The sequence below is a fragment of the Ovis aries genome, chromosome 2 (genome assembly GCF_016772045.2).
Source record: "Ovis aries strain OAR_USU_Benz2616 breed Rambouillet chromosome 2, ARS-UI_Ramb_v3.0, whole genome shotgun sequence".
Classification (NCBI taxonomy): Eukaryota; Metazoa; Chordata; class Mammalia; order Artiodactyla; family Bovidae; genus Ovis; species Ovis aries.
In genome coordinates this window covers 65,386,423-65,458,511 of record NC_056055.1, presented here as the reverse complement: position 1 = coordinate 65,458,511, position 72,089 = coordinate 65,386,423, and positions in this window count along the sequence as shown.

Here is a 72,089-nt window from a genome sequence, read left to right as displayed (position 1 = left end):
CAAATAAATAAATGAGTCAATTTATCCTAAAAGACACTTTTAGCAACTCTCAATCTTATTTGATCAAAATAAACAACAAAAACAGAAAATAGTATAATGGCTTTCTTATAACTTCCCTGGTGGCTCAGACAGTAAAATGTCTGCCTACATTGAAGGAGACTCGGGTTCAATCCCTGGGTCGGGAAGATCTCCTGGAAAAGGAAATGGCAACCTACTCCAGTATTCTTGCCTGGAAAATCCCATGGACGGAGGAACCTGGTAGGCTACAGTCCATGGGGCTGTAAACAGCTGGACACAACTGAAAAATTTCACTTTCACATATGACTAAAAATGCTCACTAATAAAAAAAAATTAAAAAGCAAGCCCTTCATTCCATCAGGAAATTGAATGATTTAACTCATTCCTCAAGTGGAACTTTTAAAACAGACATTCATTTATCTGGTGGCATATAGATAGAAAAGTAAGGCAATAAATAGCAAATTTGGTATACAGAAAAACATATTTTATGAGATTATCTATCACCCACCACTTGGGTAAGGCCCCAAATCAAGTAAGTATTCATGATCCAGGACTTATTAATGTGCACCTGAGTTAGAAGACCACACTCCACAAACCCTGCAAAGTCAAGGCCGAGACACTTACTGCGCTTTCTTGCTTTCAGCACTAAGTGTTCATGTTTCCCCAGGTTCTCTAAGGTAATGAAAGTAGATGAACAGAGAAGAAAATACCTCACTTGAATCAGATCTTTCTCTTGCAAGTTCTCCTCAGCTGGAGGCACTTCTCCTCTTGGCCATCCACCCCCTATCTTTCCCCTTTCGGTCTTCAATTTCCTGCCTTATTGCAATTATTGGCTCCTTCTCCTGTAACTACTCTGAAAGCATTCCTAGCCAAGCACAGTTGTATTGCATAATACTTTTCATCATATACCAACCTATTTTCTAAGTTTTGCTTATTAATTTCATGCTAATTCCAGAATTTATAATTAATGATTTATCTAGAGCGTATTAACATCCAAATACTCAAAGCTAGGGAAGTCAAACATGAATGATGTAAGTGGTTTAATTTTCCCAGAGTTTTCTGTTTTTTAACAAGGATATCTCTCACAGTGTCACCTATGGGGGCATTAGAAATAAAAAACATTAGGAGGTTTCCACTATAGAGAATATAGGCTATGGAATAGAAGAAAATGCAGTTAACAGCTTTCAGGCCTCACTTATACACCCATTACTTTACACAGAGTGGATAATTCAATAGCAATTCAGTCAGAGCCCCACTAACATATAGTGGGAAATAGTATCACTGCTCTGGCACATCCTGTCTCATACCCTTGTCAGGAAACATCAATTCCTACCCTTAGCTAGGCCAAAATCAGGACAGGTTTCCAGCTACACAGGTAGCCAGGTTTTATCTCCAGAAACAGCTTTTGGGAACCCTCTTCCAGATGTCATCTGTGTGGAACAACTGATCCCAAGCACTCAAATGGATCAATGGATAACTAAGGGTATGACTCCATGCCGGGGCCTGGAAATGGGGGCTCCAAAAGGACCACTTGGCCCAATACTCATTAATAAGGGTCAAATCTAGACTCCTGGCTTTCTCTCTAAATGAAAGAAGTGTTAACTTGCTGAATGTAATCATTTAAAACACAGAACGGTTTTTGTGACCAGATTTGGCATTTCTTTTCAAAGTTATTGAAACCCTGAAAAATAGACATGGTCTGGGCCTCTCCTGGTACCTGCTCATCCTCAATTCATTCCATGACTGTTTTCTGCAATGATGCCAGCTGAACAGATTCTGCATTGAGCAGGCAGGTAATCTTCTTGTTGTGAAGTATTAACCTAGAACTTCTACTGTTGCTGTTTAGTCGCTAAGCGGCGTCTGACTCTTTTGCAAGCCCAAGGACTGTAGTCTGCAATGCTTCTCTATCCATGGGATGTCCCAGGCAAGGAAACTAGGATGGGTTGCCATTTTCTTCTCCAGGGGATCTTCCTGACCCAGGGATTGAATGCTTGTCTCCCTGATTGGCAGGCAGATTCTTTACCACTGAGCCACCAGAGAAACCCCTATCCTAGAACTAGCCTTGGACAATATATATATATACATACACATACCATGAGGCAGGCGGGATCTTAGTTCCCCAACCAAGGATTGAACCCATGCCCCTTGCAATGGAAGTGCAGTCTCAACCACTGGATCTCCAGCAAACCCTAGATTATATGCTTTTTAAGAGCAAGTTCTATGCCTACCTTAACTTCCTATCTCCAAGGCATTTTATTTGCAAATTAGCCCTCAGAAGGCAACTGATTAATGTCCAGTGATGAACTATGTCTGACAGAGAGGATATCTAAGTGAATCAAAGAAATACGCAGTCAGCCCAGAACAGGATTGGGAATGAGATTTATTGGAATTCTATAAAAATTTGCAATATCCCTAAGTAGAAATATGGGCAAAATTTGCCATCAATTGGTGTACTTAGCTCTTTTAAAAAACAGTAGATTTGAATATCTATAAAATCTTTAAGCTTTCCTCACATGTATCACTGTTTGACTAATGCTCTGAAAAGATGAGCTAGCAAGTCTAACCATCTTATTCTCCCTCAACAGGGTCTGTGAGCAAATCAGAGAATGCATAAGGTTTTAAAGACATCTCATGAAAGTGTTTTTCCCTATCAGTTAAAAAACATGTATAATAGGGCATAGTACTTTCATCATGTGAGCATACATAATTCTAGCCCAGTTTTAATTAAAAGATAAAGCTGATTTATAATTACTAGTACATTGCATACCAATAATTAGCTCACTTAATTTTTAACAGGAGTTCTATACAGCAGATAAAACAAGACTTTTCCTATCTTTCTAACAGTGCCATTGTACTTGGCAAATCTCTTCCGACAGATCAGATAATGTTAAACTTTAGTTCATTTTTAAGTTAAATTATTCCTTCATTTCTAATTGATCAGTCTACATGCAAGAGGCTATATGCTAGTATCACAATCTTTGTTTCCACATAGTTTGTTCCAACTGAATTATCTTTCAACACACAGTATGATGTTTCCTCTTTCCCCCAGGAAATTCCTAGTCACAACAGCACGAAATTCTTGTTCATCTCTTATTCCACCACATCCTCTGAGACGCTCAGCACTCTGGGCAAAGGTCTACAGGCTAGAAGAAGCAAGGAAGGAGGAGGAGGACGGCTGCAATCTCTTGCCATTCTAACCAGGCACGTGCACATTGTGCCACTCACTCCACCAGTAAATTTCTGGGAAACTAGAGTTGGAAGCCTGGCATTAGTGAAACTGGGAAAACCAGAATCATCTTAGGAAGAAAACTATTACAAAATCAAGTGCTTTTTTTAAACTTCATATTTATGTAAAAAAAAAAAAAAAGAGCAACAACCTCTTCATAAAATAAGAAACTCAAACCATACAGATGAATATTACACAAAACTTAAAAGTTCCCTTCCCTGTTTCCCATTACCCAAAGCTGATCACTCCTAATTTTGCTGTTTCTTGAGACTTTTTCCAAGAATATATGATCACATAAGGGCACATACTTTTACACAAAAGTAAAAAAGTAATATACTTTCCATATTATTCTACAATACTCTCTTCTCTGAAAATACTTTCTCTCCTCATGTCAATATACACACAAGCATTTACACATAAATATTAATATACATAGTTATTTAAGTTAATCAATATTCAATTATATAGTTATAATAATTTAATACTTCTCTCTTAATGAACATTTAGTTTGTTTCCATTTTTTCTATTATAAACTATGGCAATAAACATTGAATATACCTTCCTTTGAACAGAAGTACAGCTATACAATAACTTTTTATAAAGGGAAATGCTGAATAAAATTACTACACTGTTTTCATTTGAGTGGGAAACATCAAAAGCTATAGCTGTTTATACTCTCGGAAGCACAGTGTGAAAGTGCATGCTCTCCCACAACCTTGCCAACACCAGGTACTATCAACATCTTCATCTTTTCCAACCTGATTAGCAAAAGAGAAGTTCTTAAGTAAAAACCTCATATAGACACAATGGTAGGGCCATCTATAGCTGACATACACAGGCTGACCATGTCTCTTGATACATTTCTATCCCTATAATGAGTGTACAGCAATTTCATAATTTCTGTCCTTGTTTAATCTGCTAAATGATACCTCTGATTTTACCAGGTGCTATTTATTATAATGCTTTATAGTAGAAACTCCTAGAGCTTGAAGAGCCCTGGCAAACAGGGTGTTAGAAAGTGCCTGCCTCTTAAACACCTACACAACTGCTCTCAGCCCACATCTGAGCACTGTCTCCAGACACCCCAGAATCAAGACCCAAGAGCCACCATGCCACCTAACCTGCACGTGAATCTAGGTAACTACTCACTAGCTTTGTGCCAAAAAGCAAGCTATTTAACATCCCCACACTTTCCTTTTTTGTAAGTTAAGTAACATCACTACGAACAAAGCTAGTGGAGGTGATGGAATTCCAGTGGAGCTATTTCAAATCCTGAAAGAGGATGCTGTGAAAGTGCTGCACTCAATATGCCAGCAAATTTGGAAAACTCAGCAGTGGCCACAGGACTGGAAAAGGTCCGTTTTCATTCCAATCCCAAAGAAAGGCAATGCCAAAGAATGCTCAAACTACTGCACAATTGCACTCATCTCACACGCTAGTAAAGTAATACTCAAAATTCTCCAAGCCAGGCTTCAGCAATACATGAACCATGAACATCCAGATGTTCAAGCTGGTTTTAGAAATGGCAGAGGAACCAGAGATCAAATTGCCAACATCCGCTGGATCATGGAAAAAGCAAGAGAGTTCCAGAAAAACATCTATTTCTGCTTTATTGACTATGCCAAAGCATTTGACTGTGTGGATCATTAACAAACTGTGGAAATTTCTGAAAGAAACTGGAAAATTGTGAAAGAGATGGGAATACCAGACCACCTAACCTGCCTCTTGAGAAACCTGTATGCAGGTCAGGAAGCAACAGTTAGAACTGGACATGGAACAACAGACTGGTTCCAAATAGGAAAAGGAGTACGTCAAGGCTGCATATTGTCACCCTGCTTATTTAACTTCTATGCAGAGTACATCATGAGAAATGCTGGGCTAGTAGAAGCACAAGCTGGAATCAAGATTGCTGGGAGAAATATCAATAACTTCAAATATGCAGATGACACCACCCTTATGGCAGAAAGTGAAGAGGAACTAAAGAGCCTCTTGATGAAAGTGAAAGAGGAGAGGGAAAAAGTTGGCTGAAAGCTCAACATTCAGAAAACAAAGATCATGGCATCTGGTCCCATCACTTCATGGGAAATAGATGGAGAAACAGTGGAAACAGTGTCAGACTATATTTTAGGGGGCTCTAAAATCACTGCAGATGGTGACTGCAGCCATGAAGTTAAAAGACGCTTACTTCTTGGAAGGAAAGTTATGACCAACCTAGATAGCATATTCAAAAGCAGAGACATTACTTTGCCAACAAAGGTCCGTCTAGTCAAGGCTATGGTTTTTCCAGTGGTCATGTATGGATGTGAGAGCTGGACTGTGAAGAAAGCTGAGCGCTGAAGAATTGATGCTTTTGAACTGTGGTGTTGGAGAAGACTCCTGAGAGTCCCTTGGACTGCAAGGAGGTCCAACGAGTCCATTCTAAAGGAAATCAGTCCTGGGTATTCTTTGGAAGGAATGATGCTAAAGCTGAAACTCCAGTACTTTGGCCACTTCATGTGAAGAGTTGACTCATTGGAAAAAAAGTCTGATGCTGGGAGGGATTGGGGGCAGGAGGAGAAGGGGACGACCGAGGATGAGATGGCTGGATGGCATCACCAACTTGATGGACATGAGTTTGAGTGAACTCCAGGAGTTGGTGATGGACAAGGAGGCCTGGCATGCTGCAGTTTATGGGGTCATAAAGAGTCGGACATGACTGAGCGACTGAACTGATAGATAAAAAATGATACTTACCTCTTAAAATTGGTGTAAAATTAAATAATGTATACAAAGTAATAGGCACAGTACTTGACATACAGTAAATGTGAAAAATTGCTATTTTTATAGTACTATGCTTTTTATGTACACATATCCACCAATCACAAAAGGACCTATTTTACAAATTCAAGAAAGGAAGAGACTGTTTTCTTCCCCAAAAGTGGAGCACGTAATACCTAGAATGGGTTTTAATTCAATTTGTGTGACATCATATCCACACGGATGCTTCCAAAACTCAGTTAATCAGCAATGGCCTCTATCTTGTGTCCAGGATTTCTGGGAGAAAGATCATCCAGTCCCCAAGCATTCTCACTTCTAAGACTCCTTCCCCGAGGTCTATGTTAGGTCATCCATTTACTCTGTTTCCTTCTGCTTTAGAAGTACAATTTATGTCTGCTCACTAAGCAATATATTTGTATTCAGTGTTTCCTTGATGGTAGCCTCTTCCTTGAACAGCAATATGGTACATTTGTATAAAAATCATAAGGCTAACATACTGCCTTGATTTACTATATAGTAAAATTCACCTTCTTCCCTCTCCCTATGAGAATGTCACACTCCAGCATAAACCTTCATCAAAGGAGGCATGAGAAATGAAAAATAAAAGTTTACTGCTTTCTTAAATGTTATTCTCATCCTTTCAAAAAAGGGGAAAAAACTATTTTTGAGTGGAAGATTACTGCAGGTTAGTTCACATGAAAACCTGTTATTGCTGCCACATGAGTCAATCAAGATAAGAATGCATTGATAAATTTGATTTGCTGCTGCTGCTGCTAAGTCACTTCAGTCGTGTTTGACTCTGTGTGACCCCAAAGACGGCAGCCCACCAGGCTCCATGGACTGCAGCCTACCAGGCTCCTCCGTCCATGGGATTTTCCAGGCAAGAGTACTGGAGTGGGTTACCATTGCCTTCTCTGAAATTTGATTTAGGTCCATCTAAATGTTTGCTGTTAAATAAAATTACTTATGTGTCATATAATGTGTACCAAGGTGCATGCACGTACATGAATTCTCAAGCTGCTGTCTATATGGTTCATTTACTGGACGCACACATTTCTCAGCTCCAGAAATGAGACTGTTTGCATTCTGGGACTATCTAAGCTTTCTTGTTTTAGCCTCATCACACCCACTCCCAAGTGCCACTCTGCCTTGCCCTCCGTGGCTCGTGATACCTTCCACTTTTTCATTTCTCTGTGCTTGTGTTCAGGCTGGTTCTTCGGCCTACAGATACTGTGTCCTCTCCACCCAACCACTCCAATATCAAACTCCCATGCATCCTTCAAGCCCAATTCAAACATCTGGTCCCTCCCTTCACTTCATGCCTCTCTCTCTCATATACATCTCAAGCTAACTTCTGCCACACAATCTTATACGTACATCTCTCTCCCTCTACTGTGATTCTGTGTATGTGGAGAATAGGTGCCTATGATTTGCTTTTAAAATATTTTATCTCCAAGAGTTTACATATCAAATACAGGATAGCGTTTCCACTCACATGCACTATTCATATAAAAATCCATCTGCAGGCCACAGTAACCAGGAAAGAATTTGCAAAATCAGCAGAGGATTTTTTTTTTCTCCTCTTGATCGATTATGGTGTCATTTCTATACACTGAAAGTTACAAACTGATTTCCCCAGTTGCCATCAGAGATGTAAGAATCTGAAAGAGCAAATCAAATGCTTGTCTTTTGACTTGACTTTTGTATTACAGGTATAAGGGCTTGGCTGTGTTGACAGCTCAGTACACAAAGCAGGAACAGTAATCAGATCATGTCATTTTGCACAGTTCCTCAATATAAACAAGGCAGTAATGATGTTGAAATCTCCATTTCACTTGGGATCCAGAAGCATCTAATATACTGAACAAAGCAGCTCAGCCTATCTTACTCCTGAAGAACTTGCACAAATGTCTAAGTACTGAGCATGCAGTTATTATCTGCTGAGCGAATGCCTATCCTTATTATAATCTCACCAATTAAGGCACTCCCATGCATATCCAGACATCAAGCTGAAGAAGTGCTTGCCACAGAGCTTTAATGTAATTAGCTCAAAGACAACAATCCTCTTTGCTCATCCAATTATTTTGTTTAATGTATGAAATATCTGAAAACATTCAAGACTTCCAGGCATCTGAGGCCCTCTATAAGAGGGGATGTGTAGGATAATGAAGGACTGGGTAAAGGGAAACATTTAACAGTTTATAAACTCCTAAAGATGCTGTTATATATTCCATAAATTTATAACATGCATTTTCGTATGAACTCCCCACATTTCACTAAACACAAGGGACCACAATATCATTTATTCTAGGATATTAAGCTTTAAAAAACTACCCAGTTATCCACCTTGCACCTCTGACCTAGTCCACTTGTTACACACCCACAGTGATCATGATATTACCCTGGGAAGGACTCTCCACAATTTACAGAACTTGCCCAAACCCCCAGACTGGCACTGAAATCTATTCACAGATTGTCTCCCAACCAAGTATCCAATAAATCTTTTTCTATTCCACTATGTAAGCTCCAACCAAGGGGAAAGCAACTCTTGTTTTCAGAGCTCTTACTACCTATATGCCAGGCACTGTTTGACAGCAGAGATAAATTTTCTCGTTTACTTTTCAGAATAGCACTGCCAGTGAGCCTTTATGTTTTAGATTTAGAGATGAAGAAAACTTGAGCTTAAAATGATAATAAAACTTTTATAAGGCCATACAAGTAAAAAAAAAAAAAATGTAGCCAGCATTTGAATACTGAATCCAAGCTCTCTAAAACATAAATGCTGTATTGAAAAGGCCTGTAATTTCTGACTTCAACACCAGTCTCTATCCTCAGTGCCATTGTGGTGTGGGCTACATAGTAGTCACTCAATAAATTTTTGTTGAATAAATAAAACAAGATCCTGTGGGTTTTATATATTTGCTTTCTGACTATGTTGAAAAAGGCCACCTACCTGCAACCTTCAACCCCTTTCTCAGGCTCATGTTCTTCCATGATGCTCTTCATGACTGGCCTTTCCAGATCATTTTAGTCTCTCCTCAACTCATGGTCTGTGCTAGAAAATCACAATAAATGCCCAAATTCCTTGTAACATTTATGTATTTGTTGATCTTTTTCACTTACTTTTATCCCATGATCTCATTAATTCTTAAACTTTGAATTCTTTACACCATCTAGGCTGAATGTCTGGTACCCAGTGATAACTGATACAGGCATTTTCTATGCTGGGCTGTATTCTATTTGTCTGCAATTCTATGAGATAAAAACTATTTGTAAGCATTGCTATTCTGACAACTCAGAGCACTTCTTTTTCAAACATAAACACTGGATCTTTTGTTGTGGACAAACTCTTAACTTTAATCTGTATTTATTTCCTTAAGAAACAACTGAACAGCAAATTTCTGAACCGACTACTTCATCCAGGATCAGAGAACTGAACTGTGAATTCAGTTACCGGGAGCCCTGGCCTCAGGGTAATATAGTATCTGCGAGCTGCATTACCTAGAGAGCTTGTGAGGTGTCTTTGACTACTTTATTCTCTGACATAGAAATGAATGCAACATTCTAATATATTTGTTACATTTTTGCCTTGCCTTTTCAGTAGTGAAATAAAACATTTTTTTAAGAAAAATGTATTTGATATCCAGTAACCTTTATTTCAAGCTTCCCTGGTGACTCAGATGGTAAAGAATCTGCCTGCAATGCAGGAGACCTGGCTTCGAGCCCTGGGTTAGGAAGATCCCCTGGAGTAGGGAAAGGCTACCCACTCCAGCATTCTGGCCTGGAGAATTCCATGGACAGAGGAGCCTTAGCAGGCTACAGTCCAAGTAGTTACAAAGAGACAGATGTGACTGAGCAACTTTCACTTTTGACCTTTATTTCTTTTTTTTTTTAATTTTTATTTTTACTTTATAATACTGTACTGGTTTTGCCATACATTGACATGACCTTTATTTCTAAGCTAGGTTCAATTTGGTTGCTGAGTCGTGTCCGACTCTTTGCTACCCCATGAACCGCAGCACACCAGGCCTCCCTGTACATCACCAACTCCCGGAGTCCACCCAAACCCATGTCCATTGAGTCAGTGATGCCATCCAACCATCTCATCCTCTGTCGTCCCCTTCTCCCCCTGCCCTCAGTCTTTCCCAGCATCAAGGTATTTTCAAATGAGTCAGTTCTTCACATCAGGTGGCCAAAGCATTGGGGTTTCAGCTTGAACATCAGTCCCTCTAGTGAACACCCAGGACTGATCTCCTTTAGGATGGACTAGTTGGATCTTCTTGCAGTCCAAGGGACTCTCAAGAGTCTTCTCCAACACCACAATTCAAAGGCATCAATTCTTCTGCACTCAGCTTATAGTACAACTCTCACATCCATACATGACTACTGGAAAAACCATAGCCCTGACTAGACAGACCTTTGTTGACAAAGTAACGTCTCTTCTTTTGAATATGCTGTCTAGGTTGGTCATAACTTTCCTTCCAAGGAACAAGTGTCTTTTAATTTCATGACTGCAGTCACCATCTGCAGTGATTTTGGAGCCCAGAAAAATAAAGTCAGCCACTGTTTCCACTGTTTCCCCATCTATTTGCCATGAAGTGATGGGACCGGGTGCCATGATCTTAATTTTCTGAATGTTGAGCTTTCAGCCAACTTTTTCACTTTCCTCTTTCACTTTCATCAAGAGGCTCTTTAGTTCCTCTTCACTTTCTGCCATAAGGGTGGTGTCATCTGCATATCTGAGGGTATTGATATTTCTCCCAGCTATCTTGATTCTAGCTTGTGCTTCCTCCAGCCCAGCGTTTCTCATGATGTACTCTGCATATAAGTTAAATAAGCAAGGTGACAATATACAGCCTTTGGAACCAGTCTGTTGTTCCATGTCCAGTTCTAACTGTTGCTTCCTGACCTGCATACAGGTTTCTCAAGAGGCGCGTCAGGTGGTCTGGTATTCCCATGTCTTTCAGAATTTTCCACAGTTTATTGTGATCCACACAGTCAAAGGCTTTGCATATTCAATAAAGCAGAAATAGATGTTTTCTGGAACTCTCTTGCTTTTTCTAAGCTAAAGAAAGGCACTATCTTAAATGTTTATGTCAGTATAACAAAAGTACATATTACTGAACAAAAAGTCTAAAAAGTATCATTGTAATTCCCTCCTTTTACAGTATTTTTAATGTTGTCTTCTCCCAAACCTAAGCTTCAGGGTGGTGGAGGGTGGGAGTGCTGAAATAAGGCATAAGGTTTTGCTTTCTGAAGGCAAATTGACAGTTTAAAGTTCAACCTAAAGGAGACTAATAAATGAATGGAAGTTTCTCTAAAAGAGTTTACAACAGAAGGCCAACAGGCATATGAAAAAAGGCTCATGTCACTAATTATTAGAGAAATGCAAATCAAAAGTACAAAGACGCGTGACCTCACAATAGTCAGAAGGGCCATTATCAAAAAGTCTAGAAGTAACAAATGGTAGAGAGGGTGCAGAGGGAAGGGAGCCCTCTTACTTGCTAAGAATGTAAAGTGGTACAATTTCTGTGGAAAATAGTATGGAGGTGCCTTAAAAAACAAAAAGCAGGGTAACCATCAGTTCAGTTCAGTTCAGTCACTCAGTCGTGTCCGACTCTTTGTGACCCCATGAATCGCAGCACGCCAGGCCTCCCTGTCCATCACCAACTCCCGGAGTTCACTCAGACTCACGTCCATCGAGTCAGTGATGCCATCCAGCCATTTCATCCTCTGTCGTCCCCTTCTCCTCCTGCCCCCAATCCCTCCCAGCATCAGAGTCTTTTCCAGTGAGTCAACTCTTCACATGAGGTGGCCAAAGTACTGGAGTTTCAGCTTCAGCATCATTCCTTCCAAAGAAATCCCAGGGCTGATCTCCTTCAGAATGGACTGGTTGGATCTCCTTGCAGTCCAAGGGACTCTCAAGAGTCTTCTCCAACACCGCAGTTCAAAAGCATCAATTCTTCGGCACTCATCCTTCTTCACAGTCCAACTCTCACATCCATACATGACCACTGGAAAAACCATAGCCCAGCAATCCCACTCCTTGGCACAGATAGAAAACTATCATTCAAAAAGATACATGTACCCCAATGTTCATAGCAGCACCATTTACAATAGCCAAGACCTGGAAGCAACCTAAATGTCTGTTAACAGATAAATTGATAAAGAAGATGTGGCATGCATGCACACTCACACACACAATGGAATATTATTCAGCCACTAAAAAAGAGAATGGAATAATGTCATTTGCAGCAAAGTAGGTGGATCTAGAGATTATCATACTAAGCAAAGTCAGAGAAAGACAAATACCAAATGATATCACTTATATTCGGAATCTAAAAAAGTGATACAAATGAACTTATTTACAAAACAGAAGTAGACCCACAGACATAGAGAACAAACTAATGGTTACCAAAAGGGAAAGAGGGGAGATAATATTAGGAATTTGGATTAACAAATACACACTATTATACATAAAAAAACAACAGGGGCCTACTGTGTAGGACAGGGAACTATATTTAATATCTTATAGTAACCTATAATAGAAAAGAATTGGGAAAAGAAAAGATATATAATAATTTTATACGTATAGGCAATGTTGAAAACTCATTTTATTGAGAGGGTGACATTTTTTGCAATTTTTGTTAACTTTTGTAGCTGTAACTTTCGATTTTTGTAATGGGTATCTTGAATCAGGCTCCTCCCTCCCCCACTTTGTTTCTACTAAATTAGGAAACTTAATTTACAGTTATAGATCACTGGAATTTTTTCTAATGATGTTGGCTCTAATAGTTCAAAATTTCTCATGGGAAGGGGATGAGAATGTGTCACATAGGGGAGAAAAGTGAAATAGAAATATGGTTACCAAGAGGATCAATGGCAGAGACTACGTGCTCGTTAAATCCTGTTCTTCTTCCTTACCAAACACAGCTACACCATTTCCAAACCTCCCTTTGGTTAGGTATGGTCCTGTTGCTGAGTTCTATCCATCAGAATTGGGTAAAAGAATGCATTCTATTTCCAGATCCTGTCAGTCCATGAACAACCCCCTACAGGTGACTGGCTGATTGGAGTGAATATGGTCCCCAAAGCAAGTCTGGGTGTCAAATTGATGACACTACAATCACAAGATAGAGCTCTGGGACCCTGAATTACTGCTTGGAGAAGAGGTACCCAACCAAGATTATTTCCACTGAACTCTGACACAAGTGAGAGAGAAACTTCTATTGTGCTAAACCATTAAATTCATCTGCCACAGCAGCCAGCTTTATCTTAACTAATATACATACATTAGAAAATATTTCTATAGTAGCACCAGTAATACATGGATAATATTTAAAGTATACAGTTGGGAATGCGTTGAAGTTAGTTAGAAAAAAGAAAACAGTTTGACATCAATTATGTCTGAGAACTCAGCTAGACTTAAAAATGTTACCAAACTATATACTACAATACAAATACTTACAGAATAATCACCTTGAACCAATTTCTAGATAGGTAATTCACTAGAACCAATGTATGAAATACATATATCGATATATATTGATATACAGTGATTGATATATATGTATATATACATATTAAAGACTACTATAAAAGATATGTGTGTTCTTTAATTTCCACAAAATAGTATTCTATATATTATTTGTTTTACTTGCAGTATATTTATTTCACTTCCCAATTTTTTTATCTTTAATATGTTTCTTTCCCTTCTTTTTAAATAGTTCATTTCAGATAGTACTGAAATAACAGAAAGCAAAACAATTACTTATACTCACATCCTCAAGTGCACTGCTGAAAAACTACATTACCCTTTGGTCCCTGTTCATGTGCATATTCAGGGGTGCCACAGGTGGCTCACTGGAAAAGAATCCGCCTGCCAAATGCAGGAGACTCAGGAGACATGAGTTCATTCCTTGGGTTGGGAAGATTACCCTAGAGTAGGAAATGGCAACCCACGTTAAGTATTCCTGCCACGGAAATCCCATGGGCGGAGGAGCCTGGCAGCTACAGTTCATGGGGCCGCAAAGAGCCGGACACAGCTGAGTGTGAGCACGCACATGTGCATATTCAATATCTGCATTTTTAGCTTCGTATCGCAGGTGGAGTTTTACAGGCTACATATTCTGTTGACAAAGGTCATGGGTATTTCACCAGATCGCCCCCTTTCCCCTATGCACAGACCACCTATCCCGCTGCTGTCACCTGACCTCTAACTCCACCCTAATCATCCCCAATGTTTGCTTTCTGATTGACACTTAGTAATAAAATTGCTGCTAAACCAAGTAAGCATCGGATCCATTAAGAGAGAGTTTCTCCTTTAAATTTTATCTAGTAATGCATGGAAACCATCTATATATTTGTAAAGAAAACTATTTTCTTTATGGTTATTAAACCACTGTTTATGCATACTAGCAGCACTGCAAAGCATTCTTTGTTATACAGTATCATGGATTATAAGTTAGGTCCTTGTGTATATCTCACAAGATAATTCAATTACTAACATTTTAACAGGATATTGTTATAATTGAGCTTTCTGGCATGGATTTCATCGGCGAGATCCCAGGTTGTTACTTTTAACACTTCCTAACTTTTCCTTCGTGTTTGCTCTGAGCATCTTTCCAGGTATAGAGTGGCAGGCACATATAAGCCTCATGGGGAGGACAGGTGGGCCCAAGAACTCAGTTGGATAATGTAGGACCACGTGTCAGTTAGTAAATTTTAGTACTCTTGATTAGCAAAGAATCATTTTTAAGAGATTAGACTATGAAGCTTGTTCAGATCTAAATGCCTACTATGCCACCAACAAGGCCTTTTCCTCTTCTGTACCCTCATTTGTGAGATGAACCTAATGGTATGGCTCACTGCATTGACGTGTTATGAAGGATAAATAAGTAAATTTACATAAATAGCTTAAAATGGTACTTGATACATAGTAGGTATTAGAAAATGTTCTCTGAGAAAGGATGTTATAAATATTGAATTATGCATTTTTTAATAAAAGTGGAAGCACCAAATAAGCAAGTAATACCATGGTATGCAGTGACTGTATGAAAACAGTATCAATTATTTAAAACCAAGTTACAAACTGGTGGCCTGCAGGTTGGCCCCCATAGATACATAGCTGTTGGGCTTCTCTGGTTGACACTGAGGAAGGTCTAGTTTCAGAGCAGAGAAGCTCTGGAGCAGGACACAGTTATTCAGTACATTTATTAACTAACCTTTCTTGGCTTCATCCTCCCTTTTCTACAAACCTGAAAAATTTCCCCCTTACTGGACAATCGTGGCTCATAATGTATATTCAATATTACTGTTACCCCATCTTTCCCTTTTAACATAGCTGTAGTGAAATCCACCATACCTAATTTTGTACCAAAAGGCAACAGACATAAATTTCAGCCTATGTGTTTAATATTTTCATTTGTTTGTTCAGCCAAAATTGCATCTTGAAATCTCAGTAGGGGCTGGACAAAACTGAATGCTAATGATATTAGAAAGGCAGAATGATCTTGAGGAAGCTGGGTTGAATTCCCAGCTCTGCTCTCAACTATATTAGCTCTGTGCCCTTGCGCATGTTGCTTGACCTCTTTGTGTCCCAAGTTTCCTCATCTGTAAAATAGCAGTTATAGCTGCACCTACCTCTTAGGGTTGCTGTGTGGATTAAATGAGTTGACACACCCACGGTACTTTGGACAGTTCTTGGTACAGAGTGAGGAACATTATGGAAGTATCTGCTAACATCAACTATCATCATTTGAAATGTAATTCAGTGCCACAGATAGTAGAATTTTTACGAATATCATTTCAAAGATTTGAGTATAAAAGGAGGAAAAATGCTTCTATGAAAATACACACTAGTTTTTCTTCTCAAAGCTTAAAATAAAGGTACTCATTGAGTTCAAAATGAATTTAACTTGTACTACTTTGAACTTGCTTGAGTTCAAGTGTCTAACCGAGGTTTTTCCTAGTGAAGGAGATAGCGGTTAAGGAGGAAAAGAATTAGATAGGAGAGTAAAGAAGATCGACTGGCACTCATGTCAATTTTGCTGGGCAAACATTTTTTAAACAGAATTATATGCAATGCTGTGTGAAGTGGTAAAACACATTAGGGATTACTTGAGGACATAAAGCTATATTTACTAATTATGCATTATTTTAAAAAATATAGATACATTTTGAACTATACACTATGTAGTCAGAACAATATCACCTCAAGAAGTAATTATTCATCCTTGTCAAATTCACATTTTGTGTAGCAGTGAAACTGATTCATTCACACGAATTAATAAATGTCTCTCGCCTAACACTGCCATCATGGTGAACAAATTGAACTGTCTTCTGGTAGTTCCCATAAAAATGACAGAAATCCTTGTGTTTGCACACTATGATTTCAGTAAAAATAAGAGTGTGAATGAGCTACCTCAGGGGAAGGAAACAGCAGACAAAGCCCTGGCTTCCATTCCAAAAAACACTCTTTCAGGAATTTGAAAGGAAAATGGAATTTTAGGATGAGAGTTATTAGATGGCAAGGGTAAAGACAAAGTTTACCAGGTAAAGTAAATGCAATAGTACCCGCCTGCCCCCGTGGAGATACACTGTTTCGCTTTCAGCATTTTCAGTTACCCGTGGTCCACCTAGGTCTGAAAATATTTCGTGGAAAATTTCAGAAATAAACAATTCATAAGCTTTAAGTTGAGTGATGTTCTGAGTAGCAGTGATGAAATCTCATGCAGTCCCACTCCATCCTGCCTGGAACGTGAAATCATCTTTGACCAGCATCTCTCTCCCATCAGTCCCTTAGTAGCCAGCCACCTGGGTTATCGGATCCACTGTCGCAGCGTCACAGTACTTGTGTTCAGCTCACCCTTATTTTACTTAATGGCCCCAAAGCACAGAGAGTAATGATGTTAGACATTCAGATATGCTGAAGAGAAGCTGTAAAGCACTCCCTTTAGGTAAAAAGGTGACAGTTTTTGACTTAGGAAAGAAAAAGAAATTGTATGCTGAGGTTGCTAAGACCTATGGGCTTTCCTGATAGCTCAGTTGGTAAAGAATCCGCCTATGATGCCGGAGACCCGGGTTCAATTCCTGGGTCAGGAAAATCCCCTGAAGAAGGGATAGGCTCTCCACTCCAGTATTCATGGACTTCCCTTGTGGCTCAGCTGGTAAAGAATCCGCCTGCAGGGCAGCAGATCTGGATTTGATCCCTGGGTTGGGAAGATGCCCTGGAGAAGGGAAAGGCTATAGCTACTGCAGTACTCTGGCCTGGAGAATTCCATGGACTGTATAATCCATAGGGTCGCAAAGAGTCAGACATGACTGAGCAACTTTCACTGATTTATTATCTCCCATCTATCACGGTAAGAATGAATCTTCTATCTGTGAAATCGTGCCGGTTTTGCTGTCATACCTCAAGGGAGAGAAGAAAAGAGATTTGTGCTAGTTCTGCTGTCACATCCCAAATTACAAAAGTCACAGCCACTGTGTGTGACAAGTGCTCGGTTAAGATGGAAAAGGCATTAAATTTGTATGATAAGCCATTTTGAAAGAGAGAGGCCATATTCACAAAACTTCTGTTGGAGTATATTGCTATAATGGTTCTATTTTATTAGTTACTGTTGTTCATTTATTACTGAGCCTAATTTATGCATTAAATTTTATCATAGGTATGTATAGGGAAACATACAAAAATTACATGCAAGTGGACCCTTAAACAGCATTGGTTTAAACTGTGTTGGTCCTCCTACAATCAGATTTTTTTTCCTGTTAAATATATAACAGTACGACACAATCCGCGAATCATACAGCTGGATGAGTCCACAGAAGTGGAACCGTGGATATGAAGGACTGCCTGTAAAGTTGTAGGATTTTTGACTGCTTGGAGGCCAGTGCCCCTGACTCCCACGGTGTTTAAGAATTAACCCTATAGAGTTGGATACTATATGCTTTTTCAGGCATCCACTGGAGATCTTGGACCATATCCCCTATAGACAAGGGGGAACTACTGTACACAGGTTTGCAAAATGCCTTGTAGGGCAAAAAAGGTTTATAACATACCAGACAGTTCCTTTAATTTATCTCAAAGACAACCTTACCGGGAAGTTCTTTTTAGCAGTTGAAGTGAGCACAGAAGCTAAACAAGAAGACTGAAGAAGTAGCTACCAGTATAAAATAAAGCGTTGATCTTTAAAATCCACAGTATACACCTGAAGCATTACTACAAACAAAGCTAGTGGATGTGATGAAATTCCAGATGAGCTATTTCAGATCTTAAAAGATGATGCTGTTAAAGTGCTGCAGCCATTTTGCCAGCAAATTTGGAAAATTCAGTAGTAAGTTATCAATTCAATCCCAAAGAAAGGCAATGTCAAAGAATGTTCAAATGTCTGTACAACTGCACTCATTTCACAGGTCAGCAAGATTAGGTTCAAAATCCTTCAAGCTATGCTTCAGCAGTACATGAACCAAGAACTTTCAGACGTACAAGCTAGATTTTAAAAAGGCAGAGGAATCAGAGATCAAATTGCCAGCATATGCTGGATCATAGAAAAAGCAAGAGAATTAAAAAAAAAAAAAGTCTGTCTTTGACTATGTGGATCACAACAAACTGTGGAATATTCTTAAAAAGATGGGAATACCAGATCACATTACCCACCCCCTGAGAAACCTGTATGCAGGACAAGAGGAAACAGTTACATGGAACAACAGACTGGTTCAAGATTGGGAAAGGAGTACGCCACGGCTGTATATTGCACCCTGCTTATTTAACTTACATGCAGAGTACATCATGCAAAATGCTGGGCTAGATGAAAAACAAACTGGAATCAAGATTGCCAGGAAAAAAATCAGATATGTAGATGTTACCACTTTAATGGCAGAAAATGAATGGGAACGAAAGAGCCTCTTGAAGGTGAAAGAGGAGAGTGAAAAAGCTGGCTTTAAACTCAACATTCAAAAAACCAAGATCATGGCATCAGTCCTATCACTTCATGGCAAGCAGATGGGGAAAATGTGGAAAAGTGTCAGATTTCATTTTTGGGGGGCTCCAAAATCAATGGGGACAGTGACTGCAGCCATGAAATTAAAAGATGCTTGCTTATTGGAAGGATAGCTATGACAAATCTAGACAGTGTATTAAAAAGCAGAGACATCACTCTGCCAACAAAGGTCCATATAGTGAAAGCCATGGTTTTTCCAGTAGTCATGTATGGATGTGAGTTGTACCACAAAGAAGGATGAGCATCGTGAAATGACGCTTTTGAACTGCGGTGCTTGAGAAGACTCTTGAGAGTCCCTTGGACAGCAAGGAGATCAAACCAGTCAATCCTAAAGGAAATTAACCTTGAATATTCATTGGAAGGACTGATGCTTAAGCTGAAGCTAGAACACTTTGGTCACTTTGATACGAAGAGCTGACTCACTGGAAAAGACCAAGACGCTGGGAAAGATTGAGGGCAAAAGGAGAAGGGGGCAATGGAGGATGAAATGGTTGGATGGCATCACTGACTCAATGGACATGAGTTTGAGCAAACTCAGGGAGATAGTGAAGGAAAGAGAAACCTGGCATCCTGCAGTTCATGGGGTCACAAAGAGTTTGAGATGACTCAGTGACTGAAAGACAACATTACACCATGAAAACAGATTAGAAATGATAACTCTCTTCCTTGCAATCTTATGGAACAAGCAGCCAGTTGATACATAATTCCTTTTGCTTAAATAAAAGGATTAAGACACTATAAAATATTTAACATGCTGTTAACAATTACAGACCTACTTCCTGGAACAAACAATACATCTCATATAATTTGCCTCTTTAAAATGAAAAAAATTAAGATACTTCAGTAGTGTGCCCAATTAAGTTAAATTGGTTGTTATTCCTTAAAGTGATTTTTGACAAAAGAGATAGAGAGATACATACGAAATAGTCCAAATTTATTTTGTAATAAATATTATATACCATTTAGTTAATTCTTCAGTGGGAAATTTGGCACTTTTAGTGCGGTACTCAAAAATTTCCATACAGTAATGGATAGTATAAACACAGAATACTATCAGAATACTATCCTGAATCAGTTATTGTTCAAAATGAAAATAAACTTTAAAATAGTTTTAACTATGTCATAGAAAACTGGTTGGTCTTAATGCTTTTCAACAGATCTTCATTGCCCTTTGAAAAAATCAATATAAAAGAACATAAAGAGTTGATATATGTCAAGCATATTAAATTTTCATCAGTTTCCCAATATAGCTTAACTTTTTATTTTTTCTTAACTGCTCTAAAATTATGCTGATCCATTCTTTGACAGGAGTTGTTTCCTTATTCCAAAAGGCTTCCTTTCTCAGGCCCACAATTGACCAATGGAATAAGGCATCTTATATCACAAGGCATAAGGAAGGAGGGAAGTTTTCAAAACAGGAAAGGGCTAGAATTATTTCAGTTTTGTTCTTTCATCTCTAGCCCTGAAATGGAAGAAGCATGAGCTCCTGAAAAGAGAATTTTGGTGTTTCTCCCGCCCCACCCCCCAAAAAACAGGGTAGATAGAATATTTTTAAACTAATTATTTTTATCTGACATGCTTGTCCAACCAATAATTGGTACTGACCTTAGCTGGAACTAACCACTGGAAAACAGCACAAAATGATATTGCTAGGGTAAGGGCAGAGGTGAAAACAGACATCAAACTACTGTTGCAGTTTTAAATTTTCATTTTAATAAAACATTTACAAAAAAACACAATGATTTAGGTGTTAAAAAGCTTTGGAAACATTTCAGTGAAATGCTAGATCTTAACTTCCAGCCTTTACCCCAAACCTGGAATAAAAATCAATAGAGGGAATTCTCTTGTGGTCCAGTGGTTAGGACTTGGTGCTGCCACTGCTGGGGCCCCAGGTTTGATCCCTAGTTGGGGAAGATCCCAGAAGCCGCATAGCATGGCCAGAAATAAATAGGAAAATAAAAATAAATAGAAAACATTCCTGCAGTGGAAGATACATAAACATTTGGTGATGGGGGTGTATGTGTTAAGAAGAAACACTTCAAATTACTGTATGAAGCCCTAATTTGATTAACATTGATTAATTAAGAAAGAACGAACCAAGAACCAAGAATTTACTTGGGTCATTGAGGTAAATCAAATTAAAGTACCCTATAATTAACATGAAAAAAATTAAATTAGCTCATAAGAAATATTTACTGTCATAGAAGTAGATCTCATGTTCAAAATGACATCTCAATATTTTTATAATATCTGCTAAACTAAGCACTATAATTCTTCTTTTATAAATTGACATGGCCAGGAAAATATAAACATAGATGCAACCCTCAATGATTTAAAAGTTATTATGAAGTTTTATTACATATCTTAGAAATCCTAGTAAACCTTACATCTTTCCAGTTGTGAAAATCTCAAGACTTAGTAGCAGTCCCTGCAACTATTTTCTTATAAAGAACTTAAGTGGCTACATCTTAGCGCATCCAGACATAATGCAAATCATGAAACTTCAACCCTTTTAATTATTCATGTGCTCTAGCCAGAAATTGAATTCTAACTGATGTTAGAGTAGGAAATAGGAATTAGCAAATTGATGCCTCATTTCTGTTCTGCATAATGACTGCTAAAACTAACTGCTTGCTTTTTAAGGAACAAGCTTATAATTTCACTATAAATATTAGGAAGTGATTGTTCACATTTTCATAAGCAAAATTTATTTCTTAAGTTTAACCTCACTTCTGAAGAAGTCAATTCCAAAAGAAATTTTTGAGTTAAAATATCTAACCAAATAAGGGGATTTAAATTAGAGAAATAGAGATAGAGTTAGGGTCAGACATAGAGAGGTACTGGGATCTGGAGAGGATGGCAAAGGAAGAGAGTGTTTCTCTCTCTAACGCAAATATACAATCAGTTGGAGGAAGAAAATATGTATTTCCAAAATAATCTCAAGCAAAACAATACCTGGTAATGGTGCCCATCTTATATGCTCCCTTATATCTGTCAAATATGTACTGTTGGAAACCAAAGAATACAGCTGCCTGGAAAAAGTCCAGGGATAGGCAAAGAACACTTGTTGATAGAGAGGAAAGGGAACTGCGCATGGTGGGGGCAAACGACTGCCTACAGGCCAGATCCAGCTCACTGGCTGCTTCTGCATGGTACATGAGCCAAGAATAGTTTTCATATTCTAAAATGGTGAGAAAGAATCAATGGATAAAGAAGATGTGGTACATAGATACAGTGGAGTATTACTCAGCCATAAAAGAGAGTGAATTTGAGTCAGTTCTAGTGAGGTGGATGAACCTAGAGCCTGTTAAACAGAATGAAGTAAGTTAGAAGGAAAAAAAGAACTCACAAAAACAGTATACTAATATATATATATATATATATATATATGGAATCTAGAAAAATGGTCTTGATGAGTGTATTTGCAAGGAAGAAATCGAGATGCAGATATGGAGAATGGACTTGTGGACACAGTGGGGGAAGCAAGGGGTGGGACAAACAGAGAAAGCAGCATTGACATATATACACCACCATGCGTAAAACAGACAGCTAGGGAGAAGTTTGGTACAGTGCAGGAAGCCCTGTCTGGTACTCTGTGATGACCTGGAGGGGTGGATGGGGCTAGGGGATGGAGGACTCAAGAGGGAGGTGATATACGCATGAAAGTGAAGTAGCTCAGTCATGTCCGACTCTTTGCAAACCCTTTGACTGTAGCCTACCAGGCTCCTCTCTCCAAGGGGTTCTCCAGGCAAGAATACTGGAGTGGATTGCCATTTCCTTCTCCAGGGGATCTTCCTGACCCAGGGATCAAACTCGGGTCTCCTGCATTGCAGGCAGACGCTTTAACCTCTGAGCCACCAGTATATGTGCATAATTATGGCTTATTTGCATTGTTATATGCAAATACTATACAGAAACCAATACAACATTGTAAAGCAATTTTCCTCCAATTAAAAATTTTTTAAAAAAAGAATCAATGACATATGAACATTGCATGAAATTTAAATGTTTGTGTCCATCTATAAAGTTTTATAGAAGCAGAGTCATGTATTAATTGACATTTTGTCTCTGGCTGTTTTTGTACTTCAATGGCAGAGTTTAACAGTTAAACTTGTGTGGTACACATATTCTAAAATATTCCCTAGCTGACCCTTTACAGAAAAAGTTTGCCAGCCTCTAATCTGGTCCCATCACTACATGGGAAATAGATGGGGAGACAGTGGAAACAGTGGCTGACTTTATTTTAGGGGGGCTCCAAAATCACTGCAGATGGTGATTGCAGCCATGAAATTAAAAGATGCTTACTCCTTGGAAGAAAAGTTATGACCAACCTAGATAGCATATTCAAAAGCAGAGACATTACTTTGCCAACAAAGGTCCATCTAGTCAAGGCTATGGTTTTTCCAGTGGTCATGTATGGATGTGAGAGTTGGACTGTGAAGAAAGCTGAGCGCCGAAGAATTGATGCTTTCAAACTGTGGTGTTGGAGAAGACTCCTGAGAGTCCCTTGGACTGCAAGGAGATCCTACCAGTCCATTCTAAAGGAGATCAGCCCTGGGGTTCTTTGGAAGGATTGATGCTAAAGCTGAAACTCCAGTACTTTGGCCACCTCATGCGAAGAGTTGACTCATTGGAAAAGACTCTGATGCTGGGAGGGATTGGGGGCAGGAGGAAAAGGGGACGACAGAGGATGAGATGGCTGGATGGCATCACTGACTTGATGGACGCGAGTTTGAGTGAACTCCGGGAGATGGTGATGGACAGGGAGGCCTGGCAGGATGTGATTCATGCGGTCGCAAAGAGTCGAACATGACAGTGACTGAACTGAACTGAGCTGAACTGAACTGAAACTAGACCTTTGCTTTAATTCTTTCCTTGGCTGATTATGTTTAACCTCAGAATAAATAACTTCTAATGATACTTTATAGTGATGTCATGAAACACAAGACTATTTATAGCTATGGAATGGGTTGATCTCTTGTCTTTTTTACTTTATCCTTTTGAAAAAGGAACATAACACAGATGGAAAACAGTAGTTCTTGAAGCAATCAAGAGGTGGGAGTGCATTTAAGAGATATTGCAATGATTCTCAACTTTTAAATTCTGATCAGAAGGCCAACACATGATCCATACGTTCCGTTAGGTCTATAACTACTACTAACATTGATACAAAGAAATGATCCCATCCATTGACTTCTTAAAAGTCATGAATACTTAACTTTTTCTGATAGCACAAACACACAACGAACTTGTTTGCCAAAGCAGAGCCCGGTGGAAATTTAAATTCCTTTGAAAACTTAAGCCATGTTAAAAATGAGACAGCAGGCTCCAAATGGAGTCACTTGTGCTAAATCTCATGTCACAAACCAAAACTTAATACCTAATCACAGTCTCACCCTCCCTCCCCTGCCAGGAATATAACCTTTAACCCATCAACCTGGAATTACCTAGTCAGCACTGTTAAGGATAATCTGTTCCCCTTTAGAGGGTGACATTCCCTGAAAGAATGCATTCCTTGCTAATAATTTCCCTTTTTCACCCCTTCCTTTTTTACAGCTCAGCCTCTTCATGACCTTCATAATCCTATCATTGTTTATTTTACTTTGTAGCAGGCTTTATTGATATATACTTGTTCACTGTTGCAAAAAAAAAAAAAAAATCCTACAAAACACAAAACAACACACACAGAAAATCAAACTCTCCAAACTGTAAGCACTCGGAGGATAGGAAAAATGACTTATTCATGTTTACACAGATGCCTGACAAAAAGTTGTGGTTCATAAAGTTTCTGTTGAATGACTACTATCCTTGAACATGGCTGATACTTTTACTAGAAAACAATATTTACTTTTAAAATCTTACTTCTTAATATATCTTAATAAGACAGTGAATTTGGCTTGTACATGGAGGAGATGATGAAAAGCACTCGTTTTTAAAATGCATGCATAAGACAAAGATAATCGTCTCCATGGCATCTGTTTGTATTATTACAATAGACTTTATCTGTAGCCTCCTCTGTGAAAGCCTGCCAAGTCAAGACAGACTGGGAGCTCTGCTTTGCAAATCACTTTTGCTCAGGATCACAAGTATGTTAAGATTCATGGAATTACAGAACTTTCTAACTCCTCTCATTTTTCAGCTTACGAGATTCCTTCCAGAAGCCGATTTAATTTCTTTTTTTCTTTTTCTTCTGAACTTAACTAAATGCATTACTGGACCACTATCAATGAATGAACTAAATTTTCTCGACATCCTTGGGAATTCAAAGCAAGATCACTATTAAGAAATTGGCAAATTTAGGAGGCAGGTTTACTTAAGTGCGAAATAAAATTGAAGGGAATCTCTAGAGTACTCAGTTCCACTTCAGGAAGGAACTGAAGATTTTCTTTGTTGGTGGTTTTAATTGCAAAGGCATTTGCTCATGTACTTTTTAATAGAGTTTTCCATGGCTTTAAAAAAATTTTAATGTCAGGATGAACAGACATTTCAATGCAAAACAGAGGACGTTAATACTGCTAAGTAACAGGGACACTTCAAAGTTACTTACAACATATGGCAATTTCTACCCCTTGAGCCTCACAGGATGGGAGGGTAGAGGCACATGGTATAGTTATAGATGGATCAGAAGCTAAAGTCGAGCCACCAGACAGCTGCAAAAAAAGGGTCCAGTCTGTATACTGTGAAAGTTAATCATTTGATGGCTTCAGTGAGAACCTATACCTCCTTGCTGCAATTAAAGTATAAAATTACTAACAGAATTTTGCTTCCAGCTAAGGGGATCTATAAAAATTCTTGGTTGTTTAGTAACCGATGTGATTTTATTAGAAGATAATTATTACAAACAATTAATTTATAATACTAATCATTCTTCTACTAATTTGTGCCCATACCTGTCAATCAGATTAAAATGGATTTAGAGATTATTATGTTCATTTGTCTCTCCTATTTGCTTATGAGAGTTCTTGGTGAGTTATGGTAAAGGAATCAAAGATTATAAATCATTTTCACACTGTAATTGCCTAAAAAGGCTAATCCAGTTATTATATACTTTAATCTACATACAATAATAACTATACTTCTTTTCTTTAGCAGAAGGCTGGGAATTTTACTTTGGACCTTTGTGTTCACATCCCAGTACATAGGCCCATGAAGACTTTAAGACACATGTATAGAGACAGAAAGGTAACTAATGTTTCAATTATTCTACAGGGATGAATGGAAAGCGAAGACTAAGCAAAGAATGTGTTTGCACTGAACCCAGTATGGTGGTGGTGGCGGTGTTTAGTAACTAAGTTGTGTCTGACTCTTGTGACCCCAGGGACTGTAGTCCGCCAGGATCCTCTGTCCATGGGATTTCCCAGACAAGAACACTGGAGTGAGTTGCCATTTCCTTCTCCAGGAGATCTTCCTGACCCAGGGATCAAACCTGGGTCTCCAGCCTTGCAGGTGGATTCGTTACTGACTGAGCCACCAGGGAAGCCCCAAAAGAACATATTTGCATTGAACCCAGCATACCGGGCAAATTTAGATTTAGTTAGACCCTCTCTGTTTTCTGTGACTTTCATTGGAAAGAGTTCTGTCTAAAAGGCCAAACAAAAGTCCCTATAGCAACTCAGCAGCACACCTAGAAACCAGGCCTGTTTTTCCTAACATCTAGTATTTAACTCGGAGAAGGCGATGGCACCCCACTCCAGTACTCTTGCCTGGAAAATCCCATGGACGGAGGAGCCTGGTGGGCTGCAGTCCATGGGGTCACTAAGAGTCAGACACGACTGAGCAACTTCACCTTCACTTTCTTCCCTGAAAATTCTTTTAAATAAATGATGAATCTCTTTATCTTTATAGGAGTTCAATACTTGTTTGTGGCATGGAATTGAATGTCAAGTTTTTAGCCTTATCCCTTGCGAAAGAGCAAATATTTCCACACCGATCCCCAAGAAAATTTACTTCATAAAAATATTTGATGAGAGCACCCTCACCATAATTTATGAGATCAACTTAGTGCACGCATACTCACTGGACTGAACACTGTCACTCCTATGGACTCTAGACAGGGTAACTGAGGTTCCTGGTTATACATTTAGCAAAGACGTGCCATGCAACAGTCATCTTGTTACACTTCTGTAGGCACTAAAGAATGCGGGTGTCAAGGGTGGGGAGTGGGAACTGAGGAATGTTTCTTGTGTGTCCCTGAAATCAAGTAAAGAGTTAAAGACAGCAGTTTTCTGCCCAGCCACTTTCATCACTTCCCTTTGAAGTCAGAATTTATATCCATGGTATTTTGTACAGTATTATTCTTATAATGTACACAATAAAAATTTATTAAGTTATGCTATTTAATAACACATCAGGGCTTCCTCAGTGGCTCAGGGGTAAAGAATTCACTTGCCAATGCCGAAGATGAGCACTTGGTCTCTGGGTCAGGAAGATTCCCTGGAGAAGGAAATGGCAATCCAGTCCAGTATTCTTGCTTCGGAAATCCCATGGACAGAGGAGTCTGGTGGGCTATATAGTCCACAGGGTCGCAAAAGAGTTGGCCAGAACTTAGCCACTAAAACCAAACCAAACCAACAACAGTGAACACCATATCAGGCAAAGGATGAATGGAAAACTTTTGACACCTAAAGGTTTAAAGCAATGATTTTGAAGTCTGGGTTGACATCTAGCTCTCCTATTTAAACCCGGTGTTCCTTTAGCCAGATCATTCAGCTTCCCAAGCCAGACCACTCACGTGGGAACAAAGCCAGCACACTTGGCATCAGGGGCACAATGCTTTAAGCAATGGTATCCCGACTACAGTGTCCCCTCCGGGATTCTGCTAGACTGTACCTGATAGGTGCCTAGGAGTCTGGAAGACCGCAGCACACCGCCTACCACCTGACTTATAACCCTGGAGCAACTAGGACCTGGAAAAGGAGGAATGACTGTTTCCATCCAAACGTCTTCTTTCCAAACCATAATTATTTCACTTGAATCACAGACTGTGGAATTATTATAAATAAATTTTTCCAATAAGAAGAGGATGGCTTTACTTAACTAATTTTCTTCATCTCTTTACAACAAATTTGATTAAAGGCGAAATTAGAGAAGAGATACATGATTATTCACATTCCAACTCTGTCAGTCTGGTTTTTGGTCTAACTTTCCTTATCCACATGATCCCAGTGCATCCAGAGCATCTGGGGAAGGGAAACAGGACATGTGAACTGTCTGTTCATTCCATTTCACTACAAATATTCATAGAAATAATAATAATAACAAAGAACACACATAGCACTTCTTACAAGTCAGCATGCTACACATATTGATTCATTTAATCAAACTTGTAACATAATCAACACAATCTATGAGGTTGATATATTTTTACAGCCATTTTCAGATAAATAAATTGAAGCATGGGCTTCCCCAGTGGCTCAGCTGGCAAAGCATCTGCTTGCAATGTGGGAGACCTGGGTTCGATTCCTGGGTTGGAAAGATTCCCCTGGAGAAAAGGGAAAGGCTACCCACTCCAGTATTCTGGACTGAAGAAAACCACGGACTGTACAGTCCATGGGGTCACAAAGAGTTGGACATGACAGAGTGATTGATAGTGTAACTCACCATCTAGCTCCTGAAACTTACCATCTAGCTCCTGTGTCCCTATTTATAATCACTATGTTAATATTGCCAAGGAATATCACCAAGAGTGAATTTTAATTGCCAGCAGAGACATTTCAGTGCTTCATTTGGCTACCTGCTATGACTGTTTTCCTTTGGTCCTTCTTATGGACATTTACCCATTCTCCCATTCATTAAGCACCCATTTATTGGGCTTCTATTCTAAGCACTGTGCTTAGAGTTGGGGTTACACAGATGGATGAGACTAAGGTTGCAATCTACTGGGAAAAGCAGGCCCATAATTCCAATACATGCTGCGTAGTCTGCTCAAAGTGCTATAGGAGCACAGAAGGCAGAGTGACCATTTGCCAAGGCAAGGAAAGTTTTACATGCTGCTGCTGCTGCTGCTGCTAAGTTGCTTCAGTCGTGTCCGACTCTGTGCGACCCCATAGACGGCAGCCCGTCAGGCTCCCCCGTGCCTGGGATTCTCCAGGCAAGAACACTGGAGTGGGTTGCCATTTCCTTCTCCAGCGCAGGAAAGTGAAAAGTGAAAGTGAAATCGCTCAGTCATGTCCGACTCTTTGTGACCCGATGGGCTGTAGCCTACCAGGCTCCTCCGTCCATGGGATTTTCCAGGCAAGAGTACTGGAGTGGGATGCCATTGCCTTCTCCGAAAGTTTTACATAATGAGTGATAATATAATCAAGTCTAAAAGAATGTGAACCGTTGACTGGTGGTTTCATGACTATATTATGACCACACTCAAAACTTTCCAGGGAGAAAAGCTGTATCTTTATTTCTGTGTATTTATTTAGATGAAGCAAGTGCAAAAAGGTTGGTGAGGGAGATTTTTATTCATGGGTCTGAATTACAATTCTTTAAATAAGCACCTCCCAAAATATTAAGAACTCACATACAATGACATCAACTTGACAAAAATAGCACACATCAGTGTATTCTCTAATCTCTCAAGTAGTATAGCTATTCCTGGTGCTCTTTATGGTTCCCTGTAGAGGGTTTTGATGATATTCTGTGCTATTTAAATCTATACATTAAGTTTTTAAGGGATAGATTAAGCCAGTCTAGTCATTCTTAAAATATTTATATCATTGACAAGCAGAAGTAGCTGCCATCCAAAAAACCAATAAAATTGTCCTGCTGCTGCTGCTAAGTTGCTTCAGTCATGTCCGACTCTGTGCGACCCCATAGACAGCAGCCCACCAGGCTCCCCCGTCCCTGGGATTCTCCAGGCAAGAACACTGGAGTGGGGTGCCATTTCCTTCTCCAATGCATGAAAGTGAAAAGTGAAAGGGAAGTCGCTCAGTCATGTCTGACCCTCAGCGACCCCATGGACTGCGGCCTACCAGGCTCCTCCGTCCATGGGATTTTCCAGGCAAGAGTACTGGAGTGGGGTGCCGTTGCAGTTTCCCTAAATTGAGAAAAAAATGTCTACTCTTAACTCAGGATAACTAAAGATTGCTTAGCCTTGTACACTTATGTTCTGTCATGTTTCTTGACATAGTATCTAAGCATCTACTACTGTAAGATATCACATAAATTTTTCTAGAGTCTCAAAAACTGTGTCTTAGATACTGAAATATGTGAGCATTATTGTGGGAGTTAGGAGCCAGGGAGTCTTGGGTAAATTTAAGCAAATCGGACGGGCCAACAGAGGAGCAACAGATGTGGGACAATGAGCACATACCAGGGGGTCTTAAATTACAGTCTATGAGTGGCCTTCAAGGATCCATAAACTGCCTGATACTGTGTACAAAACTGTGTGTGTGCTCAAAGCTACGTTTGTCCAGGATGAATTTTTATCTCAGTCTCAGCATGGTTTGTATTCCGTTTCACCACTCACCCCTCAGGTAGGTTAAAAACCATTAGGCTAACAGTGTTCACTAGTAAGAAAGAAGTTGGTATCAGGTCTCTATTGTTTTAGAATTCATTGTTTCTTGTATATATTTATGTCTGGTTCACTGTATAATAAAGTGTACACATAAGGTTTTCTGTTTAAAAGTTCCTCCAGTATTATTTTAAAAAAAAAAAAAACTGAACTCAAAAGATGAATCACATTTTAAGAGGAATCACCAATCCCACTTTTGACATCAGCTACCCTATGCCGAGGCCATGTCTAGATATTAGAAAATCCTGCCCTGAGGATATTAAGAGAATAGACAGTAGAGACAGTAGATATCATTATTTCCTTCTTTGTCCACTGTCCTTAATATTAACATATACTGCTTTTGAATTTTGAGAAAGTCTGGTTTTTTTGTTTTTTTTTTTGGTGGGGAGGGTACTCAGTTTACCAACTGATCCAAATAGGTAAGTTAAAGAAGAAAAGCTGATCCCACACCACATGCTCCCAGTAGCCTTTAATATACTAGCTAACTCAGGGGACAATTGATATTTCCTTAGTTTATGCCCCACTGTGATATTCCAATACAATGCCAGACATTCAGGACCATCAGAGGAAGAGGTACAACTCAGCAAAAAAGACTATGAGCTTTGGTCTCAGACAGGCCCCAGTTCTCACCCCAGCTCTGTCTCTCACAACCTATGTTCTTTCGAATAACACATTCCTTAGCCTTTCTCAGCCACTCCCTCCTTATAAAATGGTCTTAATAACATATCTCTCAGGTTTTAAAGAGTAAAATAAGGTAATCTGTGTCTGCACACAAAAATATATGACTGCCCTCCAATCAAAAAGTGCTCTCAAGGGAAAGCTAACAAGCTTATTGGTAGCACCCTGTGCCCACCCCACCTCCTTCTGTGCCCCCACACCATTTTGCTTTACAATTACCATGCTCTGTCTTGTACGCAAATTAGTTGCTTTGATCATTCTCTGCTGTGGGGCCTCAAACACAGGCCTTTATTCCATTCTCTAAAATGGGAGAATGGCTGATTAAGAGCATTGCACAGCGAGGTGAATGTACGAGTTTTAAGTTAGTAAAATTGACTCAAGAGAGGCAGATGTTCAAAAACCAACTAAAGTCAGCATCCCTGGGTGAAATATTTACCAGCAGCTTAAGGTCTAGATCAAGCATCCAAAAACTATGGCCCACAGGCAAAATATGGCCTCCCTCTCCCCTACGCAGCTCACAAATACAGCTGTACTCATTACATACTGTCTATGACTTCAAGCCCAAAACATTTACTCTCTGGCCACTTACTGAAAAGCTTGGCTGACCTTCATCCTAGAGAAGGGCAATAGAAATACAGTGTGATTTTCCATTTTAAGTGTTATATAATATAGGTAATATGCAAACATACATAATTTTACATTTTTAATAGCCATTTTAAAAGGTAAAATAAACTTTAATGTTTCATTTAATCTAACATACTTAAAAGCTTTAAATAATATTAATGAGACATTTTACTATTTTACTTTCTTTCGGACTAGCCACATTTCCAGTGCTCAGTAGCCACACGTGGCTGCCATAGTGCACAGTGCCATTCTAAAAGTCCATGTGAGCCACTGGCTTTATGAGGATAGAAGTGGCTGTGTGGTCAGGCTTCGGCCAAGTCACTGATTCCAACACAGGGTCTAGGAACCCCATCAGGCAACTGGTAACGCTGGAGACTCTGAGATAAATCAGGGAATAAAACTCTGGTAAGACAAAAGTAAAGTTAGAATATGTCTGAGGGAAAAGGATGAAGGGACACAATAGCCCCAGAAGATGAAACTGCCCAGAGCTGCAGTGACTGAGTGTATATACACAGTTGCTTGAAGTTTAATAAAATTAAATACAGTGTGATTTTTCCCTACCACATCCTTAAAGGATCATTAGCTTTTGAAAGGAAAAAACTATGTTATATTCATCTTCTTATGTGATTATGATACCCACCATAGTGCTTGCCTCTTAGTTTGTGCCTGAAATACATTAGCTGAAGCTGAAACTAAGCAATGGACTGTTGATAACTGGATAGTGAATAAATAATTGTCTGCATCAATGACTTAAAATATAATAATGAATCAGTTTTCAGTGACTGATAACAGTTTCAATCTCCCTAGGATTCTTGGATTTAATACACATCAGAATCTGAAAGTTTAAGAGTGAAGAATTATCTTCTACCTTAATGGCTGAGTTTTGAATAAAATATAAAGCAGTGTGCATCATCAAATATAAAACTTACAAAATGCTTCATGACTTCCTTTTTGTTGTTTATTAATTTCTTTCCTGAAAATCAATTTGTAGAACTATAAAGCAATTTTTACCTATCAGTTCAATTCAGTTCAGTCGCTCAGTCGTGTCCGACTCTGCGACCCCATGAACTGCAGCACAACAGGCCTCCCTGTCCATCACCAACTCCCGGAGTTCACTCAGACTCACGTCCCTCGAGTCAGCAATGCCATCCAGCCATCTCATCCTCTGTCGTCCCCTTTTCCTTCTGCCCCCAATCCCTCCCAGCATCAGACTTTTTTCCAATGAGTCAACTCTTCGTATGAGGTGGCCAAAGTACTGGAGTTTCAGCTTTAGCATCAGTCCTTCCAAAGAACAGCCAGGGCTGATCTCCTTCAGAATGAACTGGTTGGATCTCCTTGCAGTCCAAGGGACTCTCAAGAGTCTTCTCCAACACCACAGTTCAAAAGCATCAAGTCTTCGGTGCTCAGCCTTCTTCACAGTCCAACTCTCACATCCATACATGACCACAGGGAAAACCATAGCCGTGACTAGACGGACCTTAGTCGGCAAAGTAATGTCTCTGCTTTTCAATATGCTATTTAGGTTGGTCATAACTTTTCTTCCAAGGAGTAAGCGTCTTTTAATTTCATGGCTGCAGTCACCATCCGCAGTGATTTTGGAGCCCCCAAAAATAAAGTCTGACACTGTTTCCAATGTTTCCCCACCTATTACCCATGAAGTGATGGGACCGGATGCCATGATCTTAGTTTTCTGAATGTTGAGCTTTAAGCCAATTTTCGCTCTCCTCTTTCACTTTCATCAAGAGGCTTTTAGTTCCTCTTCACTTTCTGCCGTAAGGGTGGTGTCATCTGCATATCTGAGGTTATTGATATTTTACCTATCATGGTGTGACAAACGTTTAAATAACTCAGCTACGCTCCACAGTTTAAAGATGCTATATACTAAGTTAACAGGCATAACCTACCAGAAACACCTCAAGTGATGCAATGCATCTGCATCTATCCTAAAACTGTAAACATCTATGTGTCTCTTGGCTGGTATTTGGAGCACCTGATTTCTAGCGTGAAAACCATAACTACGTATGGACTGTAATAAGGTATTTACCTTATCTGAACATGACCTTCCTTACCTATAAATGAAGGGTAAGTGTTCAATATGTATTGTTTCTTTTGATTGTGAAATCCAATCATTTACCTTTCCTTGCCCTGTCACCTCATCTTTTCCCCTGATTTTCAGACGTAAATACAAAGAAGTACCTGGAAAAACTTAGGAATGACAGTGGCACGTAAGCAAATGATTTTATTTAACTTAATAAGAATCAAAAGGAAGGTACTTTACTATTCATTCCTCCGCAGTTGCTGCTCCCAAACCTCCAGAGAATCTTCTAGGGGTGAATTAAGTTACCAACTTCAGCTTACAAGAGCAGTCATACAACACACAACTCTATTGATTGTTCAAACTGGAAGAAAATAAGCAGCACTTTGCTAATTCTGCTAAAACAAAGGCAGGTGGCATTCAGTTAGCTCTGATGATTTTTATTCTGAACTCTCCGCATATACGACACCCTAGTCACAAACACTAATTAAAAAGTCCCCTCAGGAGAGAGGTGGGATAATATATCTTACATCAACTAACTAGAATGTCCCATAATTGTTCGCTCTATGCCAGTGTGTCTCTCCCTACAGCAAGTTTCGTTTAAAACTCCTTTTTGCACATTTTGAGCAAAACAAAATCCATAGATAAAAGCTGTTAAATATTAAAGCAGTTTAATTCTGAGCTATATCAGAAATGTATATAACTCTTCAATTATGAAGACAAAAATGTTAGACTCTTCATTTTTGACATTTTCTAATTCATGAGCTTGACCTGAAATGTTCTTAGTATACTCAAATATTCTTTGCTTTTGTCTGAATGAAGTGGTGATAATGTGAACATACAGAATGTTTCATATGACTTCAACGTTTGTCTAGATCATATCCTTTTGAAATATTTCCATCTTGGGATTTTAAGTAGTATTTCTTCAGCTAAGCATACTGTTTGGAATTGAAGCAAGTTTCTGAAACAAAGTGGCTGGGGAGGAGATATGGAGAGCAATAGCAGCCCAGATTTTACATTTAGGTGGTCAGAAAGATGAACTGCATTGTAAAGACTTTAGGCACTTCTGGTAGGATTTAATTCTTTCTTTAAGTTTTGATGCCATTTTCAATATAAATATGAATCCCAAGTAAAAGATTAGAAGACGACCAAAACGTGATTGGCAGATCTTTCATCTTCATATTCCCAATAGAGACATGTAGGTTATACCTATAAAATTTCTAATGGCTCATTATAATGAAGGATTAGTAGAAATTCACGGGTTATAAGTAACATCATTTCTGCATTTCCATAAAGCATTTCTATGAAGAATAAAAGCAGTAGTAGCATTAAATTATTCAGATAGCCATTTTCTCCTCAGTGAATCTACTTTTATTCCAGCTAACATGGATCTTGAACTACGTATGCCAATATTTCAGGTAAAGAATCTGGCTTCCTTCTCCATATATCATTCGCTAACTAAGGTGAAAAGATAACTATCTCTCTGTAGCCAAGCATTATACAATGATTTAAATTAAATTACCAGCTCAACCACAAGAAAAACATTCAAAGTGAAACAAAACCCGGCTTGGGTGTCCTTTATTTTGTCCTCAGTTAATTTTAACCATCTTGTTCCTTCATCTCTTGGGTCTCAGTTCCCAGTGCTTCAGTATCATCTGACTATGTAAGAAAGTCCTCTTTCTTGAGTTTTGTTAAAGAAAGTACCATGAATATAAAATTTAGCATGATACATCTTTATCACCAAGGGTCACTTACTCATAAACTCTACATATCAGTAGAACTTTAGGCAATGAGATTACTTGAGATTGTTGAGAAAACTTAGGGTAACAGGGATCTTCTTGGTGGAACTCAAATCCCGCCATACAAACAATCACCTACTCCTCCCTGTGGAGGGGTACTGGGCTTTCTTTCTCCCTTTTGTCACTTTTGAAGATCACTTTTGAAAAACTGCCAACACTCATTCTAAGAGATAGTAATACTCTCTTTGATATGGCCTTCTACCAACTGTACAGTAGCCACCAAAATATAGTACTCAAAATATCTCAACCTAGAATATTCCAAAATACATATGATTTGTTGGGTCAAGTGTACCTCTCCTCTTGAGATGGCCTTCCATACCTCCTTCCCTTTAAAAAGGGGAAAAAAATGATAGAATTTTAAAAATCTAGTGCTACAAATCCAATGTGGAATTTTTAACATTTCATGTGTTAAAATTTAACCCTGTTAATAGATTTTTATTTATAGCATTTCTTATGCACAAATGGCAGAACAGGCTCACTACCACTATTAGTGGTATATTTTTTTAAAGTTTCTCACAGAAAAACATTTCAAAGTGCAGAGTTCTCACAATTCAAATATCTTCAGGGCATTTCTAAATCACTGAAATAGTAAATCATGATTGTAATTTGTGATGGTAATATTTAATTATAGCTCAATGTTCCATAGGAAAATATATAAAACCATGTTGATCCATGAATTTGTCTTTCAAAAGGCATCAAATATTTTGAAGAAAATAAACTTCACTAAAAAGTAGCATAATTTTAAAACAAAATCGCCTTTCTGTATCAAAAGTCATGAATCAAAAGAAGGATTACATTAGTTACAGGAAGTATTTGCATGTTTTCTTTGATACAAATTCAGAATATATTTCAACAGGAAATATAATACACTTATTCATTCCTTTGAATGGTAATATATTATGCATTTCTCAGAATAAGTTGTTGATGGCCTGATTCTTTCCTTTTAGTTAAACAGGAATGAGAAAAATATGTTTTCATGCAATTTATCAACTCCAAGTCCTTAAATATTCCAGATATAAAAATTACGCACTGAAACTATTATATCACCAAGATTCAGCCTCGTGAATTGGAGTTTAAGACTACTTTGTCTATTTAGATCTTTGTTAAAAGAGGGATTTCATTGTACTTAGAAAATGGAATTAATTAGGGCAGCCTGTGGAATTTATTCACAACATTTGCCACATAAGAATGCATTCACTTGAAAGATTTCGTTCTTTTGTCAAGGATTAACTGAAGAGACCTTTCTAGCATCTAAATATAGTTCAGAGGAATAGTTTAGTGCATCTTGATACTCATTACATAAATGTAAAGATTATCTAAGGCTCGATAAGCCTTAGATGTACCAATTTTTGCATTTGTCAGATTGATTATTAGAAATTTATTTTGTAAATTTGAAAATAATTTTCTACATAGAGACTGAATAATTATTTGGATTCTTTTAGGGAAATGTTAAGTTCTGCCATAATCTTCAAAATGACCATCAGGGGAAGAAATTGGCCAGATTACAAACTCCTGGAGAGCAAGAATTATGTCATAGTCATCTTTTTATCCTTGGCATCCTATTTACAACAGTAAGCTATAAACAAGCATCATCTTGAATGAGCAAAAGAATTAATGCATTATAAATCTAGCCATGATGTTTAGCCCATGGAATACATTATTTTTATCATAGGGCTTTGCCCATTAGTTTAACATCTTTTATCTAACACAGATAAGTCTATATTTACTCTAACACAGAAAAGTCTATATTTACTCTTATACAGTAAGCCTATACTTACTGTAATATAGATATTAATGGTTTTTAAAAGTGTCAATATAACTTTAAATGCTTGCATTAAACACCCAGGATTAGACAACAAACATTTTTTAATGGCTGGTACCAAGAAAGAAATTTGAAAAAAACAATTTCTTGTGTTTAATAATACTCTTACAAAAATATTTTCAGTATTTCAGGTAGATTTGGAAAAGTAAAGAAAAGAGAGAGAGAAAGCAAGGGTGTAAGAATGAGAGAGGGAGACAAAAATACCAATTTTTTTTTAGAAAAAAAAAACAAAAAAAAACAGAAGTCTGAAGTCTACTCATCGTAGGATTAGGTCTGTTACAAGGAATTCATAGAGTGGTATCTAGGTCATGCCAGGAATAAAATTTTAATTGAATGTTTTTGGCTCCTAGAAGGATACCACATTTTCTGTGTTAAAAATTTCCTACAATGTAGATTCTGCTTTATATCATTAGTTGATCATTGAAACTTTTATGAACATTATGTCCTTGTTAAACTATTTATTTCCAAAAATACAAAAAGCTTTAAAAATACTCCAAGATACTTGGATTCCAAGAAAAATACAAATAGAGGAAAATACCTCAAAATGATCACTTCTTTGTAAGATTTAAAGTTAACAGCAGAACACATTGCTTCAGCTACATGCACAGGCCTTCAAACAGACCTTGAATCTCAGGCAATGACACATTCACCAGTTTCTTTGTTTCATACTTTAAAATTTAAAATCTTCTTCAATAGTAACAATAGCAAAGCTGCCAGAGCTTTTTCTGCTTTTGTCCTTGTTGCTCTTTTCACTATAGTTCTGGAGGCCTTTTCTTAACCGTCTCAAGCCAAAAATTCAACTGGTTCACACTTTAAAAATAATTATGGTTTGAAATCGGAATTCCTGTAAAAATACTTCACAGAATACACTGAAATTCTATTATGTAATGTGTGAATGCTTCATAAGCTTACTAATTTGATGTTATGAAATCTAAACTCAACTATCAAAAATAAAACAAATTACAGAAATAAATGTTATATATGCAGACTCATTTTCAAATTAAAGGTTTAAGAGAAGGACTTTGTGCAAATTAGTGTTGATTTAAAATATTCTTAAGAGGAAATCCATCTCATGTGACTTTTTTCAGGACATTCATTTCATCAGACATCCAGCAACGCTCATTTCATCAGTGAGCACACAGAATCAGAATGACTCAGAGGTATATTGCTTTCGGAAGGAGACTTGAAGACAAAAACATCTCTCACATTTGCATATGTGTCAACTTGGGAAATCATTGCTTCTCAAGGCTTTAAATAGTTGTTTGTTGTTGTTGTTGTTGTTGTTGTTGTTTTTTGTGGCAGACAGATGTGGAAAGGAATATTTCGAGTTTCCATTGTTCTTCAGCAGCACAAGGTATGGGGCTATGCACAGAGCGTGGCTATGATACAGACTAGAAGCCAAAAATAAACTGAGGCATCTTCAGCTTAGCTCACTAAATCCTCAGAGGCAGTTTCTTCACTGGAAGATGATTCACAGGATCCACAGGATGACTTTCAGCTCTAAAAGGCTGACTCTGTGAAATGATCAGTTAGCTGAGGAAATGTTTGATTCCCCGCAGCCCAATACCCTCTATAAGTATACAGTCATGCTCTCAAAAGTCTTGGTACTTAATGTGTTAAGTAGAGAAAATGACCTATTCATTTAAGATTGACTTTTGTTAAAAGAATGACCTATCAATGAAGAAATTTAGACTTGGATACAATTCAACTCCTGGGTTTATGTCCAGAAAAAAATGAAAACATTAATTTGAAAAGATATATGCACCCCAATATTTCCAGCAACATTATTTCTAATAGTCAAGATATGGAAGCAACCTAAATGTCCACTGGACAGACAAAATTGAATGGATAAAGAAGTTGTGGCACACACACATATGGGAGTATTACTCAGCCATAAAAAAGAGTGAAATTCTGCCACTGCAGCAATTTATTATGCTTTGTGTAACAAGTCAAATGGAGAGAGATAAACACTGTATGATCTTATTCACATATGGAATCTAAAAAAATACAAGTGAATGTATGTAACAAAAGAGAAATACATTCACAGGTATAGAAAACAAATAAGTGGTTACTGGTGGGGAGAGGTAAACAGGGCAGGGGCAAGACAGGCAGGGGATTATGAGATATAAACTACTATGTATAAAGCAGACAAGCACAAGGGTACATTTACAGCACAGGGAATTAAGCCATTATCTTATAATAAAATTTAATAGAGTATAAACTGTAAAAATGCGGAGTCACTCTACCGTGATTCCAAAAATAATATTGTAAATCAACTATATATATTTCAATAAAAACAGAATTCAAATTTAAGCTGGCTATCTAAAAATTTAATTCTATAGTATTCAATTTAGAACCTGACAAAGAAAGACACTTCTATATTGTTCACTGCTATTATTACTGATGCTAATATTGATGTTACTTCTATAATCACCATTAGTTCTACTTCTATGACCATTACTGTCATTACCACCACCACCCCTTGCCTGGGCCTTCTGGAACAGCCTCCTCACTAATTTCACTAGCTCTCCTCTTGTACTTCTATTGCTCATCATTGCCTTCATCACTTTCATCATTCCATTTTCCATATTGCAATCAGACTGAGCACTCAAAAGTGTGAATGAGACTATATCACACTTCTGCTTAAACTCTTCCATTGATCGACCATTTGCTCAAAGTAAAATGCAAGCTGCTTATCCTGTTAAACATAAATAATCCTGCCCTGTTTACTGATTTCATACCTAAGAAGTATAGCTGGGGTACAGAGGAAGGCACAGATCATAGTCCACTGGCCCTCAGTGCCCCTAGTCCTACTGAACTTACTCATGCCCCAGAGCCTTCGTGCCTGCTATTCCCACCACCTGGAAGTCTCATGCCCCCATCTTTGCATGGAGCTTTCTGACAGCCAGCTGACAGCCACTGGCTGACAGCCAGCGGCTGTCATCTTCATTGTTCAACTGTCACCTCCTGACGGAATCCTTTCTTGGAAGCCCAGTGCTGTCCTATCACTCTCTAGCTTATCATCTCATCTTTTTATTGCTTTTGGCATAGCTTGCAATTTTTCTGGTCAAGTCTTCACTGTCTCTCTAAGATATAAATGGCATGAGGGCAGGAATCTTGCCTGTTTTCACATAAAACTGTGCTTAATCCATTGTAAGTACTCAAAAATATTGTGAACAAATGGAGGAATAAATTGTTACTAATAATAGCTTGTATTTACTGATCATTTACTAAGAACTGATGTGCTATGATTACATTATCATAATTAACCTACAGTGTCAGCTGGTAAGGGAAAGAAGTGTTAATTATCTCAGTTTTATAGCCTATTACATATGCCAGGCTTAGGGAAGAAGACAAATAGGGACCTAGACACTTTGAGTCCAAATATTCAAAATTTATATACCAAGCTAATAAACTGTTACATAAAATATGTTCTCTACTTTTATCTTGGCAATATATCAACATAAAAATATGTAACATCAGGCTTAAATTTTTTTAATTCCTCGAACTCCACACAGGGACACAGAGATGTGGGGAAAGATCATGCTGGATCCCAACCTCTCACCCTAGACCACATTCAACTTTTTAAGAGACCTCATGTGTTCAGTCTGTGGACAGCCCAGCTCCTGTGTCTAAGCTCAGTCCCTGCTCTACCAAATAGCTTTCCCCGGAGGACACTTTGTTCTTGTGGTCTACCCATGGAAAACAGACAAGGAGAGATGCCTGTGCAGGACCCGAAAGTGGGTACAAGGTCATCTGCACAATAGGCCCCAGGAATCCAAAAGCATGTTTTAAAAGTGGAGATGCAGGTGCTAGGTACACACATACCCCTTGGTGGCATGATCTCTTCCTCTTGTGATGAAAGGTGTGGCCAGAGGAAGAGGAGAGCTTTCTAAAGCAAGGACCCCTTTCACCCAAGTCTAAAAATAAGACTAAAAAGTTTGAGTCTTAAAAAAGTGAGTGGCAGTTTGATTTCCAATCCACCCATTCGTATTTCAACACCCATGCTTTTAACCACTCTGACAACCTTGTCACATCACAGTAAACACAGAAAATGATAATGTTTGTAATGCATATTGGAATAAATCTTTCAGGACACGCCAAGCCCTGTCGTGATGTCATGAATGCTAAGAGAATCAATATTTAGACCCATCAAAGATCCTTTAAGGCAAACCAGTGCACTGAACGCTAGAAAGTTGAGCACTGTGCTTTACTTTACATTGAAAATGTCATGAAATTATAAATATCTCATCAAAATGTAAGCCAGACTATTTGAATAACAGGTAAGTAATTCCATTCTAGCAAATGTTGCCGAGTTCTTGCTTTGTATAAAACTTCTGCTAAATGCTTGGGGCAGGAAAGGGAGAATGGCTACAAGGATAAATAAGATATAATCATCATCTTCAAAAGATGTGTCATTTGTTGGGGAAAATGCAAATGAACCACTGGATACAATAAAAAGCAGGATGAGTGAAGTGTAGATTTCCCTGGTGACTCAGACAGTCTGTCTACAATGTGAGAGACCCGGGTTTGATCCCTGAGTCGGGAAGTTCCCTGGAGAAGGAAAAGGCAACCCACGCCAGTACTCTTGCCTAGAAAATCCCATGGATGGAGGAGCCTGGTGTCCATGGGGTCGCAAAGAGTCAGACACGACTGAGCGACTTCACTTCTTCGCTTCATTTCTAAAAAGTTTAGTTCAGGAGTACAGGACCATTGGGTTTATTCTCACTGAAAGATCAGAGGAAGGAGTTTAGGAAAATCCAATGGATCATGAAAGATAGGTGACGTAAGGTGAGGTAAGGTGAAGTCGCTCAGTCGTGTCCGACTCTTTGCGACCCCGTGGACTGTAACCTACTAGGCTTCTCCGTCCATGGGATTCTCCAGGCAGAAATACTGGAGCGGATTGCCATTTCCTTCTCCAGGGGATCTTCCTGACCCAGGGATGGAACCCGGGTCTCCCACATTGGAGGTGGACGCTTTAACCTCTGAGCCACCAGGGAAGCTAGGATTTAATAAGTTCAAGTTTGTGGGGAGGACTTTCTGGGTTGCTATAACAACATAAGCATAGGCAGGACAATCGTAATACATCATGGGCAAGTCCAAGGTGCGTAGAATGAAGAATATTCTGGGAGATGGGTTTGGAAAGGTAGTTTTGTGTCAGACCAAAGAAGGGCATGAATGAAATGTGAAGACATTTGAATTTTATCTTCAGACCACAGACAGGCACTGATGAATTTTGTTGAGGCAAGGAGTAACATAATTTTAATTGTTTTGAGAACATAACTGAAGGAATTCAATAAGAAAAAAAAAATTAGTAGTACCAACAACGTGCAGGTGAGGTAGGTTTTAGATGGAGCAGTAGTGGTGGAAACGCAAAGAATTTGATAGAAAAGTTAGGAAGAAGTTGAATAAACTGAGATGTGTAATCATGAGTTCCTGGGAGAGGCTGACAAAGATTAGAAAGTGTACAGTATGGACAACTAGAAGGATAAAGGCTAAAGGCTCAGGAGACACGAATTCATGTTGTCAAATACATAGGTTTGGAGTTTATATTGGAAAAGAGGAGGGCTCAACTGGCCTAGAGAGGAAAGAATGGAAAAGAGATTTACAGAAAAGAAGAAGTGATAAGGCTGTCTCACGACTTTAATAAAGAATGACGTGTATTTTCTCGGGGAATGAGAACCCAAGATCCATCAGTTGAGAAGGAAGGGATTAGATTAAGGCTGGGTTTTTTAAAAAATTATTTTAAAACTTTTAAAATTATGAGACTTGGATGAAGGTTTGGGAAATGAATTGCTAGGTAATTTGGATCCTCATTTTGTTGTCTAATGTACCGTGTACTTGATCCACTGGTAGGTGGAGAAGTAATTCAATAAAAGTTCTAACACTAAAATGGTCTTACAAGAATGTTTTATGTTCTTCTCTAGGATTTGTAGATTTTTAAGTGATCTTTTATTTTCAAAGTGTTTATGTTTTAGAAACTATTATAAAAAAGGCATGTCTGTCATGTCTGCAAACAAGATTGATTGTATTTTGGATTTGTGAATGGATAAAATCAACAAAAACAAGAGTAGAACAGCAGACTATTTTATACCAACTAAATAAAATTACTTAAGGTGCTCCCCCTTTATACTTTTTAGCATATGGTTCTGGAAAATGAGATGTTTCAGCAAGCTGTTCAGTCTTGGCCATAATATAAAATGGCTTGAAATTTTGAACTAAAAGGAAAAAAATAAAAAAGTAAACAATGGCCTGAACAAGAAGTGCCTAGAACTGAATTGGCCCTGTTTAATAGCCATTTATACAAATAGCTGGTTTCACAAAATCAACTGACATTCGCCTACAACATTATCAACCTCCTTTTAGGATGTGAATAATAATGGGATTTATTTTGTCATCTCAAAATTAGCCTCTGTAAATCCACACAGTTCTAATTTATCTACCCTAATATCAGGAAGATTTAGTGGTAAGACATTTTAATTAGTGCTCTCTCTGTACTTGGTAGTTAGTTCCTACCATTTCAGCCTCTTCAGGTTTTATGTGTACCCTGTAATTCTAGTGTACTGCAAAGCAAATATAGATCACTAAAAGGTTACCTCTCAGAATACTTAATAAAGATAAAAAATAGCAAAATAGACACTCTATTTCAAATGCCAGATTAGTGCACAACTTGATTCAAGAACATAATTTGAACTACAAAAACCAAAATTATTTCAGCAAGAGACAACAGTGACAGCAGGAAAGAATGAATGATACCTGAGAGGAAGAATCAATAGAAACTGGCAACTCATTGCATGTGGGGGTCAAAGATAAGTCCCAAGTTTCTAGCCCAGCTGACTTGGAGAAGGACTGGGATCACAGGGCTCAAGGAATCGGAAGAGAAAAGAATCAAAAACGTTACTGGAGGAACAGGAGGAAGCTATGGAGGAGGGGTATTTCATGCTTGTAAATCAAAAGGAAGAAGTAGAGACTCAGAAATGACAAAAGGAAGATCAGCTGATGGAGTTCCTATGACCTGACCTTTATTTTCTCAGGGATACAAGGTAATCAGATGTGTGTAAAGGAATAGTTGCTGGGGTTAGTGGAATACAGGATAGATTCTCCCGTCCCCTGCTGCTGCTAAGTCGCTTCAGTCGTGTCCGACTCTGTGCGACCCCAAGGACAGCAGCCTACCAGGCTCCCCCGTCCCTGAGATTCTCCAGGCAAGAGTACTGCAGTGGGTTGCCATTTCCTTCTCCAATGCATGAAAATGAAAAGTGAAAGTGAAGTGGCTCAGTCGTGTCTGACTCTTAGCGACCCCATGGACTGCAGCCCACCAGGCTCCTCCGTCCCTGGGATTCTCCAGGCAAGAGTACTGGAGTGGGGTGCCATTGCCTTCTCCATCTCCCCTCCCCTAATGGTCTGGAATTACTACTAGGGCCTCCCTGGTGGCTCAGTGGTAATTAAAGAACCCGCCTGCCAATGCAGGAGACATAGGTTCGATTCCTGGGTCGGGAAGGTCCCCTGGAGAAGGAAATGGCAACCCACTCTAGTATTCTTGCCTGGGAAATCCAATGGACATAGAAGCCTGGCTGGCTACAGTTTATGGGGTCACAAAAGAGTTGGACACAACGAGTGAAGATTTTAAACTGGATGTAATAGTGAAATATTTGAAAGAACAAGTAGAACAGCTTTTTTGAGCTGATAGCTCAATATCAAAGGCTAATGGATCATCATCCCCAGAGGGTCCCTGAGCCAAGGACATTACTGAGATTTTATGCAGACCCTCCCTCTTATCTGATTAACAAATTTTTCCAAGCTCTCCCACACTTCCACCAATGTAGGGCACCAGAAATTATTGGTTGTCTACCCTAAGCCCATCCACCCTTGGATGTTTTCATTGGAAAATACTCCCCTCCACTATGTGACTCAGTGGTAAACTCAACAGTCTGAGTCATCACGGAGATCAAATTGCTTTGCCATGGACTGGTTTAGAAAGGAGTATACAGACAATCAATTCTGGCCAATGAGACCTGAGGGAGTTGACTTCAAGGGGCTCTGGGTATGGTTAAGCATTATCTTTTTTTCCTCTGGATGTTCTGGTATTTGAATGAGACTTATAGAAATATTGGAAAAGGAAATGGCAACCCACTCCAGTACTCTTGCCTGGAAAATCCCACGGACAGAGAAGGCTGGTAGGGGTCGCAGAGTCCGACACAACTGAGTGGCTTCACTTTATAGACATATACACTCATCTAATAACCATAAGCAGATAAGCCAGAAGACAAAGCTGATAGGCTGAATGGTAAAAAGGAAAGACAGAAAGAATATCTTGTCAGATTCTATATTAACCACACCTCAGTCCTCTTTTTTACGTGAGATAATGCATTTTTCTTCTATCTTACTTTAAGTTTTTGTTTGCTGTTACTTGGAGCAAATTATATCTTAACTGATTTAAGGGGGTGCAAGGAGCACAGGAGAGAGAAAGCTCCTACACAAATAACCAAATCTCATTTTCTGATTGATTTCTCCCATCCAACCAAGGGCTTCCCTAGTGGCTCAGATGGTAAAGAATCCGCCTTCAGTGTGGGAGACATGTCCGATCCCTAGATTGGGAAGATCCACTGGAGGAGGGCATGGCAACCCACTCCAGTATTCTCACCTAGAGAACTCCATGGACAGAGGAGCCTCGCGGGCTGCAGTCCATGGGGCTACAAAGTCAGACACAACTGAGCGACCAAACACAGCAAGCACACACTCACCAAGGCACTTTGAACAGAGGTCTGGTTTGTGTTATAATGTACACAGTTACATACACAGAGTTATTGTCATACATTTGCATAGCTCCCTATGGTTGTCAACTTCTCTGAACACCAACACTTTGAAAGAGCCCTCAAAATCATAAATCCAAGTTCTGTGAACTGTGAAAAGAAGAATGTCTTAAAGCACAGAGTACAAAGATAAGCCATTTGAGGATATACAGATAAAAATCTTCATGAGGGAAGAATATGAAAACAGATTTATTTCAAAGCAGATCATCTCTAATGAGCTTTAAGAAGTTTATGATTTGCTTTTAAACAGTAGGCAATGAAAACAAAGCTTCATGTAGAATATACTGTCTGATTTAAAAATAGCATTTACAAAACATGGTAATTTATTTTAAAACTGCTGGTTATAATAGCTAAACTTCCTGGAGCATCTTTAAAATGCTTTGAAAGTATGATCTTCAAAAGCGTCATTTTATATAATGGCCTTATAAGAATTTTGGTTGACAAGTCAAATATGTTAATAAGGAAATATCCTAAAAGGAAAATTTATCAGCCCTTACTAACAAATTGTAAATATATGTTGTATATATATATGTGTGTGTGTGTGTGTATACACATATTTTAAAAAACTCATTTGTCTGCAAACACTATAAAATCACAGTCTAAATTACATTGGGATTCTGATATGGTTGTACATTTTCCCCTAAATATATATTTTTTTAAATCAGGAGTTTTTAATAGGCAAAGGAGGTATAAATAGTCTATATTGAATGGTAGAGCTTAAAGCTCCCTATATGGAATCATATTACAGTTCAACAACATGATGCTATTGTAGAAGGTAATCAAAAGCCTTTCAACAAAAACACCACTTGCTCATACACATTTTGTCTATTATAAATGTATATATGATATTCTCATAATATTTAAAGAATCACATGCAGCTTTCTGTTGCCTTTAAAATGCATGAAACAATTTCTTCTTCTTTATAGTTTAAACAATCAGAGTGGAAAATATTCACAATGAACATCCTTCAAATGAACGTCCTAAAGACATTCCCTTTAGGGAATCTTACGCAGACTAGCACTGCAGGTGGAAGCCAGTGTGATAGGGAAGAACTACAGGAGGAAAGCTGTGCAGACAGGGAACACAAAAGGAATCAAGATGAATGGGTCAGGAGTTTCTGAAAACAAAGGAGAGATGCCATCAAGTGGCTGAAGAATGAATTCTTTTTGAAGTGGAAAAGTTTTCCTGTACACTGCCATCTGGTGGGCAATATTGGGAATAATTTTAGACCAATAAAACTATACAATATGAATATCAGTCTTTCATGTGGTCCATAATTTAAGACTTGGTAACTCCAAACTGCAATTAGCATAGTAAACCCCATTAACAACACTTATTATTTAACTTAGAGTGATGAAAGATTCATAAGGAATATTAATAATGGATTATCAGTCACAATTCTTTGTGAGGGGAAAGGGAGCATGTTTAAAATTATTACATCTGGCTTAATAAGTTTAAGGAATTATCCCACAATAAATTCAAATTGAGAAGATGTTTACATGTATTTAATCTTGAAGCTATAATTTTTTAAAATTATACCTACTGGCAACCTAATGGTGGGATCATAAGCTTTCGTTATTGTTCATTTTACTTTTTACCTTAACTAGACTTCAATTAATTCATTTAAATCTTTAAAAAAATATTTCTTGACAATCTTCCTTAAACTAGGCACTGTTCTAGGTATACTAGCATGAGAAAAACAGACATTTACCCTGCCCTTAAGAAGCTTATATATAATCTAATGTAGGGATAAACACTTGAACAGATGTATTCATTTCTTCATTCAAAATATACATATTAAGTATACATTATTTCTTAGGCCTTCTTTAGGGATATATTAGTGAACAAAATAGGCAAGGGTTCTTCCTCTCAAGTAGTGCTTTGAAGAGTAATGGTGGACATGAACAAATGCTGTAAATAGGAACCTTTTCTAGGAAGTGACATTTAAGCTGGGATGTGAAATATGAGAAACAGTTAGCAGAGTACAGTGCAGGAGCCAAGAGCATGGCGACAGAATTGCAGGTGAGGAGCTTGGCGGGCTGCAGTCCATGGGGTCGCTAGGACACGGCTGAGCGACTTCACTTTCACTTTTCACTTTCATGCATTGGAGAAGGAAACGGCAACCCACTCCAGTGTTCTTGCCTGGAGAATCCCAGGGACAGGGGAGCCTAGTGGGCTGCCATCTATGGGGCCGCACAGAGTCGGACACGACTGAGGCGACTTAGCAGCTGCATGCAAACGTCCTGAGACAGGGAAAACAGCAGAATAAGTGGAAGGAGGAATGGGAGATAACACAGGGTATTCTTGCATTTTTAGAGAAAGTTTTCTTTTAATGTCTTGTTTGAAGAGAAAAATTTGAGAACAACCTACTAATACCATATCACAGCTTTCTACCAGCTTTATAAATACTAGAGGATGACACTTCTGATCTGCAAATATTCTTGATATCTATTACTTGTGCTCAGGAAATCAGAAAGAAAAAAAGCTGATGCTTATTTTTCTTCACTCACCAGTTATAATTCTTCACTTTCTCATCTGAACTCCCCTAGTAGAGCACTAATCTTACCTTTTGATAAATTAGTCTAGTAATTTTGTGCTCATCTTTCCTATAAGACAATAAGTGCTTGAGAGTGAACACTGTCTTCTCCATTGCTTTCAGTGCCACAATACTGTCCTTTATACTTGGGAGCTTTAAAATAGATACCTAAATATATAAACTTTTAAGTATAATATTAATTCATTATAACACAGAATTTTGATTTTTAAAATTAGAACCTTCACCTCCCCTAAAGGAAAATTTAGATACAAGCTAATTTTGAGTTTCTTTATTGTTTTAGATTTTAATCATAAGAGAAATTAAAGTCACCTTTCTAAGGGTATAAGATAATCACATTTAATCCTTCCTTGGAGAAACCCCCACTATAAACACCAAACACCATACAGACTAAACCCTTTCATCATTTTCACTTTACAAGCCATCCTGTAAGCTTTACATCAGTTTGGAATTTGAAAGCCCCCAATTCATGAACTCTTCTTATGGGCACAATAAATTCTTAATAAATACTATTTTACTGATCTGGTTTTAATTTTTACTGTTTCTGTATTTTTGAAAATGGTAAGATCAAATCACACAGCCTCTAGAGTACAGAGGAGGTAAGGACAAGGAGAAAAAATGAACTATCCCTTCTGTCTCTCCTTCAGATAAGGTCAGCTAACATTACCCAAATATCGAAAGAGAGCCCCTCCCTCTTTCATAGATAGCCCTCATTCCAGCAAGACCACACCCTTTGTAGGAGTACACTGCTTTCTGCAGCCCTGGAGCTGTGTCCTTTTAGCTAGCCCAAGTTAGTTCACAAAAGGATTACATCAAAATCCTTAGAGCTTCCATCAATCCACCGGCTGGGCCTGCTCTAAGCAAACATGACCAAAAGCTACTACTGTGGCCATCTCTGTTCCTGTCTGCCTTCCCAGTTCACCATCTCTCAACCATTCTGCTTCTGTAGAATGCTTTAGATTCATCCTGCAAAACTTTTACAAGCTGGTGATTCACCATCAACCTGACCAAGCATTCACCCAACCTGCCCCAATTCACAAACACCATCCATCTCTTCCTAAATTATTCCTTGGTACCTTCTTAATGGATCTTGGCTAAAACAACCTACCAACCTAAAATATCAGCTAGAATAAAAATTACTTAAAAGACATCTGCTCTACACAAATGAGTAAAAAGGAGAGATGAAAGTTTGACAATATTATTTTGCCTGATGAGCTTAAAGTCTGCATTGCTTTATTTCTCTAGTCTTATTTGGATTATATTTTTAAACATGCATAAAGACATACCTTCACAACCTATAAAATCTGATGTGAGAAAGTCTTTTATTTTGTTCCAGCATCATTTCTCACATGTAATAATATGGATTCTGTATGCCCCTTTTAATTGTAAAAGCTCTAATGTTATTCTGAGTAAATTCATTCTTTGAAGATGCTTTCTCCTGAGATAGTCAACTCTGCTGTTTGCTTCTTATAGACAGCTATCGACATAATTACCTTGATTTCAAAAATGAATGATTTATAGCCAAGCAAGAGTGAGTGATTACATCTAAAGGGGAAAAAATACTATTTATTATTCCTCCTTTGATCTCCTTCCACAATCTGAGATGTAACATACTCAACAATGATTTCAGTATCTGTGAAAGCGCTTCTGTTCTTTTCTCTTTTATTCAGAGAGATGGTGACCAGGAAAGCAGGATAAAAGGTGAGATGTAATCTGGAGTGCAACTCATGCTCACCATGTGATTTGAGGACATCTCTTTTAGTAGACAATGACACTGGAATACAGACACTATTTCTGCTATGTGTTCATGTCTGAAGTTGCCACATATTAATTAGCAATCACAGCTTTGCCTCTGTGATTTCATTGCAGTCCTAACTTGATTACATAGCATCTCTCTACTCTGACAATAGGGTGTCCACTTACTTCTGCTAAGTCCGCTGCTGCTAAGTCGCTTCAGTCATGTCCGACTCTGTGTGACCCCATAGACGGTAGCCCACTAGGCTCCCCCGTCCCTGGGACTCTCCAGGCAAGAACATTGGAGTGGGTTGCCATTTCCTTCTCCAATGCATGATGGTGAAAAATTAAAGTGAAGTCGCTCAGTTGTGTCCACCAGTCGCTCAGCTGTAGCCCACCAGGCTCCTCCGTCCATGGGATTTTCCAGGCAAGAGTACTGGAGTGGGGTGCCACTGCCTTCTCCACCACTTACTTCTACAGAAGCACTATTCCTTTTCTTATTGAGCACCAACCACGGAACAGAGGCCAGAGCGCAGGATCAAAGAATACTGGCCACTCAAGGACCCCTACTCTGGCACATAGCTTCCCAGGTCATGCAGTGGTAAACAATCCATCTACCAATGCAAGAGATGCAGGGCCAGAAGACCCTCTGGAGCAGGAAATGGCAACCCTCTCCAGTATTCTTGCCTGGAAAATTCCATGGACAGAGGAACCTGGTGGGCTACAGTCCATGGAGTTGCAAAGAGTCAGACATGACTAAGTGATGGAGCACACCATCTGGCACAGAAATGGGACTATGTATACATATTTTACTTTTAATAAAATTTGGCTAGAACTACAGGAGAGATAAGTACCAACAAGTATGGAGGAGAAAGAGACTGACTGCATGGGTCAGTTCAGGAATGTTTTACAAAGTAGGTATCATTTGTACCCCATCTTTCATCTTGAAGGATAAAGCAGATTTCACCAAACAGACAAGATAAGAGAAAGCATTTCAGGTAGAGAGAGAGGGCATGCAAGGCTTGACAATACACAGGACATTGGGTCTAGATATAGTTTGACAGTTCAGTTCAGTTGAGTCACTGTTATGTCGACTCTTTGCAACCCCATGGACTGCAGCATGCCAGGCTTCCCTGTTCATCACCAACTCTCAGAGCTTGCTCAAACTCATGTCCATCGAGTCAGTGATGCAATTCAACTATCTCATCCTCTGTCATCCCCTTCTCCTCCTGCCTTCAATCTTTCCCAGCATCAGGGTCTTTTCAAATGAGTTGGGTCTTTTCAAATGAGTTGGTTCTTTACATCAGGTGGCCAAAGTATTGGAGCTTCAGCTTCAGCATCAGTCCTTCCAATGAATATTCAGGACTGATTTTCTATAGGATGGACTGGTTGGATCTCCTTGCAGTCCAAGGAACTCTCAAGAGTCTTCTCCAATACCACAGTTCAAAACCACAAATTCTTCACTGCTCAGCTTTCTTTATAGTCCAAATCTCACATCCATACATGAATACTGGAAAAACCATAGCTTTGACTAGATGGACCTTTGTTGGCAAAGTAATGTCTCTGCTTTTTATTATGCTGTCTGGGTTTATCATAGCTTTCCTTCCAAGGAGTAAGCGTCTTTTAATTTTATGGCTGCCGTCACCATCTGCAGTCATTTTGAAGCCCCCCAAAAAAGTCTCTCACTGTTTCCATTGTTTGCCCATCTATTTGTCATGAGTTGATGGGACCGGATGCCATGATCTTAGTTTTCTGAATGTTGAGTTTTAAGCCAGCTTTTTCACTCTCCTTTCACTCTCATCAAGAGGCTCTTTAGTTCTTCTTCACTTTCTGCCATATGGGTGGTTTCATCTGCATATCTGAGGTTATTGATATTTCTCCCAGCAACCTTGATTCCAGCTTGTGCTTTATCCAGCCCAGCATTTCTCATGATGTACTCTGCATATAAGTTAAATAAGTAGGGTGACAATATACAGCCTTGATATACTCCTTTCCTGATTAGTTTGACAGGGTCAAAACAGAAGGTTTATAGAGCAGGTGCAGTGAGGATGAGGTGGTAGCAGGAGGCTGAGAGGCTCTTGTTATGTTTTATGTTAAAAAAGTTGCCCTTTATCCTACAGGTTAATGTGAATTTGGAGAGGCAAACAAAATAGTATTTCACAAAGTACATTCCGCAGGCCACCAGTCCTCTCTGTACTTCTAAGAAAGAAGTTTTTGGTCAGTATAGTTCAGTAAAATTTACAGAAGTTATATACTAAGACATCTTTTGAGGGACTTTCCTGGCTTCCATGAAGCTCGGGTTCCATCCCCGGTCAGGGAACTAAGATGCCACATGTTGTGAGGCATGGCCAAAAACAAAACAAAACAAACAAAAAATCAACCCTTTGGATAGTATAATGTACAAATCCCAAAAGCCCTGATTAATCTTACAATGAAGAAACATGTTTAACAATATTTAAACCAGAATTTCCAAAATGTAACATCTCTGACATTCTACAGAATTAGTGTTTTGTGGAGCAATATGGGAAATATTTGGCCTTGAATCAGATTTGCATTTTAGAAGAGTTGTTTCAAGATCATCTTCTAAAGTAATCTAATAGAGATTAGCGGGAGAAATGGGTAGCAAACTGCTATAGTGGTAGAGATGAAAATGATGAATCTTTAACAGGATAACAAATATTTAAGGGAGAGACTTTTGAGACTATGCTATCTGACTGGGTGGGAAGTGAGTGGGTACAGTGTAAAGAAGATGGAAGAGAAGATGGACACTGTGTTGTCAAATAGGGTAACTTCACAGATGCTGGGGTCATCTGATAGAGAAGGGAAATAAGAGAAAGTTGGGAGCAAAATAGTGATCTTGTGCTGATGTGGTGAAACCCTTCATGCCATGGGCTCAATAGAAGGTCAAAAAATCCATGTGATAGTGATGATCGGGGTATGTCAAGGCTGTATATTGTCACCCAACTTATTTAACTTATATTCAGAGTACATCATGTGAAATGCCAGGCTGGATGAAGCATAAGCTGGAATCAAGATTGCCAGGAAAAATATCAATAACCTCAGAAACACAGATTACTTCACCCTTACGGCAGAAAGTGAAGAAGAACTAAGAGCCTCTTGATGAAAGTGAAAGAGGACAGTGGAAAAGTTGGCTTAAAACTCAACATTCCGAAAACTAAGATCATGGCATCTGGTCCCATCACTTCATGGCAAATAGATGGGGAAACAATGGAAACAGTGACAGACTTATTTTTTGGGGTCCAAAATGACTGCAGATGGTGACGGCAGCCATGAAATTAAAAGACACTTGCTCCTTAGAAGAAAAGTTATGACAAACCTAGACAGCATATTCAAAAGCAGAGACAGTACTGTACCAACAAAGGTCCATCTAGTCAAAGCTATTATTTTTCCAGTAGTCATGTATGGATGTCAGAGTTGGACTATAAAGAAATCTGAGTACCAAAGAATTGATGGTTTTGAACTGTGGTGTTGGAGAAGACTCTTGAGAGTCCCTTGGACTGCAAGGAGATCCAACCAGTCCATCCTAAAGGAAGTCAGTCCTGAAAATTCATTGGAAGGACTGATGCTAGAACTGAAACTCCAATACCTTGGCCACCTGATGCAAAGAACCAACTCACTGGAAAAGATCCTGATGCTGGGAAAGATTGAAGGCAGGAGGAGAAGGGGATGACATTGGATGAGATAGTTGAACGGTATCACTGATACGATGGACCTGAGTTTGAGTAGGCTCCGGGAGTTGGTAATGGACAGGGAAGCCTGGCATGCTGCAGTCCGTGCGGTCACAAAGAGTCACACACAATTGAGCAACTGAACTGAACTGACAGTGATGACTACAATATTACATAGAAAATATTTTTCATTATAATAGTAAATGATTGGATCTGATTGAGCTATGAGACCCATTTTCTTTACATATTTATATACACAAACTTATCTAAATGAAATTGATTTACACCAAGAGAAATTATATATTTACAGAAATTATATATCTATAGAAATCCTCAGGAAAATTATTTCATAAAATCTGTAATTACAAATGAATGCATCTTTGTGTTGTATGCTCCTGAATGCTTGCTGATTTTTAAAGTTGAGATAAGCAGAGTGCTGGTGAGTCTTTTGATAATATCATTTGATAGTCAATACTCCATTCTGGCTAATAATCTGGTAACAGAGTGAACTGTTTTAATTCTTATCCAGAGGTCGGATGGCTTCACTTCCTGAGGATGAAGTGATATTTCTTTATGAGATAAACAACTGGGGGGAGAGTAATATGCCACATGTGTTAAACTGCTCTATATAATGATTTGCTCTTACTCATTCAATATGCCTTTACACCTCAAGAACGCACATCTGAAGATTTCCACCTCTGAAAGCATTAGGACTTACATTTTCCAAGAACGGTATTTTATTTTATTAACATCGTTAAGTGGTTTCTCATCAAAAGTGGATGAATGGCTGAAATTATGGAAACAAACTTACAAGGTAGCTAAAACTTCATAATCACATTTTCTAGTTAAAGTACATGGCACTCATTAATGCACAAAGTGTTGCTCTCAGATCTTTGCACATATTCATTCACTTAATTCCTACCACAACAGTATCAAGTCAGTGCTATTATTAATCCTGCTCTACAGATGATGAAACTGAACTTAGGTAGGGCGTTTGAGTGTATGTAACAAAGTAGGGACTTGAACCCAGGCAGCCTGGCTTAGAGTATGAGCTCTTGACCCCCTGGCTATCCCTTATCTGTACTTGTTTAGCGGTAACCTTTTAAGCAGGCACCTCCACTGTCCACATGAATTCTATCCATCTAGATTTTTGTATCTATTCATGATCTGAATTTTGTACATTGAGAAAAGTTTCCTCTTACTTCATATGCTTTTATTCAAAAATAAATTATTTTACAATAATAATAAATTGGTATTTACATTATAGGAATTTCACTTAGAATTTCTATCCCTTGAAAAATGTTTTTAATATTTTAATTAATTACATAAATACTTCTAAATACACAAACGCATTAAATTAAGATCTTTGGGTGATTACTGACTACTAAGTGCCATGGTAAGTGTACACGCATCATCATATTTAATCATCTCAACATTCAGAGTATTTTACAGAAATGAAATCTGAGAATCAAAAGGGTAAAGAAATTTTCTCTGGTTTCAGTATCCAGAAAGTTGTCCTCTTAAAAATTATAGACTAAAAACACTATTTATAATAACCAAAACATGGAAGTAGCCTGAGTGCCCATCAGCAGATGATTGCCTTAAGAAGAGGTGGTGTATGCGTGCATGTAAAACAGAGTCTTACCCAGCCACAAAAGAGAAATATTGCCATTTTTAGCAACGATGGCTAGACCTACAGACTATTATGCTTAGTGAATTCAGTCATATAGAAAAACAAATATGTATAAGTACTATATGATAGTACTTCTATGTGAAGTCTAAATGAATCTGTACGCAAAAGAGAAATTCACAGACACAGAAAACAAACTTATGTTTATTAGCAAAGAGGAGAGTGAGGAGGAAAGCAATAAATTCGGAGTATGGGATTAACAGACACAAACTACTATATATAACATACACAATAAGCAACAAGGATTTGCTCTGTAGCACAGAGACTTATACCCAACATCTTGTAATCACATGTGATATAATCTGCAAAGAAAAATGAGTCACTATGCTCTACACCTGCAACTAACACAACACTGTAAATAAAATACAGTTCAATTTTTTAAATTACAGACTTCTTACTGTTTGGGGGATTATTATGGGTTTGTAATGATCATTATGGACAGAAATGGTATGGACCTAACAGAAGCAGAAGATGTTAAGAAGAGGTGGCAAGAATACACAGAACTGTACAAAAAAAATCTTCATGACCCAGATAACCATGATGGTGTGATCACTCACCTAGAGCCAGACATCCTGGAATGCAAAGTCAAGTGAGCCTCAGGAAGCATCACTACAAACAAAGCTAGTGGAGGTGATGGAATTCCAGTTGAGCTATTTCAAATCCTAAAAGATGATGCTGTGAAAGTGCTGCACTCAATATGTCAGCAAATTTGGAAAACTCAGCAGTGGCTACAGGACTGGAAAAGGTCAGTTTTCATTCCAGTCCCAAAGAAAGGCAATGCCAAAGAATGCCCAAATTACCACACAATTGTACTCATCTTCCACGCTAGCAAAGTAATGCTCAAAATTCTCTAAGCCATGCTTCAACAGTACCTGAATCATGAACTTCCAGATGTTCAAGCTGAATTTAGAAAAGGCAGAGGAACCAGAGATCAAATTGCCAACATCCGCTAGATCATTGAAAAAGCAAGAGAATAGCAGAAAAACATCTACTTCTGCTTTATTGAGTATTCCAAAGCCTTTGACTATATGGATCACAACAAACTGTGGAAAATTCTGAAAGAGATGGGAATACCAGACCACCTGACCTGTCTCTTGAGAAATCTGTATGCAGGTCAAGAAGCAACAGTTAGAACTGGACTTGGAACAACAGACTGGTTCTAAATTGGAAAGGAGTATGACAAGGCGTATATTGTCACCTGCTTACTTAACTTCTATGCAGAGTACATCATGCAAAATGCCAGGCTGGGTGAAGCACAAGCTGGAATCAAGATTGCTCGGGGAAATATCAATAAGCTCAGATATGCAGATGACATCTGCCTTATGGCAGAAAGTGAAGAGGAACTAAAGAGTCTCTTAATGAATGTGAAAGAGGACAGTGGAAAAAACTGGCTTAAAACTCAACATTCAGAAAACTAAGATCATGGCATCTGGCCCCATCACTTCATGGCAAATAGATGGAGAAACAATGGAAACAGTGACAGACTTTATTTTTCTGGGCTCCAAAATGACTGCAGATGGTGACTGCAGCCATGAAATTAATAGACGCTCGCTCCTTGGAAGAAAAGTTATAACCAACCTAGACACTATATTCAAAAGCAGAGACATTACTTTGCTGACAAAGGTCTGTCTAGTCGAAGCTATGGTTTTTCCAATGTATAGATGTGAGATTTGGACTATAAAGAAAGCTGAGCACCAAAGAATCAATTCTTTTGAACTGTGGTATTGGAGAAGACTCTTGGAGTCCCTGGGACTGCAAGGAGATCCAACCAGTCCATCCTAAAGGAAATCAGTCCTGAATATTCATTGAAAAGACTGATGCTAAAGCTGAAGCTCCAATACTTTGGCCACCTGATATGAAGAACTGACTCATTTGAAAAGACCCTGATGCTGGGAAAGATTGAAGGCAGGAGGAGAAAGAGATGACAGAGGATGAGATGGTTGGACGGCATCATGGACTTGATGGAGATGAGTTTGAGCAAGCTCCAGGAGATGGCGAAGGACAGGGAAGCCTGGCATGTTGCAGTCCATAGGGTCACAAGGAGACGACAGGACTGAGTGACTGAACTGAACTGAACTGATGGATTTGTAAACTTATTTCCTGTTGACAGTAATTTTAGTTGGGTACCTGATTTCCTCAGTTTTATTTTAAAACTACATTTATAAGAACTTTAATGGCTTTAAGGAAAACCGCAAAAAACTAAAAATCACTATAATCCTACATTTAACACTCACTAGCCTTGTCTTCGGAGAAGGCAACGGCAACCCACTCCAGTACTCTTGCCTGGAAAATCCCATGAATGGAGGAGCCTGGTGGATGGAGCAGTCCGTGGGGTTGCTAAAGGTTAGACATCACTTTCACTTTCACTTCCATGCATTGGAGAAGGAAATGGCAACCCACTCCAGTGTTCTTGCCTGGAGAATCCCAGGGATAGGGGGGCTGGTGGGCTGCCGTCTATGGGGTCGCAGAGAGTCGGACACGACTGAAGTGACTTAGCAGCAGCAGCAGCAGCATTGTCTTATTTTTCTTCTTTTTAAAACTATTATAATTTTTATTTCACTTAACATGTCATGTTTTATAAGTATCATTTTTAATAACTGCATCTTATATCATTTACTTGTCATTACAACTTAGTTAACTTCCTTCCAAATATCTGGACTTAGTTTGCTTACAATTAAAAATACTTTTAAAAAGTTACAGTAATCAAATCTATGAATATTTTTTCTTTGTGGTTAATTGTATTAAAATTAAATTTTACAAATGAACAGGAGATGGTGTGGTCAAAAAACTCTATTTTGCCTGAAATTTATTTCCAAAAGCATGAGAAAGAAAAATCCCAAAAGATAAGACTATTTCTGGGCTTACCTCAACCTATTTCATCTTTCAGTTCTTTGAGCCATAATTCTCAAGACATTTAACACAGATTTATGTGAAACTGTCAGTTAACATGTGTATGTTTGACACTTTCCTTAGGCTAAGCGATCTTATTTGCCTTCTCTGTACTCCAGAGCACCTAAGATTGTTCTGCATAGAGGAGATAAGCAAAGCCGTATGTTAATTTTGGCATAATCACAGCCAATCCAGAAATAACATGCTGTGGATATGTACAAGGGCCACAGAACCAAGCAAGGAAATAACTACCTCAGATCTCAAAGACACAACCCTCTTCCCTGCTCTAAGTCGAAGTATTCACTACCCCCTTTTTCTGCCTCACACAGTTAATGCTATTACCTCTGATTCAATTCCTAAGATTCTGAAGTAGCAAAAGTGATAAAGGGTTAAGAGCTGAATAAGAAAACGACAGTGTGGGGTGCTGTACTCTGTCTCGAGGGTGGAGATGAGAATTCATTTTGACGAAAGTGGCCTCCACCTCTTACCTTCGCAACTGTCTGATATTACCAGGAAACAAAAGAGTGAGTGCTATGTCTGTAGTCGCGTTAAGGAGCCCAAAGGGAAGTCCTCACACCAGCGTAGGAACAGCCCTCCTCTTAACAGAATAACAGATGAGACCGACAGTAGAGGAGTCTGTGCCACGCGCAGCCTCTATGTGAGACTTACGTTCACTTCTTCGATCCTTACAAAACCCCTGTGAGGTAAGAACCGCTATCACCCATACTGCAGATAAGGAAACTGAGGCTAGGAAAGTTTCAGTGACTTGTTCCAGGTAGCCCTTGAATGGAGCCTGAGGAAGAATCTGGATGTGTACTTCAGAGCTGCACACATAACATCCCATCTCTCGGCCTTTCCCTTAAGTGTCGTTTCTGCCTTCCTTTCTTCCCAATTATAAAACTATTCCATCTTCTAGCTTTTGTGTCCCAAAGCAGAGATTTCTATGATAAGGTATATTTTCAGAATCCATTTAATGCCAAATTAAAAAAAAAATTCTTAGAAGCATGTTGGTTATGTGTGTGTGGGTGTATCATTTCTCATTAATACTAGAGAAAGAATGTTTAAATCTTACCACAAGGTGCTTTAACAAAGAAACACATTTAATTTGGATGAGAGCAAAGAAAGATATTTTTATAATATGAAACACCCACTTGGCTATCTTAAATCTAAGTGTAGGATCTTCATTATTTCAATACGAATTAAGGGAAAAGATGAATTAGAACTTTTCTGACACAAAGAAAATATATAAAGATTAATAAAGTCACTCATATATTACTTATAAAATATCTATCTAAAATGTAAAAAATTATTTTTTAATTTTAAATTTTCTTTGAGGATAATGATACCGAGACGTCCTACAGTAGTCACACAGACTACCCTTCAGGGTTATCTTCATTTCAGTTCAGTTGCTCAGTCGTGTCCGACTCTTTGCGACCCCATGAATCGCAGCACAACAGGCCTCCTTGTCCATCACCAACTCCTGGAGTTCACTCAGACTCACGTCCATCGAGTCAGTGATGCCATCCAGCCATCTCATCCTCTGTCGTCCCCTTCTCCTCCTGCCCCCAATCCCTCCCAGCATCAGAGTCTTCTCCAATGAGTCAACTCTTCCCATGAGGTGGCCAAAGTACTGGAGTTTCAGCTTTAGCATCATTCCTTCCAAAGAAATCCCAGGGCTGATCTCCTTCAGAATGGACTGGTTGTATCTCCTTGCAGTTAGGTTATCTTACTGACGTTAATTTCCTTATGCAGTTTATTAAACTTGTTTTCTCGTATAACCTTTAGATGAATCATTTGGATAAGAAATGGAACTATAAATTAGTAAGACTGATTTTTAAAATCCTCTTTGAAATGGGTGACACTTGGGGATGTGTAAGTGACCATATGTGCAAAGTAGCTATTGCTTTATTGTTCTACCTGAGTACCTATATCAAGTTAACCAAGTTCAAGACATCCTTGATTCTAGTCTCACTAATTTTCTAATCCCTCCTCATCCACCTCATACATTTTCAAACATCTGTTTTTGAAAGATGTTCAAGCCTCTTTTTATTAATAATTGCTTTTCCTCCTCCATAATATGTGACTAGGGCTATTCATAAGACTAGAACAAATGCTCAAGCATCAGGAACAAATCCCCTTGGTATTAAATAGCAAAAATAAACACCTTTTGTGTATTCACATTTTCCTTTCTAATGTCCAGCAGTTGACTATTTACTGTTTGGCTATTTACTGTTGTAGTTCTTCCCTTACACCATCACCTTTCCTAGCCAGTGACCATTCTTTCTCTCTCACCTCTTTTTATCCCTGTATTTTAAATTCAAGTGAAAGTTGCTCACCTCAATTTAAATGTCACCTCCATAGAAAAACTCTAAGAGCTCCCACTGAGTTAACACCTTATCCATTATCATATGCACGAACACCTCATAATACTACTTTATGGTATTTATTAAAAGGAGAGTACACAAATTATTCATGTTATCCATTCCACTCCAATCATTCAGTCTTCCATTCTAGACTGGAAGAAACATGGGGACAATATACTTCTGTCTCATTCATTACTGTACCCAGCGCAGTGGCTGCCCATGAGGAGAGCTTGGTAGATGATCTTGGTTGAATTAATGAATAAACACACACACACACACACACACACACACACACAGAAAAGTAAACAGATGATGACTTCCCCAAATACTGTGTACTGAAGCTCCTTCTTGTCACAGAGACATTCAAAAGTCCCTGGGAAGCTCTTCAGTCAGAGTCCACTTCATCATCTCTGCCAGTCTTCCCTCAGAGGACCTCAAACTCCACAGCCTGTATCCCGTTTTAAAAGTCGGCTCACTCTTTCTGTGTGATTATTAATCACATTTACTTTTTAGAATGCCCAGAGATCTGAGTTGGCATTTGCTTACTGTCACATAATCTAAATAGATGCACACAACAGAAGACGGACTTGCAAGTATCATGACTGCTAATCTCCCAATGGGTGATACACGATGAGAACAATTACCACATAAGATAAACCTCTATCTTCCTGAGTGCTGCTACCAAAGCTTCCAGTGTGTACAAGAAAAGTCAGGAATCACTTTCCATCTCAGCATATTTAAAATCCTTTGAGATCAGTCACCCTGAAGTTGTTCCTTTTCTTGAAGCTGTTACAAGATTCTAATGAACAAAGACATAGAAGCATATTTGCTTGGAAACACTTGAAACACTTTACACTGATTACTTAAAATGGCTTTGAGCTGACTGGTTAAGATAAATATTTATGAGCCTATGATATAGTTCCAGAGAAGGCAATGGCACCCCACTCCAGTACTCTTGCCTGGAAAATCCCATGGATGGAGAAGCCTGGTAGGCTGCAGTCCATGGGGTCGCTGAGGGTCAGACACGACTGAGCGACTTCACTTTGACTTTTCACTTTCGTGCATTGGAGAGGGAAATGGCAACCCACTCCAGTGTTCTTGCCTGGAGAATCCCAGGGACAGGGGAGCCTGGTGGGCTGCCATCTAGGGGGTCGCACAGAGTCGGACACGACTGAAGTGACTTAGCGTGATGATATAGTTCAGAGACTATAAACTGAGTTATATCATTAAGCAATTATGGTACTTAGAACCAAATGCTCTTTGCAGAAGCCTGAATGTCCTAGGATGGGTTTATGGTGGAAGTGGACACAGACCTGCTTACAGAGATCAGAGAAGGCTCCCCGGGGGAAGTGATAGTCATACTAAATACTGAAAGAGAAATATAAATTCACAAGAGAGGTTAGGTTAGAGGACCTCTCAGCCAGAGCAAACCACATGAACAAAGGAGGGGAGACAGCCAAGTATATGGTATACTTACTGGTGACTAAGAGCATGGGGTGTAGGGTGTGGGCACAGGTGGAGAGTGAACCAAGATGGAGATATTCAGTTCTACAATGCCGATACATTTCAACTGTTTGAAATACTTAAATAATAAAGACACACAAAGTGTAGTACATTTGTATTTGAAGAGTACAAATATATGGTATATTATATGCAAGTCTCTGTATGAAAGTCAAATGTTCCTGTTCATAAGTAAAAAGAAGGAAATGTAAGCAGTGAAGAGATAGGAAGTTCACATCAAACCACCAGGCCTGGAGCAAAGGTTAATTTTGAGTACAGGATCAAGAGAGACACTATGAACATTTTTATGTACATAAAATACATTCTATTATTGCTAAAATGTTTTGAGGGACATGGCAGGTAGCTAAAAGAGAAACTGAATACATCCCTCCCTTCAAGTCAGTGAACCATAGCCAGAATCTTAGCACCTGCACAAAGCAACAGAGCAGAATAATCTCATTTAAAATAAAAGGCTGCATTCTCTCTGAGGTTAGAACCTCCTTATTAAGGGCAAGATTCATCATTGGCCAGTGAGCTGAGAGGGTAGGACATGGTTTCAAGGGAAGAAAGAGCTATTCTTTAACGTCTGAAGTGAATTTTCTAAAAATGAGTTAAACCTTGCCTCTTAACAGCATGAAAAAGAACTGGAGGAATAGGAGTGAATGACGTTCTATATAGCAAACAAAGGGGAGAATACCCAACTGTTTGAGCAGGAATTTAACCTGATATTTGAACCATTTATAAAACACCTCAATAGGTATATTCCTGCCTGAAATTCCCTGTAGGTTTTGGTTCCTATAAATGATCAGAGTCAAAAGTATAGCCTCTTTCTGGTGACAGAAAAGGGGGTGAGGGCTGATTCAGAGAAGCCCATTCTTCACATTTAAATCCCTGGATTGATTTTGTTTTATTACTCAACAGAGTACAGTAGAATAAATATTTATACTTCACATCTTTGATGCATTTGCACAGTATGACCATCAAGAATCAAAGTCAAAAGTATTAAACTCATTCTCTTTAGTATTAGTTTTTCAGGTCCAGTTCGTTTCTTAGAAGTGTACTTTTGTTCAACATGTATTCATGTGATTTTGTTATTCCTCTGCTTAACATCTCCCTCAACAGTTTCTCAGAATATATTCCAAGCTGCTGTGAGGTCCTGTGTAATCTGGCCCTTGCTCTTTGGACTCATCCTATGCAACATTTCCACTGACTCAAACCAAGCTTGAAAACACGAACCCTTCCTTGCCTCAGTGTCACATGAACTGTTTTTGCCACCATCTGAGATGCCCTCCCCCAAAGTATTCATTTAACAGATCTTTCCTAATTATTCTGGCCTTAGTTCAACTATCTCTTCCTGGGGTATCAGCTTCCAAAATGTCCCCTCAACCCTCAAAGGATCCTCACTTCCTGGAATTCACACCTTTGCAGTGGTTTCCTCCTACCTTGCACCAGTATTAAATTGCGTGGCAATGCCTAAAAGTAATATCACAAGACTTCCAAGGCTAACAAAAATATTGTTGCTCTGATTTACCCTCCTGGATCATTTGTTTGGGGAAAAATCAATTAATATATCAGAAGAACACTCGTACGTTAATATAAAAAGATCTGTGGGGGGAGGAACCGAGGCCGCCTGCCAACAATAGTGGGAATGAGTTATCCTGGAAGATTCTCCAGCCCCTATCAAGTTTTCAGAAGCCTGCCAACTCCTAACAGACCCTGAGATAGAACTACCCATTTAAGTCAGTACTGAACTCCTATATAACAAAAATCACAGGATACAATAAATGCTTTTAAGCTGTTAGATGTGGGTTAATTTGTTATACATATTATGCTTTCTCATATACATCTCTCCTGACATGTAATCCAAATCCTACATATTTCAAGATTCTGTCACATTTTATGAAATTACTCCATTTTATTTTCTTTCTCATACTTATCTCCTTAGCTTATTATCTTGCCCATTTTAATTTTGTTTAGTATCTGTCTCCTCACCACTGAAATGTAAGTTTTTCGAAGGCAGAAATTTTGTCTGTCTGATTCATCAATGTTTATTCCCAGAATGGGGTCAACTAGAATAGATGCTCAACAGATATCTTTAAAGAGAATAACTTAGCACTCTGTGAAAAATTGATTTCACTTTTTCTCCAAGGAATAGAAGAGGTTGGTGAGTTGAATCCTTCTCTCAACCTGTGCGATGGCTCAGATTTCATGCACGAGTAAGAAGTACTTGTACCCAGTCAAAAAAAGGAATCAGGGTACTCAGTAATCCCTTGGGCAAAACTGCATGTTCTGAACTGCAGAAAGGGTAAAAAAAAAAGTTCTATTTTGTTTTGCATGGTATCCCCTATCTAGGGAAGATTCTAGGACAGAGAATATGGAGATATAGCAGAAATGTACAGGATGTAGAGAAGAGGATTTTTTTTTTTAAGCAAGAACCAACTGGGGAAAACGTTAGAGGGCCAGAATTAAGGTAGAAGAGATGATCACCAGAAAAAAAAAAAAAAGAGAGAAAGAAAAAGATCATGAGATGGAAAACAATGCAAACAAATGTAATAGAGGTAATCTTTTTATTGTCTTTAGACCACCTAAGAGATTTGCATCCAAGTTGTTCAAAGCCATTTCAAAGAGCCCCCAGGGCAGGGACAACTGCTCTATATTCAGCCATTTCTGTTAAATAAAACATAATTTTTTTTAACATTTCTACATTAAGTATCTGGTTTCAGAATTAATAAGTATATATTAGGTATGGCATATATAATTCCAAGACTAAAAATGGGAGTAAAAGATCTACATACATCCAGCATGCATGTACACACAAATAGCATGTACTTTCATGTGTTTCTCCCCCAAGTTTTCAGTGGAGAAAACTAGATCTGTTTCTTGGCTTCCTTTCAGAAAGTCCTTTCAGCCTCTCTGGTTTAAGTTCTGCCCATCTGTACAGATCTATACAAAGTCACTGCTGCAGAAGGTGTCTGTTTAATCAGAGCTCTCAGAAATGAAGCAACATTATACCCACACACACCCAAAATACTTGCAGTGCATTTGTGTGTGTGTGACCTCCCAGTAGAGCTGCGTTGGAAGTACGATGACATTGGTGTATGTATACAAACACAAACTATCCAATGTGTCAAATTCCAATCAAAATTTGAAGTGTAAATAAAATACAGTTCTCCTAAATTTGATGTGAAAAGTACTTTCCATGCAATTAAGAGAAAAATTAAGTGGGAAGTTGAGCTACTGGAAGTTTGAATAAACCCTATACTTTACAATAAGTGATAGTAATAAAATGAGTCCCAGTTGTCAAATATATTTTTTCCCTTTTCCTAAAGAGTCATAAAAGAGTCACAAAGGGCTCCCAGAGTTACCTGGTTTGCTTTGGAAAATGACTAAATTGGCAAACACACCTCTCAGTGGGAGGTGTCACTACTGACCCCAGCAGTGTGAGACACAAAGTCCCAAACACACGGACCAGAGTCATTTTTCCACTTGATGAACAGTAACAGAAGCTGTCTCCTTCAATCAAAAGACGTGAGAGAAGCCCAGTGAACAGGAGTGTGATAGGAGGAAGAAAAGGATAAAGATCTATTCATTCTCTATCCCTGGGGGGCCAAACAAGTGGCTCTCATCCTTTGTCTTGTGAAGAACAGACCACTTATCCCATAGCCTTGTTTTGACAGCTGAATCATCTGAAACATAATTTTGGGTAACAGAGAGAATACCTTTTAATTCAAAACTTAGAACGCTAAGAGTTGTCCTTCAAAGGAATATTGGCAAATGAACCCCACAGATAGTAAACTGAATGAGAGAATATCGTATTCAAACAGTGTCTGGGTATGAAAGAAAAGTGTTTCATTTTTTTAATCTTTCTTCTTTAATTTTCAATGATGAATGCATCAAGAAAGTACAAGTGGTATAGAAAGAAACTGACATTTCCAAAAGGTGATTCTGCAACCCCATGGACTATACAGTCCGTGGAATTTTCCAGGCCAGAATACTGGAGTGGGTAGCCTATCCTTTCTCCAGGGGATCTTCCCAATCCAGGGATTGAACCCAGGTCTCCCACAGTGCAGGCAGATTCTTTACTAGCTGAGCCACCAGGGAAGCCCAAGAACAGTGAAGTGGGTAGCCTATCTCTTCTCCAGTGGATCTTCCTGACCCAGGAATTGAACCAGGGTTTCCTGCATTGCAGGCAGAGTTTTTACCAATTGAGCTATCAGGGAAGCCACAGATGTTGAAGGCAGGAGGAGAAGGGATGACAGAGGATGAGATGGTTGGATGGCATCACTGATTCAATGGACATGAGTTTGAACAAGCTCTGGGAGACGATAACGGGTAGGGAAGCCTGTTGAGCTGCACATAGCCTGGTCAGAAAGAGTTGGACACGACTGAGAGACTGAACCACGACAAGATTCTAAACAATAACAAAAAATTTTGAGTTACAAATGCAAAATCTTGTACATTGATGTAAGGGGTATAAAAGTAATGAAAGTCTATTTGACAACAGGGTACACAATACGTACTAACCACTTTTCCCAGAGAAATACCAAACATTTATGTACTTGTGTACTTATATATCAGCTCATTTATTAATTTACTAATTCATCCATGTATTTATTCATTCAATAATTACTTAAGGAGCTTGGGAAGTACAAAGATGAAACAGATTCAGAAGTTTATATTCTCTGATGAAAAGGATAAATGTATTTGTATCCACTAGATCAAGCTCATGTTCCTGAATGTAGTTCATTCCTCAAGACTAATGCTGTGAAATTAGCCCATTTGTAAGAGGAACCATATAAATCATTTATACATTTTCATATTATATATTTTATCATTTTATATGGTCACCTATTTATTATAATGTTATATTATTTATTCATAATTATGCTCTGTGTAGAGAAAGTTAAGATGTATGTTTCTAGTATGGTATATAGAGCCAAGATATTAAAATTTATAGGAATTTATAATATAGAAGTTGTATTGAAGCATGTTTAATTCTATAACAATAATTTTATACGACCAGATTCCTAAAGTTAAAGAGAGAAATCAAAACCCAATTTGTTCTATGTCCCCCTTCACTACCAGCCACACGTTCAGTTCCATCTATACAGTTCTTCACCAGTGGTTGCCAGAGCAATGCCACAATCACCGCACTGTGGTATTGCCAACAAACACAACAACAAACGCTGGAAGGAAGGAAGGAAGCATGGCCCTGCCACTTGGCTTTTCATCACGGAACCTGTTTTTCTGTCTTCTGTTCCCCCTTTCATCTCTTATCACAAGAACAGGGAGACTGCACTGGCAAGCTAAGTTGATACCAATAAGTGATAATGTGATAAAGTATCACATGATGTCCTGCACTTTTCCCTGTTAGGGTTATCATTAAGGATGTCAGTAAAGTTATAGGTTAAGTTTCAAATTTCAAAAGGAAGACTTTATGTTATTCTGGAAACTTTATAATGTTTACTATTAATTTACTCCCTCAAGTGCCAATTAAGCTGTTGTGCCCGTAATGGGTTTGGAATTCTTTGGGGAGATGATGAATCTCTAAAAAACATTTCAAGTTTCTGCATCTTTTTAATGTTTATGCCTGGAGCAAAGCCTGGTTTACACTGCCCAAGAGACACGTCTGCTAGGCACGATGAAACATATTTTCTAGGGCAACCAACACCCCAGTTATAGCCTACACATTGTTCCCTATGATTTTCCTTCTTGAGTTACCATGTGTGTCTCAACTATAGATCCTGACAATATAGGATATGCCATCTCTTACCTCTGAGCAATTATTTAAGAATAACATAACCCACTGATAAAATCCATGCATTTCTTCATCTATTACCAATGGTTTCTGTACAGTGTTCATCCCCACCCCTTTCCCTGGAGCTGTGAATAAACCATCTCCCTTGTCCGTTATTCACTCAAGTTCCAAGGTGCTCCTGTGACTCAGGGCACTTTCACCAAGATGGGAGTATGTCAACCAGAGGTGCTTCTACATTTACTATGCCTGGGATTTGACTTCTAAAGCCTCCAAGTGGATTTCAGGAGGATGAATGTCTACTACAAAGAAAGCCTTCTTTATATCAGGATCACCAGCACCAAGAATTCTGTTTTTATTTGGGATGGAAATGGGTGGCTTTACTGAGTGAGACTTAAGAGGTTCATATATATATATATATATATGACTTCCCTGGTGGCTCAGATGGTAAAGCATCTGTCTACAATGCGGGAGACCCAGGTTCAATCCCTGGGTCGGGAAGATCCCCTGGAGAAGAAAATGGCAACCCACCCCAGTACTCTTGCCTAGAAAATCCCATGGGCGGAGGAGCCTGGTGTCCATGGGGTAGCAAAGAGTCGGATATGACTGAGCAACTTCACTTTCACTTTTCATACATATATACACACATACATATATATATATGTATATATATATATTCTTTGAATGAGACAGCTGTGTAGTAGAAATATCCTGTTTTCTTTCTATCACTTACTCTCACCTTGTAAAATATTGGTAAAAGAGTATACCAGGTCCCTCATACATTTACTGAGACAGTTAAATGACACTGTAAGCACCCTGCCACCTTCCCCTTCTCCAAGAAATGCTGCAACTAATTAATGTGTCAACCACTGTGTTGCTCTCTAGTTGGGAGAATTTTTGCAAAGGATTTCCTTAAGAAATTGTCCACTGAGAGAACCAGAAAGTGTTCTGATGATATTTTCCTCACTGGAATAAGTGTTATTTTCCTGATTTTACTCCCTACATAATGGCAATATACGTTAGTCTACAACCTCAAGTGTACAAGAAAATATCATTTTATTTTTCTCTGATAGAAATTAATTGTTACTTTAAGGTCCTAATATGCTTTGCAGCATAAACATAACTTTAAACATAATTTGGCATTCTCTCCTTTGCCTAAAGTGATTTATCTTAACGGGCTTATACAATATTAAGACCTAGTACAGACAAGGAGAGTCCATCTGATTCTCAGTATTGAAATATTGAAAGTATCTCTTTTGAGTTCATAAAGAAAAAGATTCATGCTATCACCTTTCCTGTACATCCTTGTCCTGAAGTTCTTAGCCAATACAATCAGGCAAGAAAAAAAAAAATAAATAAAGGCATAAGAGTTGGAAAAGAAAAAAACAAAATGATCTTCATTCACCATTATATAATTATGGTTGCAGACAACAAAAAAGAATCATACAATAAATTACTGACTTTTGACACAATTAGCAAGATTTTTGGATATAAAAATCAGTGTACAATAATAATTTGAAATTTTATTTACTGGCAATAAAAATCAGAAAATGAAGACTTTAAAAAAGATACCATTTAGAGTAGCTTAAAAAATCAAATGCAAAATCTCTATGGTGAAATTGTAATATTTTATTGAAGGACATGAAAGAATAATTTAAAAGTAGAATTATAAGCAGATTGGAATATTTACTATTACAAGAAATGTTATTTGATTACAAATTGATCTATAAATTCTATCCCAATCAAAAGTTCAGCTGTGTGTGAGTGTTTTATATGTGACGCTTGAAAAACTGACTCTAAAATACATAAGGAATTCAAAGTTCTAATAACTGCCTATATACTAAAGAAGAAGAATATATTAAATATTCCAATATACTAAACTGCCAATATACTAAAGAAGAAGAGGAATAATACCATGGGACTTAATTACCAGATACGCAACTTTATTATAAAGCCTTACTAATAGAGATAATCAAGTATTGGAACAGGGATTAACAAATAGAGCAACCAATAAAAACAGAGAGCTTGAAAAAAGAATGATGGCCACATAGTCACAATATGTGACTGAGTTTATAATACAGATCAGCAGAGAAAGAATGAAATTTTTAAAATAAATCATACTGGGACAATTTCCTGTGTGGGAAAAAAATCCCTTTCCAGACATACAAATAAATCAATTCCTGATGAATTAAGCACTTACATGTAAAAAATAAGATTTTTGAAGAAATTTAGGGAAGATTTCTTTTTATCTTGGGGGATAGAAAATTATTCCTTAAACAAGGGACCAAATGGGAAAATTATGAAGGGAAAAATCGGTAAATGGAATTATATTTTTAAAATACAAAATCTAACCAATTAATATAAAATATATAAACAAAATAATGTAAATAAAAATACAAGCTATAAATTTAGAAGACTTTTACAACACATAATCAAAGAGTTACCAAGCAGTATATATAATAAGATAAAGACAAACAGCACTATTGAAAAATGGTAAAGAGGAATGAACATGAATTCAAAATAGAAGAAATGAATGACCTCGAAGCCTATTGAAAGATACTAATCTTTTTAGTAATCATGGAAGTATAAACTAAAATCACAATTCATGCCCATAATGTTGGCAAAAACATAAAAGAATAATACTAAATGTTGCCATGAAAATACAGCAGTTGATTCTCATCTCATTGAAACTAGGTCCGAAAATGCATAAAACTACTTTGTAAAATCATGTAAGTAAGTTCAACATGCTGCTTAGTCTATGATTCAGAAAAATTCATTACTAAGTATATGTTCTGGAAAAAATTATCATATGCGCACCAGGAAATATGTATGAGAATATTTACAATTACGCTGCTTGATGTAGCAATAAAACTGGAAAACCCCTACATGTATCTCAAAAGAAAAATGGTAAAATAGATGTGATATATCCATACCATGAAATATTATGTTGCCATGAAAAAGAATGTAAGTTGCATTCATCAGAACAGATAAATTTCAAATATATAAAAATTGAACCACCTAAAAATTCATGTAGTAAATGATTTTATTGTAATTACCTGAATTACAAAACCAGACAACTAAACAATATTTTAGAATTCCTAGAAAGGCTGATTTCTGAAAGCTATTAAGAAAAGTAAGGGAATAATCGACACAATAGGCCTATAGAGTAAAGGCCTATAGAGTAAAAAGATGAGAACAAAACGGAAATGATACACAAATTTTTTGCTTTGAATGAAGTGTATACTGATATATTTCTTTAGTGTTTTTAGAGTTCATGTTTTCTGTGCCTTTTCATTTGTAGACTTTATTCCTCAATAAAAAAAATCTTTTTCAGTTTATTTTTGCTTTTAAAAAATTTACAATGAACTATTTACACTTGATGTAGTAAACAACATTTATAAATGGAAAGTTTAAGAAAAATCAGTGCAGTAAATCAAAGCAGCATGACTGGGTTTGGTGATTAAAACACACACACACACACACAGGATTAAAAAAGAAAGACGTATACAGCAAAGATCAGCACAAAGTGTGAAATTCTAAAGTCTATGAATGAAGTTTAATGGCCTACAACATATTTATGATCAGACAAAATGAAGAACATCTCCCTCACCAAAAAAATATCTACAGTCAACCTGAATATAA